Below are 66,442 nucleotides of genomic sequence, written 5' to 3'. Positions count from 1 at the left end.
GGTGGCTCGAGTGCTCATCGGGGGTCGTCCGGTGTTGGGAGTGCGTTTGAGAGAGTTAGTAAGTGCATTCGCATTACCGTCCGGGTGTTTAGAAGTGTCATCTGGCTGGGTAGTCATTCTGATTTACTTAGGTTTTTTGAAAGCCTAAAGGTCAATCAGTATAACCTTAGCTTCACTATGGAAGCAAGTCAAGACAAGTTAACCTTTCTAGATATTCAAATTTTTGTTAACGAGGATAGAACTATCGGTACTACCCTCTACCGTAAGCCATCGGCGGGTAACTCCCTCCTCCATGCTGCCAGTTCTCACCCATCATCATTAATAAGGAACATCCCCTATGGGCAATACCTTCGCCTTAAAAGAAATTGCAGCAGCAGTAGCGAGGGCCAAAAAACAAAATAGATCGGACTTTATTCATGGTCAAAAAACTCTCACACCTTCTTCACAATTAAGAATGATCACAAGATTTTCAGGACAACACAAACAAGTATGGGAATTAATGCAGAAATACTGGTATCTTCTAATGGGGGATCCACGGGTCTCTAAACATCTAAAAAATCATCCAGAAATAACTTTTAAACGATCACAGTCCATTAAAGATAGGATTGTTCACAGTCATTATGATCCATCTCACATCCCTACCAGTGCAAATAGGGGTACATGACCTTGCCACAAATGTGGCTTCTGCAGGTATATCCATGCAACACGTACCATTGCCCTTCCCAATGGCCGCTTCTACTCTCCTAAATTCTCAGTCACATGTCAGTCAGTTGGCATTGTCTACCTGATGACCTGTGGCTGTGAAGCCTTTTATGTGGGCAAAACAAAGCGCCCATTCTTCCACCGTATACGAGATCATGTTTCCCTTGTATGTAAAAAAAGAATGGAGACGCCCATTAGCCGTCATATGGGCCTCTTCCATAAATTTGATGACACTATGATGTGCTTTGTAGCCTTAGAATATGTTCCTCCAGGAGAAAGGGGTGGTAATTATGACCAAATTCTATTACAACGTGAGCCCAAATGGATTTCAAATCTAGAGGCTTTAAAAGCCCCAGGCCTGAATGATGCTTTAAGCTATAAACCCTTTCTGTGAGAGAAAAAACATCAAAACATGTCCCTTTTTCTCTTGGATTAACTACATATTTTCTGCATGAGTTTCTTAGGTATGCCATAATGATGTTTGTATATATCATTTTTCCTTTTTTTTTTTTTTTTTTTTTTTATATATGGAATGGTTCCTCTATGTTTTGACCCCTCCTCTATCTTGATTCGCCCTTTACTAGCCTGCACGGACACGTAAGCATTTGTTAGAATGTTGGTCTTCAATCAATGGCCTCGTCTCCAAATGCCTCCTCTGGCCCCCTGCGTTATGCCTCGCATTGCCAAATAGACATTATTATTCTTTATTCTGGCTTACGTATGTCTGCAGTATTAGCATCTATTCCTCTAAGCCACGCCAGCCCCCCTCCCATCAGGTGAGGGCAAAACCACTTTAAAAATGACGACCGACAGCTGTGTCTCTTAACAGCGCACAACGCCGTTCAAGTCAATGCGGGCGCATGCGCAATAGGGTCTCATGTACGTCCGCGGAGCGGCGGTGACGTCAGACGCCAGCCGCTCCGGAGTGCAATATTTAAACAGTGAGATTGTCTCTATCTCGCTGTCATTCCTCTGCCGGACACCATTGAAGGAAGAGGGAAGGATCTCTCCCCCTCACTTTATTGAAACCCCAAGAAATTACTGCAAGGTAGGCTGCTTTATTATGAATGCTAACTCCTACTGTTCTACCTATCAGAATCTCCCCCACTTTAGGGTGCCTGGGATCTATTTAAATTGAGAGTAAATTTTATTACTGGGCTATTTAGATGGCTGACAGACTCAAATGAAGGCTGATTCTCATCCCTTCCCTTTTTAGATTGTCCCGACCTCTCCTTATCTTTGTGGTTACCTTTTTACATCCTACGGTTGGTGCTCATGTCCTACTAAACACCCTGGATGTCCTACGCAAAGCAAAATTGATTCTATCCTTAAAATATATTCAGGTAAAAGTCCTAATAATAGTGATTTCTGTTGAATATAATTAATCAATTCTCTTTTTGAATAAATTTAAACATTTATTATTATTTTTCCAATTATATTGTGTCCTATATATATTTTTTTCAGTTGGCACATAAAAAACAATAATTGTGACTTTAGAAATATTGCCTCTGCAAGCAATCTGGTGATTCGGGAACTCTAACAAAAAGAGGTCAACATAGGGATTAATTTCTTCATTACCTGATGAACTTTCAGGTTCACTTTATAAATATTGTGTCTTGGTAAGGTTATAGTCTATTTCATATATATATATATATATATATATACATATATATATATATATATATATATATATATATATATATATTTTTTTTTTTTTTTATGCAAATTAATATAAATAATGACCTCTATAAACTTAAATGCCATATTTTACTAAATTGAAATATTGATTTGTAAGATTTATTCCTATTATAAATATCCGCTTATATGTTCATTTTGTACTGATTCTTTCTCTCTTTATATTAATTTCAGTTTTTTTTAAAAAAGTAATACCACACGATCTCCCGAAGAAGCTCCACTGAGCGAAACATGTCGAGACTATATGTGGTATTTGTATCATAAACTGTTATTTGCACTTTATGAAAAAATTATTTAAAAAATGTTGTACTATGTATTGCCTAGTGATAGGCTTTTTTTTAATCTAAATTGTAATAAAAATGATTTTTTATTTCCTACACAATTGATTGCTATAATTTTTGTGGGTGTGGATTAGTTGGGTATGAATCATGTGGGTGTGGCCTCAGGTAGTGTTTATTCAGGTAGGTGTGGATCAGGTGGGAGTGGATCTGGTAGGTGAGGGTCGGGTGGCTGTTGATCAGGTGGGTGATGATTAGGTAGGTCTAGATTCAGGTAGTTGTGGATCAGGTAGGTGATGATGAGGTAGGTGTGGATCAGTTAGGTGATGATCAGGTGGGTGTGGATCAGGTAGGGGATGATCCTATGGGTATGGATCAAGTAGATGATGATCAGGTAGGGGATGACCAGGTAGGTGATGATGAGCTAGGTGATGTTTAGGTGGGTGTTGATCATTTGGGTGTGGATCAGTTAGGTGATGATCAGGTAGGTGATGATCAGGTGGGTGTGGATCAGGTAGGTGTGGATCAGGTGGGTGTGGATCAGGTGGGTTTGGATCAGGTGGGTGTGGATCAGGTAGGTGATGATCAGGTGGGTGTGGATCAGGCGGGTTTGGATCAGTAGGTGATGATCAGGTGGGAGTGGATCAGGTGGGTGTGGATCAGGTAGCTGATGATCAGGGGGGTGAAGATCAGGTGTCTGTGGATCAGGTAGGAGATGATCAGGTGGGTGTTGATCACGTAGGTGATGATCAGGTGATGATCAGGTGGGTGTGGATCAGGTAGGTGATGATCCGGTGGGTGTGGATCAGGTAGGTGATGATCACGGAGGTGATGATCAGGTGGGTGTGGATCAGGTAGGAGATGATCAGGTGGTTGTAGATCACGTAAGTGATAATCAGGTGGGTGTGGATCAGGTAGGTGATGATTAGTTGGATGTGGATCAGGTAGGTGATGATCAGATAGGTGATGATCGGGTGGGTGTGGATCAGGTAGGTGATGATCAGATAGGTGGTGATCAGGCGGGTTTGGATCAGGTAGGTGATGATCAGGTGGGTGTGGTTTAGGGAGGTGATGATCAGGTGTCTGTGGATCAGGTAGGAGATGATCAGGTGGGTATGGATCACGTAGGTGATGATCAGGTGGGTGTGGATCAGGTAGGTGATGATCAAGGAGGTGATGATCAGTTGGGTATGGATCAGGTAGGTGATGATCAGGTGGGTGTGGATCAGGCAGGTGATGATCCGGTGGGTGTGGATCAGGTAGTTGATGATCAAGGAGGTGATGATCAGGTGGGTGTGGATCAGGTAGGAGATGATCAGGTGGGTGTGGATCACGTAAGTGATAATCAGGTGATGATCAGGTGGGTTTGGATCAGGTAGGTGATGATCAGGGAGGTGATGATTAGTTGGGTGTGGATCAGGTATGTGATGATCAGGTGGGTGTGGATCAGGTAGGTGTAGATCAGGTGGGTGTTGATCAGGTAGGTATAGATCAGGCATGTGTGGATCAGGTGGGTCTGGATAAGGTAGGTGATCATCAGGTAGGTGTGGATCAGGTAGGTGTGGATCAGGTAGGTGATGATCAGGTGGGTGTGGATCAGGCAGGTGTGGATCAGGTAGGTTTGGATCCGGTAGGTGTAGATCAGGCAGGTGTGGATCAGGTGGGTGTGGATAAGGTATGAATGAATGAATTAATGAATGAGTGACTTGTATAGCGCTACCTATGCAAACTGAATCGCCTCAGGGCGCTTTTTAACCTACCAGCATGTCTTTGGAGAGTGGGAGGAAACCGGAGTACCCAGAGGAAACCCATGCAGGCACAGGGAGAACATGCAAACTCCAGGCAGGTAGTGCCGTGGTCGGGATTTGAACCAGCGACCATATTCCTGCTAGGTGAGAGTGCTATCCACTACACCACTGTGCTGCCCTCCTAAGGTAGGTAGGTGATGATCAGGTGGGTGTGGATCAGGTAGGTGATTATCAGGTGGGTGTGGATCAGGTAGGTGTAGATCAGGCAGGTGTGGATCAGGTGGGTGATGATCAGGTAGGTGATGATCAGGTGGGTGTGGATCAGGTAGGTGATGATCAGGTAGGTATGGATCAGGTAGTGATGATCAGGTAGGTGTGGATCAGGTGGGTGTGGATAAGGTAGGTGATGATCAGGTGGGTGTGGATCAGGTAGGTGATGATCCGGTGGGTGTGGATCAGGTAGGTGATGATCAGGTAGGTGATGATCAGGTGGGTGTGGATCAGGTGGTAGGGTTGCCACATCATCCCTTTAATCCAGGACACATATTAATTACACAGGTTATGAGGCTGATTTAATGCAGATAAGGCACCAAGTGAGTTTAATTACCTCCTTAATCTGCCACAGAAACTGTTTAATTAATGTGTGTCCTGGAATAAAGGGATGATGTGGCAACCCTATCAGGTGGGTTTGGATCAGGTAGTTGTGGGTCAAGTGGGTGATGATTAGGTGGGTGTGGATCAGGTGGGTGTGGATCAGGTAGGAGATGATCAGATGGGTGTGGATCAGGTGGGTGATGATCAGGTGGGTGTGGATCAGGTAGGTGATGATCAGGTGAGTGTTGGTCAGGTGGGTTTGGATCAGGTAGGTGACGATCAGGAGGATGTGAGTCAGTTAAGGGATGATCAGGTAGGTGATGATCAGGTCGGTGTGAATCAAGTAGGTGTGGGTCAGGTGGGTGTGGACTCAGTTAGGTGATGATCAGGTCGGTGTGAATCAGGTAGGTGATGATCAGGTAGGTTTGAATCAGGTAGGTGATGTTCAGGTAGGTGTGAATCATGTCGGTGTGGACTCAGGTAGGGTTTATTCAGGTAGGTGATAATCAGGTAGGTGTAAATCAGGTAGGTGTGGGTCAGGTGGGTGTGGTCTCATGTATGTGATGATCAAGTAGGTTTGAATCAGGTCAGTGTGGTTCAAGTAGGTGTGGACTCAGGTAGGGTTTATTCAGGTAGGTGATGATCAGGTAGGATGATGATCAGGTAGGGGATGATCAGGTAGGTGTGGGTCAGGTGGGTGTGTACTCAGGTAGCGTTTAGTCAGGTAGGTGATGATCAGGTAGGTTATGTTCAGGTAGGTGTGAATCATGTCGGTGTGGGTCAGTTAGGTGTGGACTCAGGTAGGGTTTATTCAGGTAGGTGATGATCAGGTAGGTGATGATCAGGTAGGTGATAATCAGGTAGGTGATGATCAGATAGATGTGGGTCAGGTGGGTGTGGACTCAAGTAGGTGATGATCAGGTAGGTGTGAATCAGGTAGGTGTGTGTCAGGTACACATCATATAGGCAGACAGCGAGGGCACTTATCCCTCATGGAACCCCAATAAAAGTGTGGGAGACAGTCTCACCTTCCCGTTTCCATAGTGACTGGATATCAGTCTGGAGATAATTTTTATTTCTACAACAAAGATTTTATATAAAGCGTCTGACAGTAAAAATGTGACACCCCACCCTCACCCCAGTCAAGTCTGCTCCCCCATGGAGCTTCTGTACTTCTATGGACTCCACCCTTATCCCGGGGGAGGAAGAGTTCATAAAAACATTGCATTGACCAAAGACCTCCTCTGATGATGTCATACCCTGGAGGTCTCCTATGATGTCATACTCTAGAAGTCTCTGGTGATATCATACATCAATGACCTCCTCTGATAATGTCATACACTGGAAACTGGATTTGTTATGCCAAGCATCTCCTCTGATTATCTCATTCGCCAATGATTCCATACATTGGAGGTGCCTTTTGATTTCAGACATTGTCGAGGCTCCATAAGTCATCATACACTGCAGTCTCCTGTGATCCTAGATTGGTGATCTCTGATGATGTTTTACTCCAAGGACATCCACCACTGATGTCATACATGAAGGAGCTCCTCTGATGATGTCATACTTTGGTGGTCTCCTTTAATGATGCTATATATTAGAGACCTCCTTTGATGATGTCATACACAGGCAGCTCCCTCTGATGATGTCATACACAGGAAGCCCCCTCTGATGATGTCAAACACAGGCAATCTGCTCTGATAATGTCATGTGATGGAGTCTCCTCTGAGGATGTCATACCTGGGCAGTCTCCTCTGATGATGTCATACACAGGCAGTCTTCTCTGATGATATCATATGCAGGCAGTCTCCGCTGATGATGTCATGAGGTGGGAGTGTCCTCTGATGATGTCTTTCACCAGCAGTCTGCTCTGATGATGTCATGTGGTGGGAGTGTCCTCTGATGATGTTATACACAGTCTCCTCTGATGATGTCATGCGGTGGGAGTCTCCTCTGATGATGTCATACACAGGCAGTCTCCTTTGATGATGTCATGCGGTGGGAGTGTCCTGTGATGATATCAAACACCCGTAGTTTCCTCTGATGATGTCATGCGGTGGGAGTGTCCTGTGATGATGTTATACACAGGCAGTCTCCTCTGATGATGTCATACGGTGGGAGTGTCCTGTGATGATATCATACACCTGTAGTTTCCTCTGATGATGTCATGCGGTGGGAGTGTCCTGTGATGATATCATACACCCGTAGTTTCCTCTGATGATGTCATGTGGTGGGAGTGTCCTGTGGTGATATCATACACTCGTAGTGTCCTCTGATGATGTCATACACTGGCAGTCTCCTCTGATGTCATACACAGGCAGTCTCCTTTGATGACGTCATGCGGTGGGAGTGTCCTGTGATGATATCATACGCCCGTAGTGTCCTCTGATGATGTCATATACTGGCAGTCTCCTCTCATGATGTCATACACCAGCAGTCTCCTCTGATGATGTCATACGGTGGGAGTGTCCTCCGCCCAGGGTTGCAGGTTCTGAAGAGCACAGAGCGATGTGTTATGAGCACACAGGGGGTCTCGGGGGATGGGCTGCTGTAGACTCTTCTGGAAGGCTTCTTGTTGGAGGTGCATCATCATACGATTGGTCTGTTGGCGCTCAGCTTCCCGCTCCTCCGCCGTCTGACGCCTGGAAGACACACAGACAGGACAATCAATTTCTGATATCAGGACCTCCCATCTCCCCCCACCGCTTCCATCATGTATTTGCACCCTATCATGTGCTCCATGATGTCATAGTGTGTGACCCTGTGACAACGGACTGCAGTGTGGTCACCCATCATTGTGGGCTGGTAAGTTCACGGTGGGAGGTATAGTATGTGTCATAGCTCCTCCTACCAACTACCATAACAAATGAAGATCAGCTCAGCCCTCCCCTAGTCTGTGATTGGACAGTGAAAGGAGAAGCAGCAGAGTGATGAGCTCATCTCCCTGTCACTCTGCCCTCTCCTCCTATCAGCATGCTCTGTGTTAGCACATGAGTACTGTAGTACAACTAAGTGGTTTCTTGTTCTGTTACTCCCTTCTTCCTGTCTGAGCTCTGCTGTATAGAAAAATATGTTTCATTTTTTTGTGTAATAAAGGTGGTCCCTTATATTGGTGGTCAGTGGTGAAGGGCCCCCTTACATTGGTGGTCAGTGGTGAAGTGCCCCCCTACAATGGTGGTCAGTGGTGAAGGGCCCCCCTTACATTGGTGGTCAGTGGTGAAGGGCCCCCTTACATTGGTGGTCAGTGGTGACTGGCCCCCTTACATTGGTGGTCAGCGGTGACTGGCCCCCTTACATTGGTGGTCAGCGGTGAAGGGCCGCCCTTACATTGGTGATCAGTGGTGAAGGGACCCCTTACATTGGTGATCAGTGGTGAAGGGCCCCCTTACATTGGTGATCAGTGGTAAAGGGCCCCCTTATGTTGCTGGTCAGTGGGGAAGGGCCCCCTTACATTGGTGGTCAGTGGTGAAGGGCCCCCTTACATTGGTGGTCAGTGGTAAAGGGCCCCCTTATGTTGCTGGTCAGTGGGGAAGGGCCCCCTTACATTGGTGATCAGTGGTGAAGGGCCCCATTACATTGGGGGTCAGTGGTGAAGGGCCCCCTTACATTGGTGGTCAGTGGTGAAGGGCCCCCTTACATTGGTGGTCAGTGGGGAAGGGCCCTAGAGTTGCCACCTCATCCCTTTAAAACCCAACACATATTAATTACACGGGTTCTGTGGCTGATAAAGGTGGTAATTAAACTCACTTGGTGTCTTATCTGCATTCAATTAGCCTCAGAAACTGTGTAATTCATATGTGTTCGGGTTTAAAGGGGTGAGGTGGCAACTCTAAAGGGCGCCCTTACACTGGTGGTCAGTGGTGAATGGCCCCATTACATTGGGGGTCAGTGGTGATGCATCCCCTTACATTGGTGGTCAGTGGTGATGGACCCCCTTACACTGGTGGTCAGTGGTTAAGGGCCCCATTACATTGGGGGTCAGTGGTGATGGACCCCCTTACATTGGTGGTCAGTGGTGAAGGGCCCCCTTACATTGGGGGTCAGTGGTGATGGGCCCCCTTACATTGGTGGTCAGTGGTGAAGGGCCCCCGTACATTGGGGGTCAGTGGTGATGGACCCTCTTACATTGGTGGCCAGTGGTTAAGGGCCCCATTACATTGGGGGTCAGTGGTGATGGACACCCTTACATTGGTGGTCAGTGGTGAAGGGCCCCCTTACATTGGTGGTCAGTGGGAGAAGGAGGAGGACACAGTGAAGAAGCTCTCTCTGAGAACCAGTCTTTTAAAGCCTGGGCCTTGCCTGCTAACTTGGCCCAGGAACAATGCCTGATCCTGGGGGAGGCCCTGGGAAGGATCCCCCTAGGGTTGCCACCTCATTCCTTTAAAACCGAACACATATTAATTACCCAGTTTCTGTGACTGATTAAGGTGGTATTTAAACTCACTCGGTGCCTTATCTGCATTACATTAGCCTCAGAACCCGTGTAATGAAGATGTGTTCGGGTTTAAAGGGATGAGGTGACAACCCTAGATCCTCCTGATGATACGGGGCCTAGTGAGGAGGTGGTGGAGGACATGACTGTGGGTCCAGGCCCTGGTGAGGATGTGGATATCTCCGGTCAGAAGATTATCAATCATTTTAAGGGCGATTGAAAGAGCTGAGAAGAAACTTAAGGTTTTGAAGGCTGAACATAAAACCTTTAGAGCCAAATACTGCCAGGCCTGGAGTAAAAATCATTTGGCCATGAAGTCGGAGTTACACGAATTGGAGGAGAAAGTAAAGAAGCAAACTTTATTGTTGGAAAAGTTGAAAGACAGAAGTGGAGCATTTAAAGAAAAGTTTGACAATGAGAGGAGATTTGCCAGCCAGTCATCAGCAAGTTCTGTGGATCAGCAGCCTCAGGTAATGGATGACCCGGGTCTATCTGCCTCTGCACCTCTCCCCCCATGTCATGCCTGGGAATCGCCAGCGGCAACCAGCCATGGGGTTGAGAGTGAACATGGCACCCTAAAGTTTATCCAGCAGATGGAGTCACCTCTGGGGGCAGACAGGCCCATTGATGATCCATCAGAAGTCCCCGAGGATGAGTAGATGGGTTACAGACTGGCAAAGCCAGTACTGGTGGAGAAATCCCAGAACACCACGCTGCCTCCTTCCAACATTTCTGTGTGTCCCAGCTGTGTTAGATGGTGTCCCGGCTGTGTTAGATGGTGTCCCGGCTGTGATGGATGGTGTCCCAGCTGTGGTAGATGGTGTCCCGGCTGTAGTGGATGGTGTCCCGGATGTGGTGAATGGTGTCCCGGCTGTGGTGAATGGTGCCCCGGCTGTGGTGAATGGTGTCCTGGCTGTAGTGAATGGTGTCCCGGCTGTAGTAGATATATAGTTGATGGTGTCCCGGCTGTAGTAGATGGTGTCCCGGCTATAGTAGATGTTGTCCCGGCTGTGGTGGATGTTGTCCCGGCTGTGGTGGATGGTGTCCCGGCTGTGGTGGATGGTGTCCCGGCTGTGGTAGATGGTGTCCCGGCTGTGGTGGATGGTGTCCCGGCTGTGGTGGATGGTGTCCCGGCTGTGGTGGATGGTGCCCCGGCTGTGGTGGATGGTGTCCCGGCTGTGGTAGATGGTGTCCCGGCTGTGGTAGATGGTGTCCCGGCTGTGGTAGATGGTGTCCCGGCTGAGGTGGATGGTGTCCCAGCTGTGGTAGATGGTGTCCCAGCTGTGGTAGATGGTGTCCTGGCTGTGGTGGATGGTGTCCTGGCTGTGGTAGATGGTGTCCCGGCTGAGGTGGATGGTGTCCCGGCTGTAGTAGATGGTTTCCTGGCTGAGGTGGATGGTGTCCCAGCTGTAGTAGATGGTGTCCTGGCTGAGGTGGATGGTGCAAAAGTGATTTTGAGGCAGCCTCTGATAAAATCAGTGACAATCCTGGTGCATAACGAATCCATACCGAAGACTGATTTGATAGCATGACTATGCCGATATGGCGAGGTCCTCGCTCCACTGCGGGAGGTCCTTGATGAAAATGAGATATGGACAGGGGCCTGGACAGTGTCACTAAAATTGGGGGTGCTGGGCAATGTAGTTCAATACCTGCCCTGTTCAGCCTTTCTGGGGAGGGATAGGCTAACCATTTTCTACCAGGGTCAGCCTAAGGTCTGTAATAAATGTGGAGACAAAGGCCATTTTGCATCAACCTGTACCCGCAAGAAGTGCCCACTATGCCAGGGTTTGGACCATTTGACCAAGGATTGTACCGAGATTCGGTGCAATTTTTGTGCCAGAAGCTCGGTCATGCTTATAGTCAGTGCCCGGAGGCATTACATAACTTGCCAAGATTGGAGGCTGAGCTGCAGAGGCTCGATAAAGAGGATGAGGCCGCTGAGTCTGTCCCTCCCGTGTCTGTTACATCTGTTCTGGATTCTGTTACCTCTAGTAATGTGGTCCCTCAGTCTGTCCCTCCTGTGTCTGTTACATCTGTTGTTTCGGATTCTGTTTCCTCTAGTAATGTGGTCCCTGAGTCTGTCCCTCCTGTGTCTGTTACATCTGTTCTGGATTCTGTTTCCTCTAGTAATGTGGTCCCTGAGTCTGTCCCCCATGTGGTGGTCCCTAATCCTACTGTACATAGATCCTCTATACTAGCAGAAGCTGCTGGGGGGGCAGGTTTAGCGGATCTTCCCTCTCAGCCTTCAGTCCATGTCCCTCAGCAGCGCAAACATGGTCAGGGGAATGTGGGGGTGTTGGATGGGGGAGGGGTTGAGGGAAGGGTGTCCATGTCTCATGTCTCACCCTCTGTTGGGGGGGATTCCGATGATGAGAGATGGGAGAAGTTTAAGAGGAAGTAAAAGAAGAAGACCAGTAAAGTGGTCATTTCTTCCTCAGAGTCGGACCCAGGAGGGGTTCCTCTTGACAATACTTTTTCGGTTTTGTCAGGTGATGAGTTGTCTGATGTATCTTTTTTCTCTTTATCATCCATGGATGAGGGGGAATCACATAGTCTAAAGAGAGCTGTTTCAGGTGATGAGAGTGTGGTAGAGGTTATGAAACGAGTTCCCACCCCTATAAAGGTGGCGACCATTAATGTCACCAGCATTAAATCTGCAAGAGCTTGTGATATTACTGTCTTATTTTTGCTCAGCGAGTTTGATGCCGAGATATTATTTTTGCAAGAGACCTGGCTCAATACTTTGGCCGATGTCCATCTAGCAAAAAGGGAGTGGAGATGCGGTCCCTCCTTTTGGTCTCTTGCGACTGAACCTTGCAGCAGAGTTGCGGTCCTTTTTTAAATCAATATGGTAACGTGCCGACGGGTAATTGAGGTAGAAATGGGGAGATGCATGGTCTTGGACGTCTCTGTTAGGAGGCAGGACCTGCACCTTCACAAAGATCACGCCCTTCCTTTTTATGTCCCAGCAGGTTGTCTTTGGAGGTGACTTTAACTCCATAGTTAGGCCTGAAGACAGGAGAGGCTCCATAGACAGGCTGGGTTACGATAGCGTTTTTCCTAGCGATATGGTGAGACAAGCAGGCCTGGTAGATGTGAATATTAAGCACTGGTTGGCTTGGCCAATCCCCAGACGACGTCCCATCGTGACGAAACGCGTAGGGAGGAGCCTACGACGTCACCACGTCCGTTCTCGTGTTGGGCTTTACACGAACCTAGGAAGCGGAGGCAGCAGACGGAGACGCCGATTCTCGTTGACATTACGGATTTTGCTGTTTATTCATCGATTTCCTGTAAGTGCATTTCCTTTTTAATAAATTGATTGTTCGGACTTATTACGCTATGGATTGTCCTCTTGTCTTTCATTCCTGAGAACCATCTGCTGCTTACGGGTACCTTATGCCAAGGTTGTGGGGAGACCCAATTCCCTGTGCTGTGTATGACTGCCGTAATAGCAGTCACCAGGATCTGGTAAGCGCATCTGATATTCCACCTTGGGTGTGAAGAGACACAGAAGTTTTCTCCACCTGCATCTTTATCTCCTTTTTTGGCACTTTTTGGCACTCTCTCTTTTCAATCACGGACTTTTTATTTAGTTTGTGGATTCTGATTTTTGGGATGACTTCACTTTTATACATATATTTATTCACATTTGGTATTTATTAATTTTCTTTGGATATTAGTGTATATTCCTACGTTTATTTATTTCAAATTGTATTTATATTCATATTTATTTAGTGTGTTTATTCATATGTTTTAGCGCCGCATCCTTTTTATATTATTAATATTAAGCACTGCCCTGCCAGCACGGGATTCACATTTCAGAGAGGGAATAGTCAGAGTAGAATAGATAGGTTTTTTTAAAGGAGAACTCTGCTTTCTCGGCTCCTGAGTTGAGGGCGGTGGAGTTCTCTGACCACTGTATGCTGTCTGTGACTCAGAATGCCTCGGACAGGGGTACCTGGAAACTGAATTCGGCTCTCCTGGAACCTGGTAAGACAATCCTTTTTTAGGATTTTTTCAGGCACAGGTTTCTATTCTGGACTTTTGCAGTAGTAAGTTAGAGTGGTGGGAGCTTGTTAAACAAAGGGCGATTGGACTTTTCAAGGCCATAAGTAAGAAGAAGCAGCTTGGTATGTACATTGAAAAGAAAAAAAGGCACCTCTAAGTGCAGAAGTAAAACTTTATACTCCCAGAAGGGTTAAAAACATTTACAAAAGGGTAGATGGATTGGATTACATCATATTAGTAATATGGCAGGTGGCCCGGCGTTCTGGTAGTCCCAAGGAGTCTCAGGGATATCCGGAGGTGTAATTCTATGGTAACATATTCTGGAGTGGCCGACAGATGGAAGCCACAACTCTCCTCAACATGCAATGGAACAGCTAATTGGTTCCTTCTTCAAACAATGCGTCATTGCTTAAAGAAGGAACCAATTAGCTGTTCCGAAACGCATCGCATGTTGATGACATCACTTCCGGTTTGCTGTTCACGCTGGTTGTTGGTCCCTTCCCGTTGACGTAACTTCCTGGATTCGGATTCCATGATGTCTCAGACAGCCTAGCTGTCTTCCCAGTATCCAGGAGAGTTGTGGCTTCCATCTGTCGGCCACTTCAGAATATGTTGCCAGGGGAGATCTCTGAGGTGAAGCTTCTTCTTAAGAAGTGTCAATACGACCAGCATGCCTCCTTGGTTCTGGAGAGGGATTATGGGAAATATCACTCGCCTAATCCTTACCAGAACTGTAAGCAAGGCATAGCAGTAAGATGGTCATAGGCCTGAAGGATAGTACGGGTTTCCTGGTGAAGTCCAGATCAGGGATCCTGGAGATCTTCAGGTCATATAACGCAGACCTTCTGGGAAGAAAGAATGTTAGTGGGGACAGGATGGAAAGCTTTCTGGACTCTACTCCAGGATTGGGAAATGATATGTTGCCTTTGATGGATTTGACAGAACCAATTTCAGTGGATGAGGTAGTTCATGCTATAGAGAAGCTGGCTACCAAAAAAACGTGTGGGCCAGATGGGTTGACAGCTGAGTTTTTACAGGTGTTTAAGTCCATTCTGGCTCCCTTTTTAGCAGAGCTTTATAACAGCTGTCTAGAAGAGAGTTCGCGCCCTCCCTCCATGAGGCAATCCGCTGTGATTTTTTTTGTCAAAAGGTAAAGACCCCTCAATGATTGAGAACTGGCGCCCCATCCATCTTCTCAATTTTGATAGAAAGATCTTGGCGAAGATTCTTTTTTGGCGCTTGTCGTCAGTTGCAGGCGATTTTATTATCCAATCATCAGCACTGCTCGGTAGAAGTACCTTTTCAGCAGTTTTAGCTGTCCGGGAGGCTTTGGAACGATGCAGGGCTGCTGGATGGAGAAAGTACATGTTGGCATTGGATCAAGCGAACACTTTTGATTGAGTTAATCATGAGTACCTGTATTTGCTACTTGGTAGATGCGGCCTGCAGGGGAGGTTTATAGATTGTCTGAAAACATTAGATAGAGGCGCTGAGAGCCTCCCACCTGTTAATGGTTGGGTTGGACGGCCTTTTGAGGTTGGCTCTGGTGTGCGCCAGGGGTGTCCTATGAGCCCCCTGTTATATGTATTCGCAATTGACCCCTTCATAAGAAGGCTAGAGAATGGATCTTTGTGCGGGGTGCCTTTGGGCATTGCTGGTGTGCCGCCTTTGAAGGTCATGGCCTATGCCGATGATGTGTCTGTTATTGTCTCTGGGATGGAGGAGGCGCTGGAAGTGGTCTCTGTCATAGAGCACCTCCTGCTTCTGGCTCTAAAGTCAACCATGAAAAGATTGAAGTTTTCAGGGTGGGTGAGGAGGCTGAAAGCTTCGAACTTCCGGATGCCTTCCCAGAGCCCCAGCAGGAAATTAAAGTGTTGGGCATCAAATTTGGTCCTGGTGACTATGGTCATCGAAATTGGGAAAGCAGGCTGGTGGGTGCCAATGCCAAAGTAGCAAGTTGGAAGAAATGGAAGCTTTCCTTAAGGGAGAGGGTTGACTTGATCAAAACGTACCTGGGCCCAATCTTTTTTTATGCCAGCCTAGTTTGTATCTTGCTGGAATCTCTCTATGCAAGGGTGTACAGCTGTTTTTTCCAACTGTTATGGGGAAATAGACTGAACCTGATCAAGCGCAATGTTACTTACCTGTCCAGGTGGAAGGGTGGCCTAGGAATGGTTAGTTTTCTTTTCTCTGCTCTTCTTAAAGTACAATCTTGGTAATATGTTAGCAGAGACCCCGCCTGGCATGGGTGGGTATTTTTCAATCTTGGTTTAGGCCTTTTCTGCGATGCTGGGAAGATGGCTGAGAGTCCAACATGGCATGCTCCCGGCTAATGTTGCCCTGTGTCTGAGAATACTTCGGCAGTGGCAGGTGACAGTGGAGGATATCAAGTCCCTCCCCAGGAAGCTTCTGGAGAAGAGGATTTTGGGCTCTGCTTTCAGTGTGTCACTGGCCTTTAGCGATTACTCAGGCTCCGTAATGAGGGAGGGGTTGCGTTTATTCAATTTGGAAAGAATCTCTTTGAAGTCTAGGGATCAAGCCTGGCTCACTTTTCATGGAAGGCTCTATGTGAGAGGGAACCTGAAGCATCACCCTGTGGATGATCAAGATTATCCTAGATTGGAGTGTGTTGGTAAAGTGGAGTCTATGGACCACCTTTTGCTCCAGTGTCCCTTTAACATAGAGGTGTATAAAAGGGTGGGGAGGGCTCTAGGCACCCCCTTTCTCTATTGCATGAGCAATGTGGAGTGGGTGTACGGGGCATTCCCGACTCGCAGGGATTTTGATTTGGATACACTTTTTCTAGTTGGTTCTTTCACGTCCTTAGATTTTGTTGGTTAGTATCTTCTTTTTGAAGAAGGACTGCATGCATAATGGGTGCGGGTTTGTTTCTTGACCTTGCAGGTTTGTCTGATGTAGTGGTGTGGAGTCTTGCTAAGATTATTTTCCCCAGTAATGACATGATTATCGATGACAGTTTTGATTTTGCTGTGAAGCCATTCTTTGTTTGAGAGCATATCTTGCTATATATTTTTTTCCTTTTCATGTAAATATGTACAGTGCCTTGCAAAAGTATTCACCCCCTTGCCATTTCTTGTGTTTTGTTGCCTCACAACCTGGAATTAACATGGATTGTTTGAGGATTTGCATCATTTCATTTACAGAACACGCCCACAACTTTGAAGATTTTTTTTTTTTATTGTGAAGCAAGCAACAAATAGGACAAAATAACAGAAAAAGTCAATGTGCATAACTATTCACCCCCCTAAAGTCAATACTTTGTAGAGACACCTTTTGCGGCTATCACAGCTCCAAGTCGCTTTGGATAAGTCTCTATGATCTTGCCACATCTTACCACTGGGATTTTTGCCCATTCCTCTTTGCAAAACTGCTCCAGCTCCTTCAAGTTAGATGGTTTTGTGCTTGTGAACAGCAATCTTTAAGTCTGACCACAGATTTTCTATTGGATTGAGGTCTGGGCTTTGACTAGGCCATTCCAACACATTTCCATGTTTCCCCTTAAACCACTCAAGTGTTGCTTTAGCAGTGTGTTTGGGGTCATTGTCCTGCTGGAAGGTGAACCTTCGTCCTAGCCTCAAATCACACACACAGAGTGCTACACGTTCTGCTCAAGAATATCCCTGTATTTAGCACCATCCATCCTTCCAAAAATATCCCCAAGCATGATGCTGCCACCAACATGTTTCACAGTGGGGATGGTGTTCTTTGGGTGATGTGATGTGTTGGGTTTGCCCCAGATATAGCGTTTTCTTTGATGGCCAAAAAGTTGAATTTTAGTCTCATCAGACCAGAGCACCTTCCTCCATACATTTTGGGAGTCTCCCACATGCCTTTTCGCAAACTCAAAACGTGCCATTTTGTTTTTTACTGAAAGTAATGGATTTCTTCTGGCCACTCTGCCATAAAGCCCAACTCTATGGAGCGTACGGCTTATTGTCGTCCTATGTACAGATACTCCAGTCTCTGCTGTGGAACTCTGCAGCTCCTCCAGGGTTACCTTAGATCTCTGTGCTGCCTCTCTGATTAATGCCCTCCTTGCCTGCTCTGAGAAAGTCAATGAGTTTTGGTGTGCGGCCGTCTCTTTGCAGGTTTGCTGTTGTGCCATGTTCTTTCCATTTGGTTATGATAGATTTGATGGTGCTCCTACGGATCATCAAAGATTTGGATATTTTTTTATAACCTAACCCTGACTTGTACTTCTCAACAACATTGTCCCTTGCTTGTTTGGAGAGTTCCTTGGTCTTCATGGCAGTGTTTGGTTAGTGGTGCCTCTTGCTTAGGTGTTGCCGCCTCTGGGGCCTTTCACAAAGGTGTGTCTATGTAATGACAGATCATGTGACACTTAGATTGCACACAAGTGGACATCTTTTCACTAATTATGTGACTTCTGAAGGTAATTGGTTGCACCAGAGATTTTTATGGGCTTCATAACAAAGGGGGGTGAATACATACGCACATGCCAATTATCTGTTTTTTATTTTTGAAAAATAGTTTTATGTATATATTTTTCTAATTTTACTTCACCAACTTAGACTATTGTGTTCTGATCATCACATATAATTCAGATTAAAAAACACATTGAACTAAAGGCTGTAATGTAACAAAATAGGTAAAAAGCCAAGGGGGGTGAATACTTTTGCAAGGCACTGAGAGAGAGAGAGAGAGAGAGATAGAGAGAGAGAGAGAGATTTTATGCTTATTGATTGCAAGTGTTTTAATAAAAAAAATTGGAAAGAAAGACCCTTTACATTGGTGGTCAGTGGTGATGGGCCCCCTTACATTGGCATTTAGAGCAGAAGGGCCCCCTTACACTGGTGGTCATTAGTAAATTAGTAATATTTATGTTGGTGGTCAGTCAATAATATCCCACTTACATTGATGGCACTTATCTTAGAGGAGGGGTTCAGTAGGCCCCTCAGCTCTGACTCGGGACTGGATCCATTCAGGAAGCATTGGAGGTGGGGGTTGGGGCAATCTAATACTGCCTACTGCTCAAGGAACCCTTAGCTACTTCTAAGAACACCGGAGTCTCACATCGGTCTGATAGAGTCTGGTCCATGAACTTCATTGTACTTCTGCTGACCTCTCTGTCTAGGTGGCAATAATACCGGAGGGAATTTACCCCGCCCCATGTGTCCCCATCTCAGGGAGTGTAGCCGGCTTACACCCCCCCCACATGTTTCCCATCTTAGGGAGTTTGGACAGCTCACCTCTGCCCCATGTGTCCCCAGTTTGAGTTTAGACAACTCACCTCCACTTGGTGCGTCGGTTCTGGAACCAGGTCTTAACCTGAGAGTCACTCATGCGCAGAGATTTTGCCAGTGAAGCCCTTTCAGCTGATGCCAGATATTTCTGGCGGTGAAATCTCTTCTCCAGCTCACAGATCTGGAGCCGGCTGAAGGAGGTTCGAGGTTTCTTCCTCTTCGGGGGTGTCCGGTTCTGGTATGGATGTCCAATCCGACGAGACACTGAGAATGGTGGAAGAGTAGCTGGAACCAAGACAGACAAAACTGGGGTTAATAAGGAGCCTCTATCATTTCTCAACAGACAGCTGTACACCCCCTTCAACATCCCTCCATCTCCTCTCCAATGTACTCCTCACAGATATGGAGAACCCTGTGGGGGTCTGAGCTGACTACAGGCTGGAATATGGTGGGCTCTGGTGGTGTCACCAGTGAGGTGAGATGCTACTGGAATCTGTGCAGCTGGAGCTACAACAGACAGCTGTACACCACCCTCATCATCCCTCCACCTCCTCTCCAATGTACTTGTAACACTGTGCCTAGGGATGGGCCGATCAACCCCCTGTTCGGTTTGCACCAGGACTTTTCAACATTGCGAAAGTTCGGAACCAAATAACGAACCCCATTGAAGTACAGTATATGGGACCCGAACTGGAAAAATCAAAAATGCCCAATTTGAAGGGTTATATGAAAGTAATTGGGCATACAATGGTTATGGGGGTCTGAGTACTGCCGTGGGGCACATGTATCAATGAAAAAAAGTTTGCAAAAAACATAATGTTTAAATGAGCTGTGATTTTCTGGATGCTTAAAGCGAAAGCATAAAAATTTAAAATTCCTTTCAAAATAGTGCCGGGGGGGGGGTCTCCTTAGTCTACCTGTAAAGTTGCACATCTCTACTGTGTGTAGAACCTGTTGCAGCAATAATTGCATCTATAAAGCCAAAAAAAAGACATTTTCCCTGCAAACTTTCTTTATTTTGTAAGCAATGGCTTAGGGCGCCAGTCTGTATGATGAGGCCACAATGTAGTGCACTTGGAACAAGATCAGAGAATTTTTGGATAAATTCTGGTGTCTCTTCGACAGACTTAGAATAGAAGTAACAGGTATGGAAAAATTGGTCTTTGGGTGTCAGTGACGCCTTCCCACCGTAACCCTATAAGAGGTACTCTTGATGAAAGGAAGACTTGGCCTTGCTGTCAAAAATTGCAATGATATGCACCTGTCAAACAGCGGAAAAAATGGTTTTTGGGTCTTAATTGTGCCCATGAAACCTACACTAAAAAAATCTTCCAGATGAAATCAACACCCACAATGCTAGACAGTCTAGATGTCCTGCAGAGATTCCACATCCCAAAAACACTCAATCAGCGACATCGGCATCAGGGGCTTCATAGTTTCTGTTGATCCAGGACTGATTCATTTTGATAAATGTCAGACGGTCCACAGAGTCTATGGACAGACACGTTCTACCATCAGTAACAAAACCTCCAGCAGCACTGAATGCCCATCCGGAAAGCACACTGGATGCAGGGCAGCCCAGCAGCTCAGTTGCATACTGGGCAAGTTCTGACCAGTGGTCTATTCTTATGACCCAGTAAGCCAGTGGATCATCGACTGGAAAGCTCTCCAACTCTATTTTCGCCCCTAGATAATCATCCACCATATGATGCAGATACTGCCAATGGGATGTGGAAGCTGACAGCCCTGGGCGGTGAGGACTAAAAAAATTGTGAAATGCATTACTTAGGTGGCCGCCTTCTCCACTGCTCCTCTCTTGACCAACAGAAGCCTCAAAACTAAGTTTTCCAAGACATTGTAACATACCAGAGTCGGGAAAAGCATTAGATAAACTCCTCTTTAATGTGCCCTCAAGTGATTTCATCTTCTGCACCCTCTGTGGGGACGGGATGAGTTCTGAGACTTTCCCCTTATAATGGTGGTCAATAGTGATCTTTCTCCTTTACGCCGCGTATTCTTAGGTCCTTTTGCAGGCTTTGAAGCAAGAGGGAGCCCATGCACTGCTAATTTGCAGGGGCATGAAAAGCAGACTCCTCGGGTCACTGAGGGTTACAGTATCTGGAACTGCCTCTTTCCAGCCACGTACTACTACCAAGGGTTCTACAGATGGAAAACCATCTCTTACTCTTTGTCCTATGTCTTCCTCTGCTTCAATGTCTCCAAAACTGTCAGAATCCTCCTCCTCCTCTCTCCTCTTGTGTGTTCTGTGGCATAGGAACAATGGTGTCTGCATGAAGTGGGCCTTAAGAGGAAAGGAAGTCCTCCTCTTCTTCCCGCTGCTAGGCCTCAAGTGCCTTGTCCATAATGCCACGCAGAGTCTGCTCCAGCAGAAACACAACAGGGATTGTGTCACTGATGTATGCATTGTCACGGCTCACCATCCTTGAGGCCTCCTCAAATGCTGACAGTACAGTGCATGCATCCTTTATGAGCAGCCAATGGCATGGGAAAAAAATCCGAGCCGGCCTGAGCCTGTTGTTGTGCCATACTCACACAGGTACTCGTTGACAACGGTCTGTTGCATGTGCAGCAGCTGCAGCATTGCCAAAATTGAGTTCCACCTGGTGGGCATGTCACAAATCAGGCGGTTTACGGACAGGTTGAATTCCCGCTGAATTTCAGCCAACCGAGCATTAGCTGTCTATGACCGCCTAAAATGGCTACAGACTCTTCTGGCCTGCTTTAGTAGATCTTCCAACCCTGGGTACCTATTTAGGAATGCTGCACAACCAAATTGAGGACATGTGCCAAGCATGGCACGTGTCAACTTTCCCTGTCTAAGGCCGGACAGGAGGTTTGTGCCATTATCGCATACCACCATTCCTGGCTCCAGCTGACGTGGCATGACCCACCTCTGGGTCTGTCCCTGCAGAGCTGCAAGAATCTCTGCTCCCATGTGGTTCCTGTCCCCTAGACACGCCAACTGAGGAACTGCATGGCACCTTTTAGCCTGACTCATTGAATAGCCCTTTGAATGCTTAGGGGGTACTTGTGGTTCATAGGACAATTCAGCAGAGGAGGAGGAGGGGGTAGAGCTGACAAATCTCACATCATCATCATCACTAGCTGCATGGAGACATGGGGGCACAACAAGCTGCAGCACTGAGCCCTGTCTTGCATCCTTCCGAGTTGCAAACAGAGTTACCCAGTGTGTTGTGAATGGAATATATCACCCCTGACCATGCTTGCTGTGCCACGTGTCAGCAGTAAAGGCTGACTGCCTTGCTCAACAATGTCACAACATTGCCTGCGGCTGACTGCCTTGCCCAACGATGCGACAGAATTGCCTTCCACATGATGGTAGAGAGATGGAATGGCCTTATTTGACAAGAAATAGTGACTGGGAACCTGCCATTGTGGTACAGCACATTCTGCAAATTCACAGAAGGGGGCAGAATCCACCAGACGGAAAGGAAGAGGTTGTAGAGCCAGCAGCTTTGGCAAGCTTGCATTTAGACGCTGGGCATGTGGGTGGCAGTGACTTTTTTTTTTTCACTGCAGCAGATGGGGCAGAGAAATTTGCTGGCTATAGTCTACAGCTGGTGGTGTGTTGCTGGCAGATGTGCTGCAAGGACCTGGGACACCCTGCACTATACCATCATCCCTGTCAGTGGAGGCTGCTGAGAGGTTATGGGGTATACCAGGGACAGACTGAGGAGGAACAGAATTGTGTCACTTTTGTGTGGCTTTCAGGTCTTGCCAATGGCCTGAGTGGTGGGAGGTCAAATGCCTTGTCAAGCATGTGGTACCCAAATGGTTGCTGTTTTTGCCAAGCCTGATGTGCTTGAGACAAATTTTGCAAATTGCAACAGTGCGATCAGCTGCACATGTACTAAAAAAGGCCCAGACAGCTGAGCTATGGGAAGTGGGCCGTGAGATAACAGCTCCACAATGTGATGGAATAGGGTGGCTGCTCTCTACTCTTCCATGATGGCTGCCTCGTTGGGGTTGTGCCTCACCCTCACTTTCCTCCTTTGGTCTATCCAGCACCCAAGTCACATCATCATCATCATCATCCATCATCATCCATCATCATCATCAATATCATCAATATCATCTCCTCCATCCTCATTATCTCTGGAGACAACATGGCAATACCCTGCGGCTGGAGGAACATGAATGCCAATTTGTGTACCAGTGTTCTCCCCTCTCTGTAGGCTCATGGTCCTGCCTTCTTCAACCTCAGAACCAACATCTGAATCGAGTAATGGCTGTGCATTGTCAAGGGGTAAGTGGCTGACACTGTGTTCAAATAACTCTGCTGACTTCTCCATGCCTGATGTTGGGGCTATGGCAGGAATAGCTGTGGACAAGGAGGCAGGTTTGGCCACTCTGCCCTCTGAAGTGGACTGTGCACTAGTCTCTGCTTGGGTGACGGAGGATGAGGATGGTTTAGTAAGCCAGTCCACCACCTCCTCTGCATGCTGATGCAAACTCACTAAACAGAGAAAATGATGCCCTGCCTGAGGACTGAGCACATCCACCTTTGCCTGTGGACATCTCCCTCACCTTGTCCTACCAGACATGATGGGGGGAGGGACTCTTATTAACAAAATGTAATAAAGATGTGGAAATGTGTACGTAGATGCACTTTAATCAATGGAAAGTGGTGTTTGGTGCACTTTAACTTGAGTAGTCACTATACAGACACACTTCATTGATACACTATAATATACTGCAGTAAAAATGCACTGACGCACTGCAATATACTGCATCAAACATGCAGTAACACACATAAATATACTGCGAGAAATGGAAGATAACACACTCAAATATGCAGTGTTAAACTTGCAGTAATGCACTGAAATATAAAACGTGCATGATGTAACGCACAGAATTATACTGCCTTAAACTTGCAGTAACACACTGAACTATACTGCGCTAAACGGAAGGTGTGATGGGAGTCACTTTGGGTGGGGGGGGGGCTGGGTTACATCCATCACAGAAAGTAACGCACTGAAATATACGGTGTTAAACATGCACTAACACACAGAACTATATGGCGTTAAACTTGCAGTAACGCACTGAAATATACAGTGTTAAACTTGCAGTAATGCACTGAAGTATACTACATTAAACGTGCACTAATGCACGGAAATATACTGCGTTAAACGTGCACTAATGCACAGAAATATACTGCGTTAAATGGCACATAATGCACTGAAATATATGGCGTTAAACTTGTAGTAATGCACTGAAATACACAGCATTATATTTGCATTATTGCACTGAACTATACTGCGTTAAACGTGAACTAACGCACAGAAATATAGTGCATTAAATGGCACAGAATGCACTGAAATTTATGGCGTTAAACTTGCAGTAACGCATATACTGCGTTAAACGGCATGTAACTCACTGAAATATATGGCATTAAACGGAACGTAATTCACTGAAATATACGGCATTAAACTTTCAGTAACACACAGAACTATATGGCGTTAAACTTGCAGTAACGCAATTAAATATACGGTGTTAAACTTGCAGTAACACACTGAAATTTATGGCATTAAACTTGAAGTAACACACTGAAATATACTGCCATAAACATGCACTAACTCACAGAAATATACTGCATTAAATGACACGTAAGGCATTGAAATAAACAGCGTTAAACTTGTAGTAACGTACTGAAGTATATTGCGTTAAACATGCACTAATGCACAGAAATATACTGTGTTAAATAGCACATAACGCACTGAAATATATGGCGTTAAACTTCCAGTAATGCACTGAAATACACAGCATTATACTTACAGTAACGCACTGAACTATACCGCGTTAAACTTGCAGTAACGCACAGAAATATACTGCGTTAAACAGCACGTAACGCACTGAAATATATGGCAATAAACTTGCAGTAATGCACTAAAATATACTGCATTAAACGGCATGTAATTCACTGAAATATACGGCTTTAAACTTGCAGTAACGCACAGAAATATATGGCGTTAAACTTGCAGTAATGCAATTAAATATACGGTGTTAAACTTGCAGTAACTCACTGAAATTTATGGCATTAAACTTGAAATAACACACTGAAATATACTGCATTAAACGTGCACTAACTCACAGAAATATACTGCATTAAATGACACGTAACGCACTGAAATATACAGCGTTAAACTTGCAGTAACGTACTGAACAATACTGTGTTAAACGGTCACTACACTCACACTGCCTGAACTATCCCTAGATGCACACTAAACTAATATTCTACTGACCATAGATTTAGAATAGCACACTGTCTAATAGCACTGAACAGAGCGCTGTTCTATCTCTCTCCACGCCGATTTCACATTACAAATGGCCGCTATTGAAAGAATACTTTTATAGTGTGGAGCAGGACTAAGGGCAATGAGCTATGATTGGATAAAGTCTTCATGATGGTGTCCAATCATGGCTCTGACAGTGCTCTGTGCCCTGATTGGGCAAAGCTTTCATTGCTTCAGCCAATCAGGGATTCCAATACACTGCGCGGTGGCGCGGTGCATTGTGGTTGTCGGCGGGTCGAACAAACGGACGAACACCCCGATAATTCGGGTGTTCGCCTAGTAAGCGAACAGCCAATGTTTGGCCCAAACTCATGCTCAGGGCGAATCGTTTGCCCATCCCTAATTGTTACTGTAATGCAGAACTTTATTTGATCACAAGATGGCACAAGGCCCAATACAGGAGTGCTGGGTCTTGTATGCTGCAAACTGGGTCAGGACAAGGGGTGGGCAGAAGGGGCTGCTGCCCTGAGTGCAGCATGTATTGTAGGGATGGGGTGCCACAAGTTCCTTCTACTGTAAAGCTGACAGGAGTAGTGTCAGCGGCATCACTAGCCCTGTCGGCCCATCGCTGGAAGCGGAAAGGAGAGGGGGAGGTGCAGGCTGTGCTCTCTCTCCCCCTTCCTCCTCATAAGCTTGCACATAATAAAGGGGGGGGGGAACAGTTTGGCATCTTAGCCCTGGGCACTGGATGATCTTGTTCCACGACTGGCTGCAAACAGAACTTTTCATTCAGATTAGGGGGGACTGACCTACACAGCCAAAGAGAACTTGCAAAGGGGAGGTGCATTTAAGAAGGAAAAGCCCGGAAACAGGTGTAGAGGAGAGCGAGGGACTGTACGTGAGACTGGACGAGGGGGAAAGAGCAGTGTGGATCCGCATAGGCTCAGGTGGATCAGGACGAGCTGGAAAGTTGCAAGAGTCACCAGAAAGCTGAGGAAGCAGGTTAGGGGTGACTGCGGGCGGACAGACTGGGTCATCACCATCTGCAAAGCCACATCCGTGGAGGACTAAGGGGGTCCACCAAAAAGGAAAGTCATCGCTTCACCCTGCTGCACTGGAGGACCGGGTGAGAAGGTTCCTAACCCACACAATGCTGCCCTTGTTTCAGGTGTGTTTATGGTTTCCAGGAGCTTTGAGCCAAGGACATATAACAATACAGGTCTCCACCTCCTCCATACCACATCCAACGCTGAAACCACTTACCCTTCCCTGATTCTACAATACTGCGTGCAGGATATCGCAGAGAACCCCTTCACCTACCTGCCAGGCACAACCCTGTATTTACCTAGAAATAATAGAGACCTTTCTTATAGAAATCTACTGAGCTGATCAGATCCACCTCTGGAGGGAGTCTATTCCACATTATCACAGCTCTTACTGCGAAGAACCCTTTCCGTATTTGGAGATTAAATCTTTTTTCCTCCCGAAGTAAAGAGTGTCCCCTTGTCCTCTGTGATAACCTTAAAGTGAATAACTCAACACCAAGTTCACTATATGTACCCCTTATATATTTATACATGGAGATCATATCCCCCTTATGTATTTATACATGGAGATCATATCCCCCCTTATGTATTTATACATGGTGATCATATCCCCCCTTATGTATTTATACATGGAGATCATATCCCCCCTTATGTATTTATACATGGAGATCATATACCCCTTATGTATTTATACATGGAGATCATATCCCCCTTATGTATTTATACATGGTGATCATATCCCCCCTTATGTATTTATATATGGAGATCATATCCCCCCTTATGTATTTATACATGGAGATCATATCCCCCCTTATGTATTTATACATGGAGATCATATCCCCCCTTATGTATTTATACATGAAGATCATATCCCCCCCCCTTATGTATTTATACATGGAGATCATATCCCCCTTATGTATTTATACATGAAGATCATATCCCCCCCTTATGTATTTATACATGGAGATCATATCCCCCTTATGTATTTATACATGAAGATCATATCCCCCCTTATGTATTTATACATGGAGATCATATCCCCCCCTTATGTATTTATACATGGAGATCATATCCCCCTTATGTATTTATACATGGAGATCATATCCCCCCTTATGTATTTATACATGGAGATCATATCCCCCCCTTATGTATTTATACATGGAGATCATATCCCCCTTATGTATTTATACATGGAGATCATATCCCCCCTTATGTATTTATACATGGAGATCATATCCCCCCTTATGTATTTATACATGAAGATCATATCCCCCCTTATGTATTTATACATGGAGATCATATCCCCCTTATGTATTTATACATGAAGATCATATCCCCCCTTATGTATTTATACATGGAGATCATATCCCCCCCTTATGTATTTATACATGGAGATCATATCCCCCCTTATATATTTATACATGGAGATCATATCCCCCTTATGTATTTATACATGGAGATCATATCCCCCCTTATGTATTTATACATGGAGATCATATCCCCCCTTTATGTATTTATACATGGAGATCATATCCCCCCCTTATGTATTTATACATGGAGATCATATCCCCCCTTCTTATGTATTTATATATGGAGATCATATCCCCCCTTATGTATTTATACATGGGGATTATATCCCCCCTTATGTATTTATACATGGTGATCATATCCCCCCTTATGTATTTATACATGGAGATCAAATCCCCCCCCCCTTTATGTATTTTTACATGGAGATCACATCCCCCTTATGTATTTATACATGAAGATCATATCCCCCCTTATGTATTTATACATGGAGATCATATCCCCCCCCCCCTTATGTATTTATACACGGAGATCATATCCCCCCTTATGTATTTATACATGGTGATCATATCCCCCCTTATGTATTTATACATGGAGATCAAATCCCCCCCCTTTATGTATTTATACATGGAGATCATATCCCCCTTATGTATTTATACATGGAGATCATATCCCCCCTTATGTATTTATACATGGAGATCATATCCCCCCTTATGTATTATACATGGAGATCATATCCCCCCTTATGTATTTACACATGGAGATCATATCCCCTCTTATGTATTTATGCATGGAGATCATATCCCCCCTTACGTATTTACACATGGAGATCATATCCCCTCTTATGTATTTATACATGGAGATCAAACCCCCCCCCCCTTATGTATTTATACATGGAGATCATATCCCCCCTTATGTATTTATACATGGAGATCATATCCCCCCTTATGTATTTATACACGGTGATCATATCCCCTCTTATGTATTTATACATGGAGATCATATCCCCCCTTATGTATTTATACATGGAGATCATATCCCCTTATGTATTTATACATGGAGATCATATCCCCCCTTATATATTTATACATGGAGATCATATCCCCCCTTATGTATTTATACATGGAGATCAAATACCCCCCCTTTATGTATTTATACATGGAGATCATATCCCCCCCCCTTTATGTATTTATACATGGAGATCATATCCCCCCTTATGTATTTATACATGGAGATCATATCCCCCCTTATGTATTTATACATGGAGATCATATCCCCCCTTTATGTATTTATACATGGAGATCAAATCCCCCCCTTATGTATTTATACATGGAGATCATATCCCCCCCTTATGTATTTATACACGGAGATCATATCCCCCCTTATGTATTTATACATGGAGATCAAATCCCCCCCCTTATGTATTTATACATGGAGATCATATCCCCCCCCTTATGTATTTATACATGGAGATCATATCCCCCCCTTATGTATTTATACATGGAGATCATATCCCCCCTTATGTATTTATACATGGAGATCAAATCCCCCCCTTTATGTATTTATGCATGGAGATCATATACCCCTTATGTATTTATATATGGAGATCATATCCCCCTTATGTATTTATACATGGAGATCATATCCCCCTTATGTATTTATACATGGAGATCATATCCCCCCTTATGTATTTATACATGGAGATCATATCCCCCCTTATGTATTTATACATGGAGATCATATCTCCCCTTATGTATTTATACATGGAGATCATATCCCCCTTATGTATTTATACATGGAGATCATATCCCCCCTTATGTATTTATACATGGAGATCATATCCCCCCTTATGTATTTATACATGGAGATCAAATCCCCCCTTATGTATTTATACATGGAGATCATATCCCCTCTTATGTATTTATACATGGAGATCATATCTCCCCTTATGTATTTATACATGGAGATCATATCCCCCCTTAGGTATTTATACATGGAGATCATATCCGCTCTTATATATTTATACATGGAGATCATATCCCCCCTTATGTATTTATACATAGAGATCATATCCCCCCTTAGGTATTTATACATGGAGATCATATCTGCTCTTATATATTTATACATGGAGATCATATCCCCTCTTATGTATTTATACATGGAGATCATATCTCCCCTTATGTATTTATACATGTAGATCATATCCCCCCTTATGTATTTATACATGGAGATCATATCCCCCTTATGTATTTATACATGGAGATCATATCCGCTCTTATATATTTATACATGGAGATCATATCTCCCCCTTATGTATTTATACATGGAGATCATATCCCCCTTATTCTTGTCTTCTCAGGAGAGAATAAATTCAGTTCCTCTAATCTCTCCTCATAGCTGAGCTCCTCCATGCCTCTTATCAGTTTGGTTGCCCTTCTCTGTACTTTCTCCAGTTCCCCCGATATTTTTAGGAGAACTGGAGCCCAAAACTGAACTTCATATCCCAGATGAGGTCTTACTAATGATTTGTACAGATGATGTCTCTCTCTCTGGAGTCCATACCTCTCTTATACAAGAAAGGACTTTACTCACTTTGGAAACCGCCACTTGCATGTTATTATTGAGCTTATGATCTACCAAAACCCCCAGATCCTTCCCCACCATGGACTCCCCCAGATCCTTCTCCATTATGGATCCCCCAGATCCTTCTCCTCTCCACCACTGATCCCCCCCAGATCCTCCTCCACCATGGACTCCCCCAGATCCTTCCCCACTATGGATCCCCCATATCCTTCTCCTCTCCACCACTGATCCCCCCAGATCCTTCTCCACCATGGACTCACCCAGATCCTTCCCCACTATGGATCCCCCAGATCCTTCTCCTCTCCACCACTGATCCCCCCAGATCCTTCTCCACCATGGACTCCCCCAGATCCTTCCCCACTATGGATCCCCAGATCCTTCTCCTCTCCACCACTGATCCCCCCAGATCCTTCTCCACCATGGATTCCCCCAGATCCTTCCCACTATGGATCCCCCAGATCCTTCTCACCATGGATCCCCCCAGTTGTACTCCCCACTAGTATGTATGATGCAAATTCTTAGCCCCCAAGTGCAGAACTTTACATTTATCAACATTAAACCTCATCTGCCACATAGTTGCCCAATTAGACATTAGACAGAGCATTGAGGTCGGCTTGTAATTTGGAGACATCCTGTAAGGACGTCATTCCACTGCATAGCTTAGTGTCTGCAAAGACTGAAATCCCAAACCGATATCATTTATAAATAGATTAAAGAGTAAGGCACCCCACACTGAACCTTAGGGTACCCTGCTAATAACACTGAGCCTTGGGGTACCCCACTACACTACCTTGCCCTCCTAATAACACTGAACCTTGGGGTCCTCTGACCATTTCCGACAGACCACCAATGTATGGGACATTCTTCCCACTGATCACCAATGTAAGGAACATTCTTCTCACTGATCACCAATGTAAGGAACATTCTTCTCACTGATCACCAATGTAAGGAACATTCTTCTCACTGATCACCAATGTAAGGAACATTCTTCTCACTGATCACCAATGTAAGGAACATTCTTCTCACTGATCCCAATGTAAGGAACATTCTTCTCACTGATCACCAATGTAAGGGGCATTTTCTCACTGATCATCTTCTCACTGACCACCAATGTAAGGAACATTCTTCTCAATGATCACCGATCTAAGGAACATTCTTCTCACTGATCACCAATGTAAGGAACATTCTTCTCACTGATCACCAATGTAAGGAACATTCTTCTCACTGATCACCAATGTAAGGGACATTCTTCTCACTGATCACCAATGTAAGGAACATTCTTCTCACTGATCACCAATGTAAGGAACATTCTTCTCACTGATCACCAATGTAAGGAACATTCTTCTCACTGATCACCAATGTAAGGAACATTCTTCTCACTGATCACCAATGTAAGGAACATTCTTCTCACTGATCACCAATGTAAGGAACATTCTTCTCACTGATCACCAATGTAAGGGACATTCTTCTCACTGATCACCAATGTAAGGAACATTCTTCTCACTGATCACCAATGTAAGGAGCATTCTTCTCACTGATCACCAATGTAAGGAACATTCTTCTCACTGATCACCAATGTAAGGAACATTCTTCCCACTGATCACCAATGTAAGGAACATTCTTCTCACTGATCACCAATGTAAGGAACATTCTTCTCACTGATCACCAATGTAAGGAACATTCTTCTCACTGATCACCAATGTAAGGAACATTCTTCTCACTGATCACCAATGTAAGGAACATTCTTCCACTGATCACCAATGTAAGGAACATTCTTCTCACTGATCACCAATGTAAGGAACATTCTTCTCACTGATCACCAATGTAAGGAACATTCTTCTCACTGATCACCAATGTAAGGAACATTCTTCTCACTGATCTCCAATGTAAGGAACATTCTTCTCACTGATCTCCAATGTAAGGAACATTCTTCTCACTGATCACCAATGTAAGGGACATTCTTCTCACTGATCACCAATGTAAGGAACATTCTTCTCACTGATCACCAATGTAAGGGACATTCTTCTCACTGATCACCAATGTAAGGGACATTCTTCTCACTGATCACCAATGTAAGGAGCATTCTTCTCACTGATCACTAATGTATAGAGCATTCTTCTCACCGATCACCAATGTAAGGAACATTCTTCTCACTGATCACCAATGTAAGGGACATTCTTCTCACTGATCACCAATGTAAGGGGCATTCTTCCCACTAAACACCAATGTAAGGGGCATTTTTCTCACTGATCACCAATGTAAGGAACATTCTTCTCACTGACCACCAATGTAAGGAACATTCTTCTCAATGATCACCGATCTAAGGAACATTCTTCTCACTGATCACCAATGTAAGGGGCGATAATGATAGGAAGAGGATGATAATGTCTGTGGGCTGAATGCCACGTCTACAGCAGCCTCCTGATTGACTGATCTTTGGAGAGGGAATCTATTTCTCAGACTGGATCCTCCAAGATGATTATCATTCTCCTGGGATCAGACTAGTGTGAGTGACTCCATGGACATTCCAGGGGTAGGCAACCTCGGCCCTCCAGCTGTGGTGAAACTACAAGTCCCATGAGACATTACAAGACCCTGACAATCATGCCTCTCCTAGAGGCAGAGGCATGATTGGATTTGTAGTTTCACCACAGCTGGAGTGCCAAGGTTGCCTACCCCTTAGGGACACGAATAGTCACCCAGCAGTGACCCCCAGACATGGAAGTTACATACTGTAGTCACTCAAGGTATAACAAAAACGGGTTCATTGTGGCCAACCATGCCAATCTACAACGTCTACCAAACCTTCTTGTTATGTAGCATTGTATGTGAAATATAAAACTTGTGTATCAGTTCAATCTTCCAACCACCATCTCCCATCTATGTGGTAGATTCAGGCACTTGGGATCCCCCAAAAAAAAACCTTCGCCCCCTCCCCATCCTACAGGGTCCTCCTTACCTGTGATGTGGTTCTTGGCCATCCTTCTGCTGCTTTCCATCCAGGGGAAGGTGAGTCCCGGTAGGCCGCTCATCCCCCCAATACTGGACAATGGTGAAGCCCCCTGACTGGGCCCCACCTGTGGAAGAGGCCTATGAGCTGGCACTCTTATGACTCCCGCCGGTCGCACATTGACATTCATGCTAACGTCCATCCTCATGTTGAGGCTGTAGGAAGAGTTGCCTGGGTTGTACATGGTGCAGTAGGCACTGGATCCATGGTGCTCCTGCTCCCCTGTCCGGGAATAGGGGAACCCCACAGTCTGCTCAGGGCTGTTCAGAATCTGATCAATGCCAAAGCTGATGGGTTCATGGTGGGTGCTTGTGTCTTGAGCCATCTCCAGGTGATCCATTAGTCATGAGATGCAGAACGGATGCTGGGAAAGTATGGGCTCCTTCCCGGGACTTGAGACAGGAGGTTCTGAGAAGTGACGTGACTGTTCACAAGCAGATGCTGGTTGTCAGAAGGAAAGTTTGGGACCTTGAGGCAAAAAATCAAAGTAAGAAAAACAAGGAGCTGGAAAAATGCAATGGGGCCTGGGGCACTTATGTGGGTGTGTATGCCATATAGACAGCACCTCTTATCTTGGGATGTAGTGCAGGGAGGACTAGTTATCTTGGGGTGCAGTACATAAAGACAACTGGTCTTGGGGTAAAGGTCACACTTTTTGGGGGTACCAAGCTACTTCTAGTTGGACACAGGTACTGGATAATTAGATGGAGAGGAAGTAAATCTTCTAAAGCTCATTATTATGACTTCGGAATTAAGGGGGCACTGAAAGCAGCAAAGCAATAACAGATATTGTCTCGGGGTGGAGACGGGTAAGAGAGAACATTGGAATGTTTGGGGGACACAATGTTGGGGCCTCTTAATTTGGGGAACATGTTGCGTTAAGACAGAAGATTTAGACTGGAATGGTAATAGGAGATGGAAGAACGGCTGTTTTGGGAGGTATATAAATAGTTTCTGGGTTCCAATATAAAAGAATATAATAGGGTTATGATGCAGTGTTGGAGCAATGGTTATACTGTGTGGCAGGGCTGGGGAAACCACTTAGGTCGGGGTGCAATGCTAGGGACACTAGTTAGATAGAAGTGCAGCGCTGGGGACACTATTTAGGTTGGGGGGGCAGTGCTGGGGGCACTAGATTTGATGGGTAACAGTGTTGAGGGCACTACTTAGATTCCGCTGCAGTGCTAGGGACACTACTTAGGTTGAGGTGCACTGCTAGGGTCAATTCTTAGAAAAAGGTGTAATGCTGGGGACACTACTTAGGTTGAGGTGTACTGCTAGGGTCAATTCTTAGACGGGTGTAATGCTGGGGACACTACTTAGGTTGGTATGTAATGCTGAGGACACTAATTTTAATTGTTAGGTTGAGGTGCAATATTGTGAATTTCATTTCAGTTCAGAGGCATTTGTGGTCTTGGGGTGTGGGGTCCATATCAGTGTTGAAGCAGTTTGGTGGTATTGGGGTACAGGGTAGAGGGTTTAAGCTGAGTTGCCGTGCAGTAATGGAGACGCTAGTGAAGTCTGGGTGTAGGATGTTAAAGTGAAGTGCAGAAAGGCTTGCTGAGATGAAGTTCAAAAGGTATGACTTATATTAGGGTGCAATGTAGAAGGTACCAGTTTTGTGGGGTGCAGTGCTGAAGGTACTAGTTATGTTAGGATGCTGTGTAGAAGGCACTAGCTATGTTGGGTTACAGCGTAGAAGATACTAGTAATGTTAGTGTTGAAAACACCACTTGCTTGGGTTCCTGTGGAAAAGAGGTTAGGCATCTCAGTATGGAGTGTAGAAAACACCACTTGCGTTGGGTTCCTGTGGAGAAGAGGTTAGGTATCTCAGTATGGAGTGTAGAAAACACCACTTGTGTTGGGTTCCTGTGGAGAAGAGGTTAGGTATCTCAGTATGGAGTGCAGAAAACACCACTTGTGTTGGGTTCCTGTGGAGAAGAGGTTAGGTATCTCAGTATGGAGTGTAGAAAACACCACTTGTGTTGGGTTGCTGTGGAAAAGGTTCTACGTAAATTAGGGCACAGTGTAGAAGACATTTGTATCAGGTTGTGGTGGAGAAGGGGGTAGGTATGTCAGGGCACAGTGTAGAAAGGGCCACTTCTGTTGGGTTGACTTGGAGAAAGGAGCTAGGTATGTCAGGGTGCAGTGTAGAAGACACCATTGGTGTCAGGTTGCCTTGGGGAAAGGAGTTAGGTAAGTCAAGGTGCAGTGTAGGGTAAAGTAGGAGCTACTATTTGTGTTGGGTGCAGCGTAAAAGACACCACTTGTGTTGGGTTGTGGTGGAGAAGAGGATTGGTATGTCAGGGTTCAGTGTAGAAGACAAAACTTGTGTTGGGTTGCCGTGAAGAAGGGGTTAGGTTAGATATGCCAGGGTGCAGTGTAAAGGGTATTAGCTCTGCTAGGAGGCTCAAAGTAGTAGGTACTAGTCGTATTAGGTGCAGTGTAGAAGACACTACTTGTGTCGGGTTGTGGGGAGAAAGGGTTAGGTAAGTCAGGGTGCAGTGTAGAGGGTATTAGCTCTGCTCGGATAGGTATTAGTTGTGTTGGGGTCCAGTGTAGAAGGTACTAATGAAGTCGGCGTGGAGCGTAGAAGGTACTGATTGTGTTGGGGTGTGGAGTAGTTGGTACAAGTTGTATCAGGGTGCAATATAGAACGTTCTAGTGATGTTGGGGTGCTGATGGGCTGAGAATTGTGTGCCGGGTTCCTGTGCTGTAAATTTGGGGAGTGAACAGCGGGTTCCAAATGACTCCTGAAATGGTTATGGGAGAAGGAAGTCAAAGTGGGGTAGAAGTTAGAGGGTGAGGTGATGTTTCTCTCCTTCTCAGGTCTTGTTTGTGAAAAATCCGTGTCCGGAGAGATCCGCTGTTCAGGTGATGGCTTGTTTGTGGGGGTGGAGCTCAGGTAACCTCTTGGCCAGGAGATCTTTTTGATACAATATTGGAGGGAGCCGGTATCTCATGTCTTCTTCCTTGATATAAGAGTTACCCCAAAGCTCGTCCTCTGTTCCTCCTGGGAAGTGTTTCCCCTCCAGGTCCCTCTTCCATTCTCCAATACCTGAATGATATTCTCACAAAAAGGAAAAGAAGCTCCAGCCGGGTTGTCTTTTCTTCTGCCAGGTCCAGGTCCCGTACCTCTCCTCTAGGAAGCATTAACTGGTATCCAGGACTGGTCAAGTCTTCTCCCTCCTTGTCTGGTCCTTTGATGGTGGATGGTCAGAAGATGCAGGAGGAAAGTCTGTCACCCAGCATGGGACCAGACCATCCCAGTTCTCCTATCACTGCTCCATCCTGGCAATGACACAGTCCAGACCCCTCACCAAATACAGGCCCCCACCCAGAGGCAGGCGTATCCTGACATTAACCCATTTTACTCTGCTCAGGACAGGCGGATCCCACAGGAGCTCAGAAGACTCAGGAGATACATTACAAGGTTTAGAGTTTATAGGCGAGCCACCCGGAGTTCACCTTTACTATAAATTCATGGCTGTCCACCACCACTACAACGCCTGCCAATTATTATTATTATCAGAGGCCAAATATTACAACATGGACACAAACATTATTATTAACGCAACTAACTACAGCACAACCACCACTACTAACTACAGCACAACCACCACTACTAACTATAATACAACCACCACTACTAACTACAATACAACCACCACTACTAACTACAATACAACCACCACTACTAACTACAATACAATCATTACTACTAACTACAATACAATCACTACTACTACTAACTACAATACAACAACCACCACTACTAACTACAATACAATCACTACTACTAACTACAACAACCACTACTAACTACAATACAACCACCACTACTAACTACAATACAACAACTACTACTAACTACAATACAACCACCACTACTAACTACAATACAACCACCACTACTAACTACAATACAACCACCACCACTACTAACTAGAATACAACCACCACTACTAACTACAATACAACAACCACCACTACTAACTACAATACAATCACTACTACTAACTACAACCACCACTACTAACTACAATACAACCACCACTACTAACTACAATACAATCACTACTACTAACTACAATACAACCACCACTACTACCTACAATACAATCACTACTACTACTAACTACAATACAACAACCACCACTACTAACTACAATACAATCACTACTACTAACTACAACAACCACTACTAACTACAATACAACCACCACTACTAACTACAATACAATCACTACTACTAACTACAATACAACCACCACTACTACCTACAATACAATCACTACTACTAACTACAACATCTACTACTAACTACAATACAACCACCACTACTAACTACAATATAACCACCACTACTAACTACAATACAACCACCACTACTAACTACAATACAACCACCACCACTACTAACTACAATACAACAACCACCACTACTAACTACAATACAACCACCACTACTAACTACAATACAATCACTACTACTACTAACTACAATACAACCACCACTACTAACTACAATACAACCACCACTACTAACTACAATACAACCACCACCACTACTAACTACAATACAACAACCACTACTAACTAGAATACAACCACCACTACTAATTACAATACAACCACCACTACTAACTACAATACAATCACTACTACTACTAACTACAATACAACCACCACCACTACTAACTACAATACAACAACCACTACTAACTACAATACAACCACCACCACTACTAACGACAATACAACCACCACCACTACTAACTACAATACAACAACCACTACTAACTACAATACAACCACCACCACTACTAACTACAATACAACCACCACCACTACTAACGACAATACAACCACCACCACTACTAACTAGAATACAATCACCACTACTAACTACAATACAACCACCACTACTACTAACTACAATACAATCACCACTACTAACTACAATACAACCACCACTACTAACTACAATACAACCACCACCACTACTAACTAGAATACAATCACCACTACTAACTACAATACAACCACCACTACTACTAACTACAATACAATCACCACTACTAACTACAATACAACCACCACTACTAACTACAATACAACAACCATTACTAACTACAATACAACCACCACTACTAACTACAATACAACCACCACCACTAACTACAATACAACCCGATCTTATTTACCAGATATTGTGTTACTGAGAAGGACAATATACATTCCACCATCAATATTATCAGAGGAACCAAATGTCTCCATCCATCCATCCATCTCTCCATCCATCCATCCATCCATCTCTCCATCCATCTCTAAATCCATATCTCATCCATCCATCTCTCCATCCATCCATCAATCCATCCATCTCTATATCCATCCATCTCTCCATCCATCTCTCCATCTCTCCATCCATCCATCTCTCCATCCATCCATCTCTCCATCCATCCATCTCTCCATCCATCCATCCATCCATCTCTCCATCCATCCATCCATCCATCTCTCCATCTATCCATCTCTCCATCCATCTCTCCATCCATCCATCCATCCATCCATCCATCTCTCCATCTATCCATCTCTCCATCCATCTCTCCATCCATCCATCCATCCATCCATCCATCCATCTCTCCATCCATCCATCTCTCCGTCCATCCATCTCTCCATCCATCCATCCATCCATCTCTCCATCCATCCATCTCTCCATCCATCCATCCATCTCTCCATCCATCCATCTCTCCGTCCATCCATCTCTCCATCCATCCATCCATCCATCCATCTCTCCATCCATCCATCCATCCATCCATCCATCCATCCATCCATCCATCCGTCTCTCCATCCATCCATCCATCCATCCATCCATCCATCCATCCATCCATCTCTCCATCCATCTCTCCATCCATCCATCTCTCCATCCATCTCTCCACCCATCCATGTCTCCATCCATCCATCCATCCATCTACAATACAACCCGATCTTATTTACCAGATATTGTGTTACTGAGAAGGACAATATACATTCCACCATCAATATTATCAGAGGAACCAAATGTCTCCATCCATCCATCCATCTCTCCATCCATCCATCTCTCCATCCATCTCTCCATCCATCCATCCATCTCTCCATCCATCTCTCCATCCATCCATCCATCTCTCCATCCATCTCTCCATCCATCCATCCATCCATCTCTCCATCCATCTCTCCATCCATCCATCTCTCCATCCTCCCATCCATCCATCCATCCATCTCTCCACCCATCCATCTCTCAATCCATCTCTCCGTCCATCCATCCATCCATCCAGCCATCCATCCATCCATCTCTCTATCCATCTCTCCATGCATCTCTCCATCCATCCATCCATCCATCTCTATATCCATCCATCTCTCTATCCATCTCTCCATCCATCCATCTCTCCATCCATACATCTCTCCATCCATCCATCTCTCCATCCATCCATCTCTCCATCCATCTCTCCATCCATCCATCCATCCATCCATCCATCCATCCATCTCTCCATCCATCTCTCCATCCATCCATCCATCTCTCCATCTATCCATCTCTCCATCCATCCATCCATCCATCCATCCATCCATCTCTCCATCCATCCATCCATCCATCTCTCCATCCATCCATCTCTCCGTCCATCCATCTCTCCATCCATCCATCCATCCATCTCTCCATCCATCCATCCATCTCTCCATCCATCCATCCATCTCTCCATCCATCCATCCATCCATCCATCCATCCATCCATCTCTTCATCCATCCATCTCTCCATCCATCTCTCCATCCATCTCTCCATACATCCATCTCTCCACCCATCCATGTCTCCACCCATCTCTCCATCCATCCATCCATCCATCCATCCATACATACATCCATCCATCTCTCCATCCATGTCTCCATCCATCCTTCTCTCCATCCATCCATCTCTCCGTCCATCTCTCCATCCATCTCTCCATCCATCCATGTCTCCATCCATCCATCTCTCCATCCATCCATCCATCCATCCATCTCTCCATCCATCCATCTCTCCATCCATCCATCCATCCATCCATCCATCTCTCCATCCATCCAACCATCCATCCATCCATCCATCCATCTCTCCATCCATCCATCTCTCCATCCATCTCTCCATCCATCCATCCATCCATCTCTCCACCCATCTCTCCATCCATCCATCTCTCCATCCATACATCTCTCCATCCATCCATCCATCCATCCATCCATCCATCTCTCCATCCATCCATCTCTCCATCCATCCATCTCTCCATCCATCTCTCCATCCATCCATCCATCTCTCCATCCATCCACCTCTCCATCCATCCATCTCTCCATCCATCTCTCCATCCATCTCTCCATCCATCCATCCATCCATCCCTCCATCCATCCATCACTCCATCCATCTTTCCATCCATCCATCTCTCCATCCATCCATTCATCCATCTCTCCATCCATCCATCCATCCATCCATCTCTCCATCCATCCATTCATCTCTCCATCCATCCATCCATCCATCCATTTCTCCATCCATCTCTCCATCCATCCATCCATCCATCTCTCCATCCATCCATCTCTTCATCCATCCATCTCTCCATCTCTCCATCCATCCATCCATCCATCCATCCATCCATCCATGTCTCCATTCATCTCTCCATCCATCCATCTCTCCATCCATCCATCCATCCATCCATGTCTCCATTCATCTCTCCATCCATCCATCTCTCCATCCATCCATCCATCCATCCATCCATCCATCCATCCATCTCTCCATCCATCCATCCATCCATCCATCCATCCATCTCTACATCCATCCATCTCTCCATCCATCCATCTCTCCATCCATCTCTCCATCCATCCATCTCTCCATCCATCCATCCATCCATCCATCCATCCATCCATCCATCCATCCATCCATCTCTCCATCCATCTCTCCATCTATCCATCTCTCCATCCATCCATCCATCTCTCCATCCATCCATCTCTCCATCCATCTCTCCATCCATCCATCTCTCCATCCATCCATCCATCCATCTCTCCATCCATCCATCTCTCCATCCATCTCTCCATCCATCCATCCATCCATCCATCCATCTCTCCATCCATCCATCCATCTCTCCATCCATCCATCCATCCATCCATCCATCTCTCCATCCATCCGTCCACACAAAGTATAAAATGAAATGTATGAAATCCGTGTCATTCTAAATTCCTAAATCCCATTTTATGATAATATAGATTTTACTAAGTGAGGAAATGTCAGCAACATGATAATAACATATGATAATAATACATGATAATAATATATGATAATAATATATGATAATAATATATGATAATAATACATGATAATAATATATGATAATAATACATGATAATAATACATGATAATAATATATGATAATAATATATGATAATAATACATGATAATAATATATGATAATAATATATGATAATAATACATGATAATATATGATAATATATGATAATAATGCTCCATTTGATATGTTACATTGTAATTCTAATTTGTATAATAATGATAAGTATTTGTATTGTTTTATAAGGATCATCTACTAATAATAATATACAATAGAACAATTTATAGTCAAATATAATAATAGTAATAACAATAATCCATATTAAAGTATAAAACAAGAAGGAGGAAAAAGTAGAAGAAGAGTTATATTAAAAGGTAATAATTATAATAATATTAATAACAGTTTATATTAAATTGTAATAATAATAATAGGAGGAAGAAGAAGAAAAAGAAGAGTTTATAATAAAATGTAATACTGATAACAATAGATGATATGGCAATGTAATAAATAATAAGTATATAATAATAATAAATAGTCGGGTTCTCAGTCTGTGGGGGATGGTGCTTTGAAAAGAACTCGTATCATCTGGGAAGAATTCATACAATGAGGGCTTTCCAGTTCTAGAACTGAAGGCTCGGGAAATGATGGATGGATGATGGATGGATGGATGAGGGATGGATGATGGATGGATGGATGATGGAGGATGGATGAATGGATGAGGACGAGTCCATCGGAGGTGGTCGGAGGGTGTCCGAGGTGATTGGAGGGTGTCGGAGGGTGTCAGAGGTGATCAGAGGTGATTGGAGGGTATTGGAGGTGATTGGAGGGTGTTGGAGGTGATCGGAGGTGATCGGAGGGTGTTGGAGATGATTGGAGGGTGTCGGAGGGTGTCGGAGGTGATTGGAGGGTGTCGGAGGGTGTCGGAGGTGATCGGAGGTGATTGGAGGGTGTCGGAGGTGATCGGAGGGTGTTGGAGGTGATTGGAGGGTGTCGGAGGTGATCGGAGGGTGTCGGAGGTGATTGGAGGGTGTCGGAGGTGATCGGAGGGTGTTGGAGGTGATTGGAGGGTGTCGGAGGTGATCGGAGGTGATTGGAGGGTGTCGGAGGTGATCGGAGGTGATTGGAGGTGATTGGAGGGTGTCGGAGGTGATTGGAGGGTGTCGGAGGTGATCGGAGGTGATCGGAGGGTGTTGGAGGTGATTGGAGGGTGTCGGAGGTGATCGGAGGGTGTCGGAGGTGATTGGAGGGTGTCGGAGGTGATCGGAGGGTGTTGGAGGTGATTGGAGGGTGTCGGAGGTGATCGGAGGTGATCGGAGGTGATTGGAGGGTGTCGGAGGTGATCGGAGGTGATTGGAGGTGATTGGAGGGTGTCGGAGGTGATTGGAGGGTGTCGGAGATGATTGGAGGGTGTCGGAGGTGATCGGAGGTGATCGGAGGGTGTCGAGGGGATGATTGGAGGGTGTCGGAGGTGATCGGAGGTGATCGGAGGGTGTCGGAGGTGATCGGAGGTGATTGGAGGGTGTCGGAGGTGATCGGAGGTGATCGGAGGTGATCGGAGGGTGTGGGAGGTGATCGGAGGTGATTGGAGGGTTCGGAGGGTGTCGGAGGTGATCGGAGGTGATCGGAGGGTGTCGGAGGTGATTGGAGGGTGTCGGAAGTGATCGGAGGTGACCGGAGGTGATTGGAGGGTGTTGGAGGTGATTGGAGGGTGTCGGAAGTGATTGGAGGGTGTCGAAGGTGATCAGAGGTGATCGGAGGTGATTGGAGGGTGTCGGAGGTGATCGGAGGTGATTGGAGGGTGTCGGAGGTGATCGGAGGTGATCGGAGGTGATTGAAGGGTGTCGGAGGTGATCGGAGGTGATCGGAGGTGATTGGAGGGTGTCGGAGGTGATTGGAGGGTGTCGGAGGTGATCGGAGGGTGTCGGAGATGATTGGAGGGTGTCGGAGGTGATCGGAGGTGATCGGAGGTGATCGGAGGGTGTCGGAGGTGATCGGAGGTGATTGGAGGGTGTCGGAGGGTGTCGGAGGTGATCGGAGGTGATCGGAGGGTGTCGGAGGTGATCGGAGGGTGTCGGAGGTGATTGGAGGGTGTCGGAGGTGATTGGAGGGTGTCGGAAGTGATCGGAGGTGACCGGAGGTGATTGGAGGGTGTTGGAGGTGATTGGAGGGTGTCGGAGGTGATTGGAGGTGATTGGAGGGTGTCGGAGGTGATCAGAGGTGATCGGAGGTGATTGGAGGGTGTCGGAGGTGATCGGAGGTGATCGGAGGTGATGGGAGGGTGTCGGAGGTGATCGGAGGGTGTTGGAGGTGATCGGAGGTGATCGGGGGGTGTCGGAGGTGATCGGAGGGTGTCGGAGGGTGTCAGAGGTGATTGGAGGGTGTCAGAGGTGATCGGAGGTGATGGGAGGGTGTCGGAGGTGATCGGAGGTGATGGGAGGGTGTCGGAGGTGATCAGAGGGTGTTGGAGGTGATCGGAGGTGATGGGAGGGTGTCGGAGGTGATCAGAGGGTGTTGGAGGTGATCGGAGGTGATGGGAGGGTGTCGGAGGTGATCAGAGGGTGTTGGAGGTGATCGGAGGTGATGGGAGGGTGTCGGAGGTGATCAGAGGGTGTTGGAGGTGATCGGAGGTGATGGGAGGGTGTCGGAGGTGATCAGAGGGTGTTGGAGGTGATCGGAGGTGATCGGGGGGTGTCGGAGGTGATCGGAGGTGATCGGAGGGTGTCGGAGGGTGTCAGAGGTGATTGGAGGGTGTCGGAGGTGATCGGAGGTGATGGGAGGGTGTCAGCGATCAATGGAGTTCTCTCCGGGATACTTTTGCTATTTGCAAATACAAATTTTCAGGACAATCTTTCAGGATGTTCTCCCTTCTGCAGGGTGTAGCTAAGATAATCTCTGTGTGTATATATATATATATATATATATATATATATATGTAGGAAGGCCAGTATGGTGGCCTGAATTTATGGGAGGAGCCCGGGGGGGTACTTAAGCAGCCCGCTCACCTGTGGTGCTTGTCGGTTTCCTGTGCGCGATATACGTCACTAGGCCGACTATTCGATATACCAGCGTCCGCAAGTTCTTGCCTCGCAAGTTCCCGTATTTTCGATATTCCGTACTCAAAACCTTCGAAGTCCGCGTTTTTCGTTCGTATTTTGTACCACGCGTCTGGCTTGGCTGTCGCAGGTAAGGTCCCGTCGGACTTTTCGTTTTCATATCATGTCACTAAACCGTGATTTCAAATTTTCGTTTCACTCGCATTTCACAAACTGCAATGTATATCGCTTGTACGTTCGATATGTTACCATTTCGATAGCACCGCGACACAGACGTCGCTTCATTTCTAGCATGTCGGTATTCAAAACGGAAAAAAAAAAAAAAAAAAAAAAAAAATATATATATATATGCGTCGGTAGACAGCCATAGCGAGTCGCAATTTGCAATTTATCAAGTCAGTTCGATACCAACCATTTCTTATTTCTGAAACATTTCTAAACTCATTTCTGACATTTCAAATCATTTCAAACATTTCTCATTTCGGTCACCTACCGCGCTCCGATTCGAATCCAGTCGCACCAAAAGATGCACCGATTCGTTCCGGTGTGCCCCAGTTATTACGGCCTCATTTCTATACATGCTCCAGAGTTACGTTATTGTCTGACATTAGTACCTCTGTCATGTTTATCATTTCATTTCCACGTATCACGTCCCGACATGAATCCAGTCGCATGCAAAATGCACCGATTCGTCTCGGCGTGCCCCAGGATTGGCCTCATTTCTATACATGCTCCAGAGTTACGTTTTCAGTCATTCATACCTCTGTCATGGTTATCATTTCATTTCCACCTATCACGTTCCGACATGAATCCAGTCGCATGGCAATGCACCGATTCGTCTCGGCGTGCCCCAGGACTGGCCTCATTTCTATACATGCTCCAGAGTTACGTTTATCAGTAATTCGTACCTTCTGTCATGGTTATCATTTCATTTCCACCTATCACGTTCCGACATGAATCCAGTCGCATGGCAATGCACCGATTCGTCTCGGCGTGCCCCAGGACTGGCCTCATTTCTATACATGCTCCAGAGTTACGTTTACCAGTAATTCGTACCTTCTGTCATGGTTATCATTTCATTTCCACGTATCACGTTCACACATGAATCCAGTCGCATGGAAATGCACCGATTCATTATGGCGTACCCCAGGGCTCGGCCTCATTTCTGATACATGCTTCAAAGTCCGGATCATAGCTAATCGCAGACATCGGGGGATGGATCCATGTCTCTGCCATGCAGCTTACTACCATTTCACTCCCACAACGCATCACCGTTTCGGAACCAGTCGCATCTGACATGCACCGATTCTTTACGGAATGCCTCGCTGGTTCCAGACAGCATTTCATACCTATACCAGAGCTCGGTTGGTTGCCAGTCGCAAACACGGCACAACCAATTCAAGCCTCGGTCTAATAATCATTTCTCTCATTTCATTTCATACGGTGCTCCGATTCGAATCCAGATGCATCAAACAGGCACCAGATCGTCCCGCGTGCACCAATGTTTTCACTTGCCTCATTTCAATACATGCTCCAGAGCCCGGTTCTCGGTCGAATCGATGACGACGACCAGGCCGGACCTCTGTCATGGAGTCCATTCATAATCAACGCAAACATTTCGAATCATTTCATTGTCATACAAATCGTTGCTTCAAAAAATCAGTTAGCAATCCCTTCACGAATTGTCACCTTTTCGTTTTTCTCAGGTCAGTCAAAGTTCAGTAGGTCCACCCTGCACCAGGTTGGACGATATCCCCCCAGGTAAAAAAAAAAAAAAAAAAAAGGGGGAATGGGAGAATAAGTCGGGTAAGTATGACTCAGCGGATCAAAGAAAAAAAAAAAAAAAACTTGAAATTCATCTCACCCCTAATAGGTTACAGTCAACCAGGAAATAAAAGCTCAAGAGAATCCTCACCAGAGCAACGATGTCTCAGACCGGCAGCGAAGACCTCACGGCCCCTCTGTCACCTTCTCCAGTCTCAGAAAGCGGCAGCGTGCAATCCCTTAGGGGATGGACTATCCCCAAACTGACGGCAGAGCTCAGACGCAGAGGTGTCCCCTTCCCCGCCACAGCAAGGAAAGGCGAGCTTTTCAAACTCCTCTTTCCCCCACCAGCAGCAGGACCCAGTACCCAACAGGCATCCCTTCAGTCGATATCATCGGCCATTTCACAGTTACACACGATGGTGTCATCTCTATCCGCCTCAGTGGCAGACGTCCAAACCAGGGTTGCACTTCTGGAGGCCCGACCGGCCACGGCTGTCCCCGACCCAACGGCAACTCAAAGCTTGACACCTCTTCCTGCAGGTACCTCAGGCTCGAGCCATATTGTCTACCCCTCCCACCTGGTCCCAACCAGTATCAGGAAGGACATCTTGGACGGCAAGGACGTCAACCTGGCCTCTCTCCTCATTTCCGTGCATGATTTGGCAGAAAATAAAGCCTACTCCTGGGGTGACATATCAGTGGTCCTTAAAGCCAAAGACCCCAGATTGAACCGCAAGCTAACAGTCTCAGAGTTTACCCTGGCCTTTGGCATGTTCAGAGATGTCCTGTGCTCAGCCACCCCTAGCAGGCGGGAAGAGCTGGACTTGTATCTCCATACTGTGGTAGACTTGGGCCACAAGTACGGAGGTTTTGCCTTTTACGACTACCATCGTTCCTTTTCAGCCAAGGCCGCGGCCAGACTCATACAGTTCCAGATCACGACAGATTGGAGTCTCATGGATACAGAGCTCTTCTGCCGCCACTTTGCCGGCTTACGCTCACCTCTGTGTGCGATTTGCCAGTCTTCCACCCACACTGCCACCTGGTGCGCCAATACGGCAACCAGACGGCCTTTCGAGTTTCCCTCTACCTCAGGTTCAGTACAGGGTCAGCCGATCCCTGAACCAACGCCTCAGGTGGACAAACTCGGACGCCCAGTCCGAACCGTGGGAGGGGCAGCCATCTGTAATAACTTTAATCAGGGGTCCTGCAACTTCAGTCAGTGCCGTCTACTTCACCTCTGCACCTTATGTCATAGAGCACACCCTAGGATTTTGTGCGAAGTCAAGCAACACAAGAAGGCGTGACTAAGCCGGATCAACCTCTTGTGGTTAGGATGGTATCTCACTTCACATCCCACCCCTTCCCTGGCCACCTTCCTTATCCAAGGCTTCACAGCAGGCTTTCACACCGGCCTCATTTCACTACCCCACACTACCCACGAATGTGCCAATCTTCGTTCGGCAGCCATTGACGAACAAGCCATAGATCAGCTCTTACAGGCAGAGGTGGATCGAGGTTACGTGATAGGCCCTTTCAGTTGCCCCCCTTTCAACACATGGAGAGTCAGCCCTATTGGGCTTGTCAAGGGCAAGTTTTCAAATAAATTGCGTTTGGTGTACGACTTGTCTGCGCCTCATTCTTCCCACATACCCAGCCTCAATTCCCTGATCCCCTCCGAGGAGTTTTCCCTAAAATATTCTTCCGTGGACATGGCAATACAAGCGATCATCAAAGCAGGCACAGGCGCCTGGCTCTCCAAAGCCGACATCTCGGATGCCTTCAAGCTCCTGCCCATCCACCCATCCCTTTGGTGCTGGCATGGCATCAAGTGGAAGGAAGCATATTATTTTGCTACAAAGCTCACCTTCGGTTCGAAGAGTAGCCCGTGGCTCTTCGACACGTTCGCCCAGTCCCTCGGTTGGATACTATTACACAAGGGTCAATGCCATGAAGTCATCCATTATCTAGATGACTTCCTACTGATAGAACCACCCAGCAAGCCCCCAGGAGATCTCGACAAACTTAGGGTAATTTTTGGAAACCTCAATGTTCCTATTGCCGAGCACAAAGTCGATGGCCCAGCAAATAGCATCACTTTTCTCGGGGTCAGCTTGGATACCTGCGCAATGCAAGCCAGTCTCCCCCTCGACAAACTAACACGCATTAGGGCAGTCCTTCACGAGTTTACACACACCAAGGACTGTACCAAAAAACAGTTGCAGTCCCTCCTGGGTATGCTCAACTTCGCTATGCGAATTATTCCACAAGGCCGCACATTTGTATCACGCCTACTCAGATTTCTGTCGGAAACTCAAGACCCTGATCAGATTCTGAATTTAGACTCCGCAGCCATAGCGGACCTATCCATGTGGGAGGAATTCTTGTCCGCCTGGAATGGCATATCTCTATTCATACCTATAGTTTCGGTCCATTCACCCCAGGTGGTAACGGACGCCGCAGCCTCCACAGGTTTCGCGGCAATTTTTGGCCATCATTGGTTTTCAGGACCCTGGCCTCAACAGATACTATTGATACCCGGCTTTTCCCAAACATCTGCCCTCTTTGAGCTTTACCCCATAGTGGCAGCCGCACAACTCTGGGGCCACCACTGGACAGGACAAACTGTAGTCTTTAGCACCGACAACCAGGCCACGGCAGACATCATCAACAAAGGCAGGTCCAAGTCCCTAGCAGTCATGTCCTTCCTGCGCAGGTTGGTACAACTGTCTTTACAACATCAGTTTAATATACACTGTGCATTTATTCCCGGCAGATACAACTCAGCAGCTGACGCATTGTCACGTTTCAATTATTCCTCCTTTTTCAAACAGGTTCCCGATGCCGATCCAATGTCGGCCCCTATCCCTGTCTGGTCACAACTGACCCTGGACTAGATCAACATTTACACGGAGCTACACAACTCATAAATCATTCCCTCTCCTACAACACACTTAAAGCCTACCAGACAGCTTGGAAGGCCTTTAACAAATTCCTCACGTCCTGCCGTAAAGGACCAACAGATATCAAGCAGGTACTGGCCTTCACTGCACACTGCCACACGCAGTTGGCCTTATCCTACAATACCATCCGGCTATACCTAGCCGGCATTCAACATTTTATGGCGCTTGAAGACCCCACGAAATCTTCACTATTCTCATCTCACGCTATACGAGCCGTTTTAAGGGGAATCCAGAAACAACAACCAGTCATCAGCACTAAGCGCTTGCCCATTACGGGACCCATCTTTAGGGACATGTCAACTATTCTGGCTACCTCGCCATTCGGTCTGCTCCGCAGCACGGTCTTACAAGCAGCGATATATCTAGCGTACTATGGGTTCATGCGCCCTGGCGAATTCACCTCTAACAAACCCACAGACCGAGTACTATGCAGACGACACTTACTTAGATACCAAGACCACTTCATCCTGCACCTCGAGGTCTCTAAAACCCAGCAAACGGGCTCAGGAGCGAACATTCACCTCTTCAAAACCGACAACAGCTGGTGTCCAGTCGCCGTACTCAACCGGCTCCTGTCACTCCTGCCTGAACAACCAGACAGCAGTCCCCTTCTACCGTTCCCAGTTAAACCCTTAAACGCCTCTCAGTTTGTGGAACACATAAGAATACTTCTCCGCAATCTTCATCTTAACCCTAGTCAGTATTCCGGACACTCGTTTCGCATCGGAGCAGCCTCCGCGGCATCCCGCCACGGGGTTCCGGACCACATCATCAAAAGACTGGGCAGGTGGAAGTCAGCCTGCTTCGCCCGGTATATCCCCAACCCACAAACAGAGATGGCACAGGCATTCTCCAAATTGGCTCAATAAATAATTGAAAATCAATAAAATCATAACCCTACCTGAATGTTTTTGCCCCCTTATTTTGGCATACCGGCCATTAGACCAAGGCACACTTTCAGGTCCATTTCATAAGCTAAGTCCACACTTTCAGGTCCATTTCCGATGCTAAGTCCTATCTTTACTATAAGTGGTATCCATGTACATACCGGACATAGGGCTCCAACCATAAGTAGGAAGGCCAGTATGGTGGCCTGAATTTATGGGAGGAGCCCGGGGGGGTACTTAAGCAGCCCGCTCACCTGTGGTGCTTGTCGGTTTCCTGTGCGCGATACCCACCCTCCCATCCCCATTTCACAGCATTTCTCAAACTATTCATTTCATTCATTTCTCTTACAGAATAATCATTTCTTAAACCAGGGTATGCCCCCTTATTTTGGCATACCGGCCATTAGACCAAGGCACACTTTCAGGTCCATTTCATAAGCTAAGTCCACACTTTCAGGTCCATTTCCGATGCTAAGTCCTATCTTTACTATAAGTGGTATCCATGTACATACCGGACATAGGGCTCCAACCATAAATATATATATATATATATATATATATATATGTATTTATATATTTATTTTTATTTTTTACACATCCAAATAATAATTTATCATTTCAGGGTACAATTATATAAATTTATTTTTGCTCCAATATACAATAATATATGGAGAATTGCTGCTTTCTAGTACAAATACATTGTAACAAAAATAACATCACATAATATAAATATTGTATCAATTTATAAGAAGTATAATAATCATAATACAGTATGTAATATAAATACTAATAACATAGTAATACAAATTCCGATACCATATACTGTAAGTATTATAATACTATATACAGCACATATAATACAAATTACATTTACAAAATCAAAGCAGAAATGTTTTTCTTTTTTTTTTTTGGATGGAGTGTTTTTATTGCTGACCCCACTAGGAAGATTTACCCCCCCCCCCCCTCTTCTCCCCTCTATTTGTCCCAGTGACCAATGTCTTCAAAATGGAAAGGTAAAGGAAATCCAAATCATTACAGTTGTCACCAGAAGAGGAATAGAGGGGGAATCTTCGGATGGGGACACGACTTCTGGTGACAGCTCCACCCGCATTCGCAGGGATTTCACTGGCAGGAAACGTCCTCAGCGGGAGACGCGAAAAAAAAGAACTTTCTAAAGTTTTAACCCTTTTCTACTCGATCTGATACAACAAAAAAATGTTCTGGCTTTGCGCACACTTTAATAATCATAACAGTAAAAATAGTATTATAGAAATAGTATAAAATCAATATAATATTAATATATATATACTGTACATAGCATACTAGTATGTAAAATAATACTAATGTAAATAATGATACAGTATTAATAAAATAAGTAGTTAAATTGTAATAACAATATATAAGAAGCATAAAAAAATATATATATAATAAAAATACTAAATAATAATAATATAAGTATTAGTTGAAGTAGTAAATTGTAATAACAATAAGTAGCATTAAAAAAATATATATAATAAAAATACTAAATAATAATATAAGTAGTATAAATTATACTAATATATAAGTAGTGTATTTATGTAATACAAATAATACATCTAAAATTATTAATAATAATATTAGATAAAAATATAAAAATTATTATAATTTTAATTTAAAAAAAAGTAGTATACAAGTGTATGGAATTAAATAAAATAAAAATATAAAATGATTATAATGATAATAATAAAAAAGTAGTATACAAGTGTATGAAATTAAATCAAATAAAAATATAAATTTATTATAATGATAATAACAAAAAAAGTAGTATACAAGTGTGTGAAGTAAAATAATGATAATAATAATAAAAATATAAAATGATTATAATAATAATAAAACATTTGTATACAAGTGTATGACATATAATAATAATAATAATAATAATAATAATATAGTTAGTATAAAAAAATAACAATATATGAGTTGTATAATAAAATAATACCAAAATAATAAAAAATGAAATGTATTATTATTATATCTGTATTTGTATTATCGGGTAGTTTTGCTATTGATATAATAAGCGATGGAGGGGATCATTTTCTAGTGGGAATCTCCTTTTCACAGAAGATTCGTCTTCCCAGATCTGTGTGAATGTAATAAAGTGGGAATTTTTGTCGCTGGCGAACGGATAACGTTTGCGCTGGTTAGTAAATGGGCCCCATTGAGTTTGATGTATTTAGCAGGGTGGAGGGGGGGAGGGGGGGGTTGTAGTCTATTCAGGCAGACATTGATCTATAGAACTCCGCCTATAGTGAAGGAACGGCGTCGAGTGAAGAATGGTCGGGGTGTTTTCTTCGGAGGGTGAGACAGGAAAATGAGATGTTTTGGGGATTTGTCAGGAAGAAGAACCATTAATAATGTTTGCTCTCCTCTTCCACCCGCCTGGAATCCATCTCCCCGGCTCCGCCCAGAACTGAGCCCAGGAAACGGCCAGGTAGGGACAAGCCGGAGGAAGAATGTGATGAATGAGGAGAAGAAAGAGCAGACACAACCCCCCCCCCCCCCCCCCCCATACATATCATCCCGACATTTTCATCCTCTTCTTGGGTAGATTGTTTTTTTTTTTTTTTTACATTTCATAGAAATTTGATATTGAAAACTCAGAATAAGAGAGAAAACTCAACATCCGTTCACTCCACCTGAAATCCAGAACTTCCACCATCATCACCATCTCAGGTGACCAGTGAACCCACTGCGGACGTTTCCAATCTTCTGCTTTTATTCTTGTGGTAAGGGTTACAGAAATAATAATAATCAGAACCGGGGGTCACCATCAACCATGCTCCAGAAATAGATCTCCCTGGGTTCATAATCTACTATCCTCCAGAAATAGATCCCCCCCCCCGGGGTCATCATCTACCATCCTACAGAAATATATCCCATGGTATCATCATCATCTACCATCCTCCACAAATAGATCCCCCCAGGGTCATCATCATCTACCAGCCTCCAGAAATAGATCCCCTTGGGGTCATCATCCACTGTCCTCCAGAAATAGATTCTCCCGGGACATTATCTAACGTTACAGAAATAGATCCCCCCCCCCGGGGTCATCAACTACTGTCCTTCAGAAATAGATCCCCTTGGAGTCATCATCCACTGTCCTCCAAAAATAGATTCCCCCATGAATGACCATCTTCAACTGTCCCCTAGAAATAGATTCACCCAAGGTCATCATCTACTGTCCTCTAGAAATCGCCCCCCCCCCCGGGGTCATCATCAACCCACCTCCAGAAATAGACCCCCCTAGGGTCATCATCTACCGTCCTCCAGAAATAGATCCCCCTCGGTCATCATCTACTGTCCTCCAGAAATAGATCCCCCGGGGTCATCATCTACCGTCCTCCAGAAATAGATCTCCCTGGGGTTATCATCTACTGACCTCCAGAAATATTCCCCCCCCCCCCAGAATAACTGTCTACCGTTCTCCAGAAATAGATCCCCCCCAGGGTCACCATCTACCATCCTTCAGAAATAGATCCCCCCGTGGTCATCATCTACTGTCCTCCAGAAATAGATCCCCACGGGGTCATTATCCACCGTCCTCCAGAAATAGGTCCCCCCGGGGCTATCACCTACCATCCTCCCCCCTGGGATCACCCTCTACTGTCTTCCAGAAATAGATCACCCCCAGGTTCACCATCTACCATCCTTCAGAAATAGATCTCCCTGAGGTCATCATCTACTGACCTCCAGAAAGAGATCCCCCTGGGGTCATCATCTACTGTCCTCCAGAAAGAGATCCGCCCCGTGTCATCATCTACCGACCGCCAATAATAGGCTACCCCCCTCAGGTCATCATCTAACGTTTCCAGAAATCACTCCCGGAATATGAGGAGACCATCGCCATTCCATCCATCCAGTGAGGGGCCACAGGGACATCTACTGGTCCTACAACCTCCACACACATCAGATGGAGATCTGATTACCAATCTGCTGCTCTATAGATCGCTGGATAGATTGGGGAAAGGATAGATGGAGGAAGGGAAGGAAGGAGGGATAGATGTATGGGTAGATACATGGATGGACAGAGGAATGTAGGGGTATGGCCAGATAGGTGGATGGCTGCAGGGATAGATGGACAGATGGATAAATGGTTAGGGGAAGGATAAAATGACAGAGGAATAAATAGATGAATGAGGGATGGAGGTAGGGATGTATAGAGGGATAAATTGAGAGTAAGATGAATAGATGGGTGGAGAGGTGGCTAGATTGAGGAGTGGACAGATGGAGGGACATAGGAAAATACAATATGGAGAGATGAGGGAGTATAGATGGGGAAATGGAAGTGGGAGAGAGGGATAGATGAGGAAGGATGGAGGAATGGAAGGATGGATGAGAAAGGATGGAGGAATGAAAGGATGGATGAGGAAGGATGGAGGAATGGAAGGATGGAGGAATGAAAGGATGGATGAGGAAGGATGGAGGAATGGAAGGATGGATGAGGGAGGATGGAGGAATGGAAGGATGGATGGATGAGGGAGGATGGATGGATGAGGGAGGATGGAGGAATGGAAGGATGGATGAGGAAGGATGGAGGAATGGAAGGATGGGGAAGGATGGAGGAATGGAAGGATGGATGGAGGAATGGAAGGATGGATGAGGGAGGATGGAGGAATGGAAGGATGGATGGATGAGGGAGGATGGAAAAATGGAAGGATGGATAGATGAAGGAGGATGGAGGAAAAGAAGTATGGATGGAGGAATGGAAGGATGGATGGAGGAATGCAAGGATGGATGAGGGAGGATGGAGGAATGGAAGGATGGATGGAGGAATGGAAGGATGGACGAGGGAGGATGGAGGAATGGAAGCATGGGTGAGGGAGGATGGAGGAATGGAAGGATAGATGGAGGAATGGAAGGATGGATGGAGGAATGGAAGGATGGATGAGGGAGGATGGAGGAATGGAAGGATGGATGGAGGAATGGAAGGATGGATGAGGGAGGATGGAGGAATGGAAAGATGGATGGGGAAGGATGGAGGAATGGAAGGATGGATGGAGGAATGGAAGGATGGATGAGGGAGGATGGAGGAATGGAAGGATGGATGGATGAGGGAGGATGGAGGAATGGAAGGATGGATGGATGAGGGAGGATGGAGAAATGGAAGGATGGATAGATGAGGGAGGATGGAGGAATAGAAGTATGGATGGAGGAATGGAAGGATGGATGGAGGAATGGAAGGATGGATGAGGGAGGAATGGAAGGATGGATGGAGGAATGGAAGGATGGATGAGAGAGGATGGAGGAATGGAAGGATGGATGGAGGAATGGAAGGATGGATGAGGGAGGATGGAGAAATGGGAGGATGGATGAGTGAGGATGGAGGAATAGAAGGATGGATGAGGGAGTAATGGAAGGATGGATGAGTGAGGATGGAGAAATGGAAGGATGGATGAGGGAGGATGGAGGAATAGAAGGATAGATGAGGGATGATGGAGGAATGGAAGGATGGATGAGGGAGGATAGAGGAATGGAAGGATAGATGGAGGAATGGAAGGATGGATGGAGGAATGGAAGGATGGATGAGGGAGGATGGAGGAATGGAAGGATGGATGAGGGAGGATGGAGGAATGGAAGGATGGATGAGGGAGGATGGAGGAATGGAAGGATGGATGGATGAGGGAGGATGGAGGAATGGAAGGATAGATGGATGAGGGAGGATGGAGGAATGGAAGGATGGATAGATAAGGGAGGATGGAGGAATAGAAGGATGTATGAGGGAGGATGGAGGAATGGAAGGATGGATGAGGGAGGATGGAGGAATGGAAGGATAGATGGATGAGGGAGGATGGAGGAATGGAAGGATGGATAGATAAGGGAGGATGGAGGAATAGAAGGATGTATGAGGGAGGATGGAGGAATGGAAGGATGGATGAGGGAGGATGGAGGAATGGAAGGATGGATGAGTGAAGATGGAGAAATGGAAGGATGGATGAGTGAGGATGGAGGAATAGAAGGATGGATGAGGGAGGAATGGAAGGATGGATGAGTGAGGATGGAGGAATAGAAGGATGGATGAGGGAGGAATGGAAGGATGGATGAGGGAGGATGGAGGAATGGAAGGATGGATGGAGGAATGGAAGGATGGATGAGGGAGGATGGAGGAATGGAAGGATGGATGGAGGAATGGAAGGATGGATGAGGATGGAGGAATGGAAGGATGGATGAGGGAGGATGGAGGAATAGAAGGATGGATGAGGGAGGATGGAGGAATGGAAGGATAGATGGATGGTTATCAGGAGGGGGTTGTAGTACCGGGGCAGGGAGTGCGGTCACATGTGAAGTGTAATCACACAAAGTGTTGTTGTTATCAGGAGGGGGTTGTAGTACCGGGGTGCGCAGTGCGGCCACATCTGGCACCTCTCCAGGAAGGGGTTAATCCGGAGCTGCCATCTTCTAATGGAATTAGTGAAGTTTGAGCCGCCTGTCTGGGAAAGGAGACTTCATAATGGGGGGGGGGGGGGCTCTCCGGAGATAATATTTCCCCTCCCCCCCCCTCCTCTATTACCGTATCTCCTCAGTATGATCTCTGATGACAGGAGGTCTCACTCGTCTCGCTGATGTCATGAGAGGAAGGCTCCAGGTTGCCTCTTAATTTGCTATTATTAGTACTAAGCTTTCTATTCCACACACAGCAATGAGTCATAAGAACTACTACACCCATCCTCCCTTCATCTCCCTGCAACTATGACAACAGTACCAGACAGGAGTTCCTGGAGCCCGCGTCCCCCTCCATCCCCCTCCATCCCCCTGCGTCCCCCTGCTCCTGTCTCTGGCTTATTGCCTCTCCCAGAGGTCTGACAAAGATCTAGGGACCCCCCCTGGCTGGGTGACATTCGTTTTCTCCATGTACGGTGTATCAGAAACAATTATCATCACTTATAAAAATGATTCTTTTCACCTTTTTTTCTCCTTTTCTACATCATAACGCTGCTGATCTCCTGCAGACTCTTTGCTACCACTTCCTCTTTAGATGGACTCCAGTGATGTTGACCACAGCGGACCGTATGTGTGTAACGTGCGGTGAAACGTACGGTCTCCATCAGATGCCTGGCAGGGTGACAACACAGCAGCATCAATGGGGGTTGGGGGATGGGGGATGGGGTTAGGGTCATCACCCTATAACAGGAAGAGCCTGAACAAGGGCCGTCCATGGCAGGATCACCAAACTGCCCTGGGTTTGGTTAGAAGAGAGATCCCTGAACTTCAAATGCTGAACTGGAACCCCCCGGTGGTAACAAGAGCATGACGGGGCGCACCGCCCCGGGAAAATGTTTCACATTCCCGGCAAACGACATTTCCCTCCCGGATTCTTCTTCTCTTTTTTCTTTGTAGAGAAGCCGACAATGAAATGTCATTTGTTGGAGATTTGAAGTTTATTCGTCTTTTTTTTTTTTTTTTCTTTGTAAATGTCACTTTTTCTGTAGCTCATCCACCCCCCCCCCCCCCAAAAAAAAAAAAAAATACATATATATATATATATATATATATATATATATATATATATATATATATATACCAGACCATTGGAATCTGGTAAGGAAAGGGGGGACAAGCATGTGTCCCCCCAAACTGTACCAGGCCACATGCCCTGGGGGTGGGGTATCCTGTCAAGGGGAATCCCCTGTCATAGCACCTTGTCCCTATGTTGAGCAGCACAAGGGCCTCATCCCCACAACCCCGGCCAGTGGTTGTGGGGGGTCTGCAGAGTCTTATCGGAATCTAGAACCCCTTTTAATAATTATATAGGGGCCTCTAGATACTGGCATCCCCCCCTCCATGTGAATAAGTATGGGTTACATAATATCGTTACTCACTCATAAAAAAGAAGATTTCACCTCGAAATAAAGACCCCCCAAACCTTTGACAATCATGTAACTCCTCCCCTCCCCCCCATTTTCTGGGGATTCCAGGTCATGTAAGTGGATGGGCCGGATGACATTAATGGTTGGTAAAGAATGAGTACATACAGGGGCGCCCCCCCCCCCCCCCGTCCATCACCGCCTCCCCTATCCATACATCCGGCCCCTTTCAGGACACCAACGCATGGGTTCCAATGCGGGGGGGGGTGACGGGAGGGCCCGTGGAACCCAGAATCCCTTGGTAAGTAGGGGATGCCCTTGTTTCAGCTCTCCATACACCTCTTATGTCTAAGTCACCCTGTGCTATCCTGGCACAGGGTGAGTGAGAAAATATATCTTTGATTACTTAAAATGGGACAGTAATATTTATCCACAATATCTCCCAGGATATATGTAAAGACTATTCTTGGTTTGTTTGATTCTGAACTCAACATGTTAGTTGAGAGAGCTGATCACATTGGCCTCTGCACAATGTAGGAGACGGGCCGACTCCTGCTGGAGCTCCTGCTATTGTATGAAGGAGTTCTGTGTTTATACTTATGATAATGTATAATCTAATGTGTGAGGCTCGGTGACAACAAGTCTGACCTGTAGTGAAATCCTGATTAATCATAACGATGCTCAGGAGGGCACGGAGTCACATCGGCTGCTTTAAGGGATTAGTTAATTAGTTCATGTTAATTTAGGTTTCTGGTTACAGGTGTTTTGTTAGAGTAATATGAGCAGGAGGGGGAACCTCCTCTTCTACTGTATATAAGACTTGTATTGTGGTTCTAATAAACAGTCCATGTTCAGCAACTAAACCAGTGTCGTCTTGTTTTGTGCTTGTGAGCGGTTGGAATATCTGATATCTATATTCAGACTGGGAGGAAGTGGTATATGACGAAAGCACTCAAGCGGAGTGTGGGATGTTTCGTTACGGGGGGGGTTTGAAGCACCGCTCAGAGCCAGAGGCTCTAATAGGCTTCAATATAGGGTGGGCTCGGGGTCGCAGAGAGTGAACTACGGCAGCGAATCAATACTCGCTGTTGTAACACTTGATCCTCCTCCCGGCCAAGCAGTAAGCGGGTTTTCACACCGGTCACCCGATTGGCTGAAAGGACAGGTGATTCTATTGGAAGCCTAGGTGGAGGAGGGGAAGGAGCTGGAAGCTGCCATGGAGGAGAGGACTCGGAGCTGCTGCACCACGCTGCCTGCCACCGCTAACAATGGGGTAAGTGCCGACCGACCGGCAAACAGCGGGGGATAGGTGGTTGTTTGCCGCCCCCCCCAAAAAAAAAAACACCAGCCGCCACTGATCACATGTCCTGAGGTGGATCTCGGAAGGTGAGTGGCCATGGCTGCTTGCTGCCATGAAGTTACATAGTTGGTAAGGCTGAAAAAAAGACACCAGTCCATCCGGTTCAACCTGTGTGGGTGAATGTGTTTATTTTATTAGTAAAACGTATACCCCTGTATGTTGTGGTCGTTATGGTCCCCATCTAATCGTTTTTTTAAATTATCAACACTCCCCGCTGAGACCACCGCCTGTGGAAGGGAATTCCACATCCTTCCTGCTCTTACAGTAAAGAACCCTCTATGTAGTTTAAGGTTAAACCGCTTATCTTCCGATTTCTGTGAGTGGCCACGTGTCTTTTTACTGTAAATTCACGCTCGCGAAAAAGTTTTCTCCCTATTGTGGGGTCACCAGTCCGGTATTTGTAAATTGAAATCATATCCCCTCTCAAGCGTCTCTTCTCCAGAGAGAATAAGTTCAGAGCTCACAACCTTTCCTCATAACTAATATCCTCCAGACCCTTTATTAGCTTTGTTGCCCTTCTTTGTACTCGCTCCATTTCCAGTACATCCTTCCTGAGGACTGGTGCCCAGAACTGGACAGCATACTCCAGGTGCGGCCGGACCAGAGTCTTGTAGAGCGGGAGAATTATCGTTTTATCTCTGGAGTCGATCCCCTTTTTCTTTTACAGTAATTTTATTGAATAAAGACAAGCTCAGAAAACAGTGAACGGACGCCAAGGCCAGTGGCGGAAAGTAATTTTAGAATGGTAGCATATATACCACGAATAAGTAGGCCTCTTATATGCTATAGACAGTAACTACAAATAAAGACGAAAGGTAAACAGGTGAGAATGCCCAGGTACCTTCACGGTCTGTAGGAACATAGCGAACCATGGTACTCCCTATGATCGAAGCCTAGAAAGTACGCCAAAGAATCATCATATAACAAATACTATACAATACCTGAGATTGACCTATATTTGTATATAGGGGTCCTCTGAAGGACCTAAAAATAAAGAAAATATGTATGTGAGAAAAAACATACAAACAATAAAAGGAAAAGGGAGGGGTGGACATTCCCATAGGCTTCCTGATGTACAAGAAGGCTTCCCCCCCACCCAGAGGCCAAAAAGTTATACTTTCAAGATAACGGGTGGAAAAAATTACCCTAAAAATGTGGCCAGTGGCCGATCAACAGACTCCGCTCACTGGCATCCGGTAGTAAATGGCCAAAATAAGAGATAAAAAGGAAATAGAGAAAAGAAGAAAAGATTAAAAAAAATAAAAGGGGAGGAACAAGAGGAACAAGAGGGAGAGTAAGAGTAGGAAACCAAAGAAAAAGAAATCACAGAGAAGAAAATAAGCCCTAAGGATCTAAGGCCAGCACCGGCAGGCTCGTTAGAATTTCTTATAGGCCCAAAAAGCGAGAAGGCAGGCTCTTCGCTGGAAACTGGTCCAACCAGGGTTGCCAAATCTTACGTGTCCGTGAGTATCGCCGTAAGCTTCTCGTTCATCAACGTACCATGCACCTGCCGCTTCACCTCCTCAAAAGAGAGCAGAGGTGTTTTCCACTCCTTCGCGATAGTTTGTTTAGTAGCCATAAAAATATGTGTTGCCAAGAGGCATTTTCGTTTCGTTAACTTCAAGATAGGCTTATAAAGTAGAGCTTCCCACGGTGAATCCCCTTTTTAATGCATGCCAATATTCTGTTGGCTTTGCTTTCAGCAGCTTGGCATTGCATGCCATTACTGAGCCTATCATCTACTAGGACCCCCAGGTCCTTTTCCATCCTAGATCCCCCCAGAGGTTCTCCCCCTAGCGTGTAACTTGTGCTCGTATTTTTGGCACCCAAATGCACCACCTTACATTTTCCAACATTAAACCTCATTATTTTATTAAGGTCTTCTTGTAAGGTTTCCACATTCTGCGGAGAAGTTATTGCCCTGCTTAGCTTAATATCGTCCGCAAATACTGAGATTGAGCTGTTTATTCCATCCTCTATATCATTTATGAATAAATTCAACAGAATTGGCCCCAGGACTAATCCCTGGGGGGGACCCCAATTACCACACCGGACCATTCTGAGTACTCGCTATTTAACATCACCCTTTGGACACAACCCTGTAATCAGTTTTCACTCCAAGTACTCACCCTATGCTCCATGCCAACAGACCTTAGTTTGTATAGTACTCGTATCTGAGGGAACTGTGTTAAATGCCTTTGCAAAATCCACATACACCACTTCTACGGGCCTACCTATATCTGGATTGCAGCTCACCTCCTCATAGAAGATTAATAGATTGGTCTGCCAAGAATGATCCTTCATGAATCCATGCTAATTACCACTAATGATACCGTTCTCATCAGCAAAATCTTGGATATGGTCCCTTACCATCCCCTCTAATAGCTTGCATACTATTGATGTTAAGCTGACTGGCCTGTAGTTTCAAGGGATATATTTCTGCCCTAATTTAAATATTAGTACTACGTTGGCTTTTTTCCAATCAGCTGGTGCCATTCCATAAAAATTAGAAAACAATGGTCTATTTCTGATACTGCCGTCTGTTAGCCATGAGAGTGCATTCTGTGATGTGTTATTAACATTACAGTTACTATATCCCCCTTTTTCCTTCATGAAAACTGAGGAGAAAATGCATTAAAAACCTTTGCCTTCTCTTTGTCTTTTGTAACCAAATTCCCTTCATTATCCTTTATGGGCCCAATATGATCTAGCCTCAATCACAGTTGCCTGGAGGGGATACTGATCAATGTGACACACATGTGATGGGGGGACACTGATCAATGTGACACAGAGGTGATGGGGTTATGCTGATCAATGTGACACACAGGTGATGGGGGACACTGATCAGTGTGACACAGAGGTTATGGGAAAACATTGACCAGTGTGACACCCAGGAGACAGAAGGGACACTGATTGCTGTGGCACACAAGAGACATAGGGGACATTGCTCAGTGTGATACAGAGGAGACTGAGGGGACACTGAACAATGTGACACACAGGTGACAAAAGGGGACACTGACCAATGTGACACACAGAAGACAGGGGGGACACAGATCAAAGTGACACAGAGAAGACTGAAGGGACAAAGATCAATGTGACACAGGAGAGAGAGGAGACACAGATCAATGTAACACACAGAGGGGACACCAAACAATATTTAAGGTATAACGATGGAGTCTGTAAAGACCCCCAACATGCAATCTCTTCTATAGCAAACCTAATTTACAGATTTAAGGGACAGCAATGGGCTCCACAGTGACCCCAACACAAACTCTCTTATATAGTAAATTTTATTTACAATTTTAAGGAACATCAATGGGCTCTGCAGTGACCCCAAAACACTCTCTTCTATAGTAAACTGAATTTACAGATTTAAGGAACATCAATGGGCTCTGCAATGACCCCAACACTCAATCTCTTCTTTAGTTAACTAAATTTACAGATTTAAGGGACAGCAAAGGGCTCAGCAGTGACCCAACACACAATCTCTTCTATAGTATATTTTATTTACAATTTTAAGGAACAGCAATGTGCTCTTTAGTGACCCCAAGTTATTTATTCACAATGCCTCTTCATTAAATTCTTATTTACAAAATCAATTACAAATAGCAACACAAATGTGATCACCTGGACCTGATATACACCATAGAAAGACTGCAACAATGTATAAAGCATCTAGTTATGTCATTAAATAGCTGCAACAGTTCTCACCGAACACTTGGAATTGGCAACAGGAATAGGAATGCAAAGTCCACAAAGATCCAATGGTAAGATGAGTCCATCAATGAGGATCTCCACAACTCTTCCTTGTAGCTGATCATTTGAAGAGAGGAGAGATCCTTTACTATTACACATAAATGACAACCTCAGAGCTCAACAGCATAGTGCAGGATCCCCTTTAATTGCTTGACTTCAGCACCAGGAGCCACAAGCTGCTGGGAACGGGAGTCCAAGCACACAGCTGATATGTACAAGGGTTCCTTTTGTGAGCGTAATACTTTGATTTTATCATAATTAAAGAAGTTACTACCCTATGCTGTCATACTCTGCAGTTTTCATTTCTGTCCCATTACAAAATCTCCCCCGAGTTGAGGGTTGGACGGACACAGAAAGACACAGTACTCCATCAGGGAAGGATCACATGGAAATTGGGATGATTACACTCTCCATCCTTCATAAAGCAGATATTCTCATTACATTCCAGTCTGATACATTGGATACAATTCTTCTAGAGGGGGATATGGATGTGGTCGGAGCAGACACTGAGGTACACAGCGTATCGCTGATTTTACACAGCGTATTACTTACAGAATCAGTAAACATAGGTTTGACAAGGTCAGCACATTTGAATGTCACACAGTGACCATAACAATAAATAGAACTGGAGGTGCAGAAGACGACAGGTGGTCCCCGGTCTACGTTGGGTTCCACTGAGGACTATTTTTGGGTCCTCAGCAATGCACACTTTTCTGATCTACAGATGGCTGAGGATTGCAGAACAAAATTGTCATGAGGACTGACCAACAGTCCGATCTATTGTCACTGCAGAACACAACCGGGTCAATGCATGGTGGTTCTGCTCTGCCAGCTTTCTGCATCTCCTCGAAGGCAGAGGACCACCTAATACTTCCAAAACAGGCCAACAAGACGTCAGGATGAAAAATCTTCAGGTGGTCACGGGACCTCACTCATGGGACCCTGATGGCCCTTCTCCCAAGTCATCTTCATCATCTGTCACATCAAAGATGCCAATGAGGTGACGCGAGACCTCAGGGGCCAGCGGAGAGTCTGGAGAATGATATGGAAGAGAAGGTGAGTCAGGGTGGGGACATGACAAAGGAAGAGGGGGAGAAGGAGAACTGGAGGGGGCATGGTGAAGAGAGAGAAGAGTTCATACAGAGAGGGAAGAGATGGAATATGGGGGGGGATATGGTGTCGGAAGAGGAGAGTTCAAACAAAGAGGGAGGAAGAGATGATGAGTCAGAAGAACATGGTGCAAGAAAAGCAGGGATCATACAGAGAGGGATGAGGAGATGGTGAGTTGGAAGGGACTTGATACAGGACGAGTATAGATCATACAGAGAGGGATGAGGAGATGGTGAGTCAGGGCGGACATTGTCCAGGAACAGCAGAGATCATACAGAGAAGGATGAGGAGACGATGAGTCAGGGGGGACTTGTCCAGGAACAGCAGAGATCATACATAGAAGGATGAAGAGATGGTGAGTTGGAAGGTCATGGTGCAGGAAGAGTAGAGAACATAAAAATAGGGATGAGGATATTGTGAGTCAGTGGGGACATTGTCCAGGAAGAGCAGAGATTATACAGAGAGGGGTGAGGAGATGTTGAGTTGGGGGGACATTATACAGGAAGGGCAGAGATCATACAGAGAAAGATGAGGAGATGATGAGTTGTAAGGACTGGTGTAGGAAGAGTAGAGAACATAAAAAGAGGGATGAGGAGATGGTGAGTCAGTGGGAACATTGTCCTGGAAGAGCAGAGACCATACAGAGAGGGATTAGGAGATGGTGAGTCAGGGGGGACATCATCTAGAAGGAGCAGAGATCATGCAGAGAGCGATGAGGATATGGTGAGTTGGAAGGGACATGATACAGGAAGAGTAGAGATCATACAGAGAAGGATGGGGAGATGGTGAGTCGTAAGGACATGGTGAAGGAAGAGTAGAGAACATAAAAAGAGGGATGAGGAGATGGTGAGTCAGGGGGAAGAGCAGAGATCATACAGAGAAGGATGGGTCAGTGGTAAGTCAGGGGAGACATGGTTCCAGAAGAGCAGAGATCATACAGAGAGAAATGAGGAGATGGTGAGTCAGAAGGACATGATGCAGGAAGAGCAGAGATCATACAGAGAAGGTAACTCAGAGAGGACATCATCCAGGAAGAGCAGAGATCATACAGAGGAGGATGAAGAGATGGTGAGTTGGAAGGACATCATCCAGGAAGAGCAGAGATCATACAGAGAGGGATGAGGAGATGGTGAGTTGGAAGGTACTTGATACAGGAAGAGCGGAGATCATACAGAGAGGGATGAGGTGATGGTGAGTTGGAAGGGACATGATACAGGAAGAGTAGAGATCATACAGAGAGGGATGAGGAGATGGTGCAGGATGAGTAAAAAACATAAAAAGAGGGATGAGGAGATGATAACTCAGAGAGGACATCATCCAGGAAGAGCAGAGAACATACAGAGAGGGATGAGGAGATGGTGAGTTGGAAGGGACATGATACAGGAAGAGTAGAGATCATATAGAGAGGGATGAGGAGATGGAGACTCAGGGGGGACATCGTCCAGGAAGAGTAGAGATCATACACAGAGGGATGAGGAGATGGTGAGTTGGAAGGTACTTGATACAGGAAGAGCAGAGATCATACAGAGAGGGATGAGGAGATGGTGAGTTGGAAGGGACATGATACAGGAAGAGCGAGGGATGAGGAGATGGTGAGTTGGAAGGGACATGATACAGGAAGAGCAGAGATCATACAGAGAGGGATGAGGAGATGATGAGTTGGAAGGGACATGATACAGGAAGAGCAGAGATCATACAGAGAGGGATGAGGAGATGGTGAGTTGGAAGGTACTTGATACAGGAAGAGCAGAGATCATACAGAGAGGGATGAGGAGATGATGAGTTGGAAGGGACATGATACAGGAAGAGCAGAGATCATACAGAGAGGGATGAGGAGATGGTGAGTTGGAAGGGACATGATACAGGAAGAGCAGAGATCATACAGAGAGGGATGAGGAGATGATGAGTTGGAAGGGACATGATACAGGAAGAGCAGAGATCATACAGAGAGGGATGAGGAGATGGTGAGTTGGAAGGGACATGATACAGGAAGAGTAGAGATCATACAGAGAGGGATGAGGAGATGGAGACTCGGGGGGGACATTGTTCAGGAAGGGGGAAGAGATGGTGAGTGTATGGGGGGGGGGGGGGTAATTATGAAAGGAAATTTTTCAGAAGGAAATTTGGGTGTCGGGGTACATACAGATGATTGCTCTAAATCTGAAATCTGACCCTCCCACTACAGGGTGATACAGACATAGGGTGCTCCAAGTTGGCCCCTCCCACTGCAGGGTGATACAGACATAGGGTGCTCCAAGTTGGCCCCTCCCATCCCACTACAGGGTGATACAGACATAGGGTGCTTCAAGTTGGCCCATCCCACTACAGGGTGATACAGATATAGGGTGCTTCAAGTTGGCCCATCCCACTGCAGGGTGATACAGATATAGGGTGCTTCAAGTTGGCCCCTCCCACTGCAGGGTGATACAGACATAGGGTGCTTTAAGTTGGCCAGTCCCACTGCAGGG

The 66,442-nt window shown here is 45.6% G+C and overlaps 2 protein-coding genes across 2 annotated transcripts in view; both read right to left on the bottom strand.

Annotated features, from left to right (window-relative positions):
* Positions 1-6,071: 6,071 nt before the first annotated feature.
* On the bottom strand, positions 6,072-36,176 carry TLX2 (T cell leukemia homeobox 2). The gene is made up of 3 exons (XM_073612218.1): positions 32,857-36,176; positions 18,736-18,973; positions 6,072-7,659 (listed from the first exon to the last, which is right to left on the bottom strand). Exons 1-3 carry the CDS (start codon positions 33,245-33,247, stop codon positions 7,470-7,472), a joined length of 819 nt encoding a protein of 272 aa, XP_073468319.1. The 5' UTR covers positions 33,248-36,176; the 3' UTR covers positions 6,072-7,469.
* A 26,281-nt stretch (positions 36,177-62,457) lies between these two features.
* LOC141124142 (kazal-type serine protease inhibitor domain-containing protein 1-like) overlaps positions 62,458-66,442 on the bottom strand; it is a 9,116-nt gene continuing 5,131 nt past the window's right edge. The window contains exon 4 of the mRNA XM_073612217.1: positions 62,458-63,896. Coding sequence (XP_073468318.1) covers positions 63,793-63,896 — 104 coding nt within the window. The 3' untranslated portion in view covers positions 62,458-63,792. The remainder of the gene's footprint in view (positions 63,897-66,442) is intronic.

The sequence above is a fragment of the Aquarana catesbeiana genome, linkage group LG01 (genome assembly GCF_042186555.1).
Source record: "Aquarana catesbeiana isolate 2022-GZ linkage group LG01, ASM4218655v1, whole genome shotgun sequence".
Lineage (NCBI taxonomy): Eukaryota > Metazoa > Chordata > Amphibia > Anura > Ranidae > Aquarana > Aquarana catesbeiana.
This window is presented reverse-complemented; position numbering and strand designations above follow the sequence as displayed.

Bases quoted from the DNA above. Each gene is read 5' to 3' on its own strand.
- TLX2 (XM_073612218.1), bottom strand. From the start codon at position 33,247: ATGGATCACCTGGAGATGGCTCAAGACACAAGCACCCACCATGAACCC. The intron at 18,974-32,856 runs GTAAGGAGGACC...TCTTGGTTCCAG, and splicing joins GGCCAAGAACCACATCACAG to CTACTCTTCCACCATTCTCA. The intron at 7,660-18,735 runs GTGAGTTGTCTA...TGTGTCTTCCAG, and splicing joins AACCGACGCACCAAGTGGAG to GCGTCAGACGGCGGAGGAGC.